Source organism: Electrophorus electricus, chromosome 10, assembly GCF_013358815.1.
Source record: "Electrophorus electricus isolate fEleEle1 chromosome 10, fEleEle1.pri, whole genome shotgun sequence".
Taxonomy (NCBI): Eukaryota; Metazoa; Chordata; class Actinopteri; order Gymnotiformes; family Gymnotidae; genus Electrophorus; species Electrophorus electricus.
Window position 1 is genome coordinate 12788784 of NC_049544.1, and position 72089 is coordinate 12860872.

The following is a 72089-nucleotide window of genomic DNA, read 5'->3' on the forward strand; positions in this document are numbered from 1 at the left end:
TTGCTCTTGCAGTAGACTGTACACAGTAATGAATACAGAAGCTCTTGCAGGCCAATGTCATTAAGCATGACTTTGTATCAGAGCCAGGTGAAGCTCATTTGATTTGCTTGATGAATTTGTGTAATGAATACAGACTAGCCCTGGGTCTGCTCCACACATCATCACACTCCACAAATTAGCTGAGGTTAATGATGCACATGGAATGCTCCACTCACTTGACCTTTGGCTCCGAGCCAGAGCATCACTTGTTACAGAAGTAGCGATGCTGAGCTATATATTGTCTATATCACTTCCTGCTCTTCAAGTCTCAGAACTAGACATGGATACAACCTTCTTTGACCTTGATAGTATCGGAGGCTTTTCCCCAGTAACACATATGTTTGGTTGTTTGATTCTGTAATATAGCTAATTGGGTTCTTAATTTATATTTATATGATGATGTCCGTCATGCTGTCACTGACATGATCACACTGTTTTCTAGGATCAGAGAGAGCCCTTTTGTTGCAAATGTCTAATTTAAAAATGAATGAAAAGCTCTCTCAGTAAGGCTACTAACTGAAAGCTATCCTAGCAGGTTGCAAAGTTTTTCTTCTGTGTCTTGTCGAGTAGAGGGTTATGTTTATTGTTTTGCTGTGCTTGCTCTTGCCAGAGGCTTTAGACAGTGCGACTGTATGCCTGAAGGCACTGGAGAAGTATCATTTCCTGTGCCAGTCCTGTGGGGCCATACTGGTGAAAGAAAAGTGAGGAGCAGCTTCATTTGTTCAACCCCAGCTCGGGGATCAAGTTGATGTACCCAACTCTAGTTGATGAATGAATAAATCAATGAATTTGTGTGTGTAAAGTTATCTCAAAAGTATTTGGCTCTATTACATAACTCAGTGTGTTGGTTAAGAAGTGTGTGACTGCATTTGCTTCTATTTTTCAGGGTTTTCAGGCGAGTTCTTCCCCTACCAAATGGGAACTGGAATGCCTTAGTGGATGACTGGTGCTGTCACCCTGATCCTTTTGCCAACAAAAAACTTCTCCCTCAAGAAGAGGACTGTTTAGTTGGTGACACCTACTTCCTCTTGACACGGGACAGCAGCTGTGACAATAGCCTAACACAACAAATCGACTCCTCCTGTGTAAACCTGGACACTAGTCAGTATTCAGTAAAGGTATGTCTCCTCTCCTGCACTTGACATTGGTTTTAAGTTAGCACAGCTGTGAACAGCCTATAGTGCATCTATTTCCAACTAAAACTATGGCACATCACCTACACTCAAAGTGAGACAGAAGCGTAGCCCCACGTCAGAGGAATTATACGCGGTCACTTGCTGAGTCATCATTTTCGTATAAAAGAACACTGTGCTCCATCCACACTGCCTCTGGGCTAATAAGGGTGGGTAGGTAGAACTCATCCTTGTTTAGGAAGCGCACAAGTGGAGGGGGCTTGGTAGCTTTTCTACAAGGCTCCAGCTTGAACTCGTCCTTCAGGACCAGAGATCTCCGCAGGCTAGCTGGGACTGCTCCTGCTGCAGAGCAGAGATGGAGGGGCACTTCACTTCAAACGCACGTTTCATCCCTCACTGAACTAAATGCTTCTCCTCTGCTTGCTGATTTCTGTTTGGTGTGTTTTGAAATCTGGCTGTGCTTTCAGATCATCTGTCTATTTTGGTATGTGTCTGTTTTTCACAGCAGACAGCTGGCTGCAAGAATGTGGTGGTTTTTTGTAAGATGTGCTCCGCAGTGCTGGGAGAAGCAGTAACGTCAGGTAGGACTGTGGAAAGAGATGGATCCCAACATTAAAGCTGCCGTGATGGTACACACCTGCTGGATGCCCCTCAGTCCGTTTTCCATCTAAATACAATAAGCAAAGCTGGAAATATAATCATGCTCCTTACTGTTGTTCTGTTTGCTTGTACTTGTACTCAAACTTGTATTAACATTTTTAGGTAGTTGGTCATAAATAAATAATTTTACAAATCTATATTAGGATTACTAGAAACTACACTTCTTAACAAAATGTTTTGTTGTATATATTGTTGTATTTACAAAATGCACTGAGCAACTTTGAACTGAGTTTAATTTTCTTTGGCAATAGAAATCTAAAGCTCAGATATCTAAATGCTGCCAAGAAGAATAAACAATTAGACAAAAGTAACATTAAAATACAAATGGTAACATGTAATATTTGATGACTAAGAATGGTCATTTGTTTGGTTTATATTTACCACTGGCACTTTAATTAATACAGTTAATTCTTGCAGAAATGTGAACACTTAGTTATGTATGCAAAAGCACAGGTGCTCTCTGGGTGTTCTTTATTTAGTTACCTGTGCTTTCGCTGCACTGTCCATTTGATTGCTGTCTTCCACATTATGGTTAGGTGCTCCTAGAAGGGGCAGAATTTTCAAAGATTGCTATGAAAAATAATTACTTCACAGTATTAGGTTTCAAACGTGGAGCTGAGAAGTTAAAATCTACAGTAAAAATTTCTTTGAAGCTGAACATTGCTCTTGGCTTGACATGGCAAGCTCAAATGCAATGTAAAAAAAACCCCAAAACAAACAAAACACTTAACTTCTGTACATCAGATATGGAGCCTTTCTAGATTGAACCATGTTTCTATACTGTGATTGGATCAGAGCTGTAGATGAGTCTCACCTCATCTAATTTGGACTGCGTACCCTTTCATCAGTCCTCCTTCCTATTTTGCCTACAATGGCAGAAATTCACCAACTGATGTCTTAAGATTGAATTGTGTTCAAACCTGTGTGGGAATATTCACTGCCAAATATTCTTTTGTGATTTTGTTACAGAAGTGTTAAAATTCTATATAACTGAAGTGGTGATAAAACAAAGTGAAGAGAGAGAGTTTACTGTACCACAGCATAGGCAAGTACTTAAAGCTTGCTGTCTAAAATTGTTAGTCATACAGAGTTGTGAATACGTTTGTGTTTTATCTTGTTGGCTAACTTCGGTGCAAAGCATCTGTTCTCTTTTGAGATTATTGTATTTTGCACATGGTCTCTGACAAAGTAAGCATAATAGGCCTTTTTTTTTTTTTTTGGTTTTCTTTTGACTTGCTATCCTCCTAACGTAAGTTGATGGCTAAGTAAATCTGTGCGTTTTGTGATTTAGACAGCAATTCTTGGAGAGAGCACTTACTTCCAGACTTCTTGAACTGTCATCTGCGCAAAGCATATTTCGTTTTTCCATCCAGACTCCAGATTGCAAATCTGTAATCATGGTAAGAATTCCAACCTCCTAAGATGGATGCAGATCTTGTTACTCTGCATGTTTCCTTGCATTAATGTTTCCTTTGCACACATTTTTTGGCACATGTCTACATGATTTCATGGGTAAATGTAAGATAATGTGGCTTTTTATCACCAGCTCTGGCTTCTGAATACGGATACTCTGATTGCTTCATTCTCTGAGAAAGTCACCAGCAGTAATGGTCTCATCTCCAGTGACCGTCATCTTGATGAGCATCAATCATGCCAGGCAGCTAGTGCAGTCAAAGTCCTTTACCTCGCCTGCAATCGTGCCGAGCACCAGGAGTGAGTCATAAATTTCCAGCTTTCACTTTTGCTCCCATCCAGCCCTTTGATTACAGTGTGTAACAACTCATCTAATCCATTTACTCCACCATGCCACCTGACTCTATCCCTCTGTCGGCTTCCTGTTTTGATTAGATTACTTGTATAAAAAGTTTTGTTTCTGTAAGTATTCACGCTGTTCATGGTGACGTATCTTTAGCTATCTCGTGGCTCTTTCAATATTTGTTGCCTTACTGTTCTTATATTGCAAGTGAAGTTTTTTGCCAGTTATCAATGCCTTTAGAACGTGGGCTGAGGGTAAGATGTTTCTAAACTGTGCTGCAAAGTATTTTGGCAAGTAGGCATATATGTGATGCATTTAGTTCAGTGCCTAGATCACATGCACACACTTGTGCCTGTACTTGTAGACACCCACGGCTTGCTACCCAGAAACACTCTGTCTGAGGACTGCACTGCAGGTGATTCCTGCAACATGCTGATGCTTCGCCACCACACGGGGAGCTGGTGGGCGTGCGCGCCCAGCCCCTTTGTCTCTCAGACACCAGCGGGTCATTATGACTCCAGCTCGAATCAGTTCTGAGAATTCTCTGCTTTGCAGGGGGAGCTTCTGCCTCTGTTGCTCACAGAATCGCTAATGATACAAGCTGCAGGGGCCCGTTTCTGGGCTGGTCATGTGATGTCTGGTGGACGCTCTGTGTTCTGTTTTCCGTTTACTCGTGACATGCACACTGAAGCTGCCTGTGTATTAATAGAATCTTCAAGTCCATCACATTTTACTTGTCACGTGGTTTTATTATGTTGTCTGTTTTCCAGTAGAGCTTTTCCTCAATTTATTACATTTATAAAATTAACAGTGATGGCAGAGTGTCAGTGAGCACTTGTTCTATTATGTGCTCTGCAGAATCCTCTGGGCAGAAGGCAGACTTATTCTGGTCTAGGAGGAGAAAGATTCAGATTGACGATGGGGAAACTATTGTACAAAGATAGTGATCCAAAGACCATGCTGCTCTCACTGGATCACAGTAGGGTCACAGTGCTGAGGTCATGTGACTGACTGACTAATAAACTGACATATATAAAAGATTGACTATAACGCACTGCTACTCCTGAGGTGTGTATACAAGAATGACAAACGTGCCTGTTGAAGCCTTTGCTGGTGCTGTTGTTTTGCACAGAGCCTCACTAGCAAGTTTGCTCTAGGAGCAGAGTTTTGCATTTCCCGCAGAACTACAGCACAGATGGCTAAATGTCACTGAAATGTCCTGGATAGATCATTGCCATAATGTGTGGCAGGACATCAGTCTCTCTGTTCCTCTCCCAGTGCCGCATCTTCATTCTGTGTTCAGCATTCTCCACTGACAAATTGCTGTGACATGATTAAAAATGTAATGTTTCAAACTGTCAGATTAATATAATTTATGTCTTACTCACTCGCTCTCTCTTTCTCTGTATATCTTGTTCACTTGTGCTCTCTCTCTCTCTCTCTCTCTCTAGGGCTGTTGATGCCTGGGAGAAGGATATCAGTGTCCATCCGTTAGCTCTTCCTTGGAGCACATGTGATGAGCTGCTACAGCTGCTGAGCTCCTGCACGAGCACACTGCCCCCTTCACTGAGCTCAATGAACTCCTACCAGGTCAGAGGTCATCTCTGAAAACAGTAACCTCATAGCTCTGGGAAGGACCTATTCAGAATTTTTTTTCATACTGGTTGTATGCTGCGGGTTTATATTGCATTCAAAATGTTTTCTTATCTTGTTGCATTTGTAGTTAACAAACGTGGGTCGGCGGTAATCAACAGTGTATTTACCTTTCACTGCAACTGACAGTTTATGATGGTAATTGTCAGCCCTCAGTTTAGAAGCCTTGCATAACCATCAGCCCACTTACCTACAATAAGAGTGCTGTGCATTTGAATAGCAAAGAGAAGAATTCTGCTGCCTGACACTTAAAAACTCTTAGGTGATGAGATCTAACATGCCTTTTAAGAAGACGTACACACACTGAGAGAGAGGTACGTAGCCCATTAACTGGCTATCCAGAACAAATCCCTTGGTACTAGTGTTTATTAGTGGATGTGCTGCCAAGCCTTCCTGGAAGGCTCCTAATCAGTGACAGAAGTCTTTGTCTTTTGGTTTGTCTTCACCCGTACGCACTAGGAGGTCTCCTGGCTTGAGCAGGAGGAAGCCATAAAGCTGGCGTGCAGATGCTGTTATGTCCAAATGTGTTATGAAGGGGGGGAAAAAAATTCTGTAATTTTCCTCTGGTGCAGAGAGGCACATCATCTTTGGCATATAAAGCAGTCATTTTAGCACTGCCTACTGTGATGCTACAAGCCCTGGCAGCTATTAGAATTCGAAATTGGTGCTGAACCAACCTGTGAAATGTTCATTTGCATGGACGGGTTTTGTTTTGCTGCAAACAGGCTGCAGGACTAAAGCTGTGGCACTTCCAGGGGATGGGATCACAGTTATACTCTGTCCACCTCCAAAAGGGCAGGAAAGAACACAGTGCTGCCAAAGAGGTGAAGCAGCATCAGAGAACACAGCCGCAAGCAGAACACTCGGCTGGGTGTGCACAGTTTAACAGTTGCATCTGGAGCTGGCGGTGAGGGTAGCGTTGGACAGAGGGCCAAGGTAATTAGATGATTGAGATCAGATACAGTTACAGGAGATGGAGCTGTGTACTCAGTCTGCCGCCAGCCCCGATGAGTACGAGTCGTGCCGTAAGCATTAATAGTGGCAGCAGTGATGCAATGAAGCTGTCCATCTGCTGAATGGGGCAAGAGAGAAGTGTGGGTGAGGGAAGGAGCCTCTGTGAGAGGAAGCTCTTCTGTTGGAAGAAGTCCTTACATTCTGCATTCACAACACACTGGCCATTACCCTGTATGAAAGGACCTTGGCTAATATACTGAGTAGTACTTACGCCAGAAAATGGCATTTCTGTCGCCATGAATACAGATTGAATACAAATACAAATTTTTGTTTATCAGCACTTGAACTGCAGAAGCTGTGAGCAAAAAGGCCTGCCACTGAAATAAAAGGGAACTTGGTGATATGTCAGCTCTTCTGAAAACTAGCTATTTTAACACACACAGCGTAACTTCCCTCATTAGCATTCTCAGTGTGGGCTTATTTGGACAGTTGCCTCCTTCACTTCCATGCCATAGCTGGTTCTACAGTCCTAATGTCTACATATCAGCAAAAGTTCTTCCCTTCCTCTCAGCAAGCTACGACGACTTTGGTCATGCGTCAGACGTTCTGCTTCTCTCACTGAGAGTTGTCACCAAGTTTGGTGGGTTCTGATAAGGAAATACCAGGGCAGACGCATCAGAAGGCAGACGCATCAGAAGCTCTTGCTTTTCCAAGGTCTCCAGCCACCCCCCATTTAAACATGGTCCTGTTTGGATCTACAGGTTATTGTTGGCCATGGAGCAATGGTATTTGAAAATGCTTACCAGTATGTTCATTAATATTAATTCATAGTTTCCACAGCTATAAGTACCATGTGTCAAAACCCACCATAGCTGCTTGTAGGGTTTTACTGTAATTCTCCAGGGCTTTGAGATGAAGATGATAAATTCTGATTTATCTTTTTTGGATGGGCTGCAGAGGTTGTATTATATGCATGGATTATCGTCCTTGTAAAGTAAATTGGGCTTTGACTGGCATGCTCCAGGGAGTGATCCTTGAGCTCCGGTTACCCCTCATCCATCCTAGTGAGCAGCCTCTGCATGAGTTTACCTTGCTTAATGTGCTTTCTTGCTGCTTGCCAAGTCATGATGTCCTAGTGTGCCAGCACCTGTTTTGGTTTTTATTGATTTACTTTTTGTTGAATGTGAATTTTAATACCAATAACAGAACTTGGGCATTTATCACTTTAAAGAGTACACAGTAGTTCAGTTTTGGCCACCTGTTTTCCAAAGAATCCAAAAAAAATTTTGTTCTGTATAAATCTTTATTTTAAAGAAAGATACACTGACAATTTTATACACATGCAATTGTAGTGGTCTTAATGATTATGCAGAGCTGTTGGAGTGCAAAAAAGGCTTCACAAAAAAATAGCTATTTATGCAGTTTTAAAACAATGTGCTCTGGTTCCATAAACTTATGTTTTATTGCAATATGTGCTTGTACAATAGACTATAATTTTTCAGAGCTCTATCATACTAGTTAATAAACGAAACCACTTTGCTATTAGTTAACTGGTTAAAATGGTTAATATACTTTCATCTCCAGATGTTCTTTCTGTTGACTTACCCATGTAAAGCAATCTCATGTAACTCCTAATTAAGTAATAACAGAAATGTTCCTGATTTAAGGAACTGCTGTTCAGGCTATTGTATTGTTTGGAGTGTAATAGTATGTAGAAGTTGGAAGAGAGGAAATGCCGACACTGATGTCCTTTTTGCAGAGCACAGATGCCACAGATTTGTGAAACAGGCTGCAGGCTTAAGCAAAGGGACTCCTGCCTTCCAGCTTTCCTCTGAAATGGTGCTGCTTTCTATGTGCTAATGATGTGTGGATGTATTCTTCATCTCTGTCTAGGTGGCATATTTGAAAAGATGACCTCAGGAGAAGATACGACTCTGAGCAGGATCTATCCAGCAGTAATCACAAGACATTTCTGAAATGCTTTTGGATAACTACACCTGGGATGTACATGATAAAGTTAATCTTAACAACAAATGGCTTTGATGCGTTACTTTATTGTGCCTTTTTAGCTTGTTTTGGCAGGAAAATAATGTACCAGTATGCTGGTAGAACATCCAGCCTTGGTGTTTGATTGTTCAAGTGGTTTGTGTGTGGCTGGTTCAGCTGTTACACAGCACTTCCAAGCAGCCCTACAAAGTGCATCTCTGGGAATTCACACTGAATCCTCATTTTGCATGCTTGCAGGAGTAAAAGCTCTTGTGTTTCCTGAGGGCTTGCACAAGCAGAGGTTATGACCATTCCAGCACTGATCCACTGTACTAGATACACTTCTGATTGTTTCACTATCTTGAATCCTGTTAAAGTAGTTTTAATGTCATACTGGTTAAATGGAGATAGACCCAGACAGGTTGCTTTTTTGAAACCTGTATGTGGTGCCATGGGATGCTCTTTGCCTATAAATGATCTCAAATCACTTCCTCTATATTTCATTTAAATACTCCACTTTTTAAATATTCAAATAAATAAAATATTCAGCCCTAAAAGGGCTATAAAAAAGCACAGTGTGTTCAGACAGCACTAGAATGTCTGCATACGGGTAGCATTTGCTGTAATTATAGTGTGTTATATGCAGTTCCTGTGACAACTGAGAATACAGTTTTACCTTTTGGATGTGTTAGATGCAAGTTATTTTTGGATTAATTGATTAATTAGCCATCCTGTCTCCAGTGTTAAAGTAGAGGAGACTCCTTGAAAAGTTTCCTAGATTAAATTCTTCTAGCATTTAAAAGCTTTAAGATGTTTGAATTTTTGGTCAGTCTGCAAGCAGGTTTTTTGACATTTTGACTTTTTTGTTATGACTGTTCTTAAAGAAAAAATTACTCCTCTTAGATGTTTTAAAAATGTCCAGTATAGCATGATCGTACGTCTCTCAACTGTAGCAGAGTCACGAATGACCGTTTTCTGTTCTTGTTTACACCAACCACTTTGCTACCCTTCTTATTCTTGAGATGACTGTGGCACAAACAAATGTGGAGGCTGTCTAAAAGTGAAAATGATTCAGTATTGACACACACAAAGCTATTTTTACAGCCATGCAACACTTGATTGTATCCCATGGTGGCTGCTGATTAGCTTAGACTGGACATATGCTAATAAGGACTGTCCTGATTTGAGTGGGCAGTTGTGGGACGTGTCTAGGGTTGCTAATTGCATGGTTGATCTGATGATCACTTACAAATTCGTTTGGCTCATAAATGGATGAAGATAGGTAGAGTACCCTAAACCAATACTGCAGGTACTTTTACTTCAATAAAATGTAGAAGTAGCCTTCAATAAAAACATTGTGTAGGAGTAAAAATAATAATTGTTTTGTTTTGGGTGATACTTATGATACTTTTAGTGTAAAATAAAATGGTGAACTAAAAAACAATAGGCATGTCCAATAGCAACGTAGCTTAGGTTCTGTAACCAACAATTATATTTAACACAATAACTCCTTCTTTAATGGTTCTCAAAGAAATTAGTTCAAACTCGCCTGCAGAGGATTTGATAACAGCTTCATGGGTTGCTCATTAGCCAATAGACCACAAAAGCACATCACAAGTGGGGTCTGCTAACTTCTTTCTTCCCTCAAGCATTTTTGTCTCAAGAAGGATTTGAAAAATAATAAAATAAGGAAAGAGCTATTAGAAAAGGCCTGGCTGAAGTAGACTGTACTTTAAGTGCTTCTGCCTGTACCTAATGCAGAGGAGAATGCTGTTTGCCAATGGCTTCCACTCCATCAAGGCTTTGGTGCCTGTCTGTGGAGGTGCTGCTTTGGTGTGCTGTGGGGACACTGGCTGTTTGCTTCCACCATGTAACGGAGTTAGCTGTGCTCTCCTCACACTGTTTCACAGATAGCACATGTGGCTTTGACAAATGACACCCCTGAGCCAAAGTTAATACCTCCAGGAAATTGCCTGGTCAGGACTCTTGTTTTCTGTTCCTTTTTTTGTGCCTCTTCATATAATCTGGACCTTCTTTCCCATTACCTATACAGCAAATATATCCACAAACAGAAAACCAAGTGCCATAATGATGATGAATATTTTTTGGATACATGTATGATTTTGTAGCGTTTATGCATTATGTCCATATAAAATGATACATTCCATGTTAATCTCCACACTGCTTCTACTTAAGATTCTTTTCATCTCTGCTGATCATGCACAGTGCTGTACATCCAATGTTAATTTGGCACTACACAAAATGCAAGAAAAGAATGTCCTGAGATAACATGCACTGTTCTCCTGTAGAGCTGACACCTACAAAAACCTGTCCTTTCTACAAACATTCTGACGTTCCCCAAAAGCTCATTTCATTTGGTTTACTTCGGCGGGGGTTGCAAGCTATATTGCCCTCTTTATTCTGTATTTACCATCAATACAGTCTCACAGCTAGGAGGAAGATGAGAATGAGATTTTCCCAAGCATGTTTCTCCTAACCATTTTCAGTCATTGGAACAAACAACATCTTGCATCATTTTCTAATTTGGGATCTATTTTCTGAATTGTCCATAGGACAGTATCAACTTTGACAAGCCCCTCTCCAAGCCACCATATAATGCTCCTCTGTTTATAAACACTTCCCCTGGCAAAGGCCAGCCCTCCACATCCTAGCCTTTGCCACTTGAAAACTGCCTGTTAAGGAGTCTGTGAATAACATCAGCCTCTACACCCTCCTATTAATGCATCACACTCCCTGTCAGTGTAGAACTCACTCATTCTCTCTCTCTCTCTCTCTCTCTCTCTCTCTCTCTCTCTCTCTCTCTCTCTCTCTCTCTCTCTCTCTCTCTCTCTCTCTCTCTCTCTCTCTCTCTCTCTCTCTCTCTCTCTGACAGCAATCACTCCCAGCTGATTCCCTTGTGTCTCATTAGTGTGGCTAGTTGCCTTCACGTGTTTGTGACAGTGCACCTGCAAAAATGCCAAGTCTAGAGGCAAGGTCTACACTGTGTGGCAGTGCACCCACAGGCTCAGCAGTTTGAACGCAAACAGTAAGCCCAGGGTGAACAGAGATCTGAACACTTTTTTTTTTCAAAATGGAAATAATGTAACATGTTTCTAATGCAAACTGTGCACAATTAAAATGTAGTTGTGGAATGTTAAGACATGTTGGTGAAATGTCTGTATGGGCATTTAAAGATCTCTCCAGATAAATAGGAAATTTCAACTAAAATAACTTTACATCAACCTTATGATTGCATGGATGCTAAATCCAAGAGGCTTAGTGTCAATGATGCAAAGAGATACCTGAAAACGAAATGAGGCACAATAGAATATAGCCATTATAAGGATATTTTTCTGTTTAGCCCAGAGGCAAGAGAAAAGGTCTAATCACCTTTACAGAAAGTGATTACTGCAGGGGAAAGGTAATTTAAGTCCTAAATCAATTTTTTTTCTATGTACAGTTGCCACAATAACTAAGACTTTTACCAAGACATTTGAATTTCATGAATGCTTATGTCCTTATTTTGTTTTTTGTTTTTTTAGAACAGAGCCAAGCTACCGGGAGAGGTGCAGTGCACGAGCAAGCTCTGTAATTTTACTGGTAGCACTTGCTGTCAGCCTGACAGAGGTGTCAGCAGAATTAAATGACAAGCTGCCTTGAACCCTCCTTTTTGGAGGGGGACAGTTAATGATAGAGAGACAGTGAAGCAGGAGAGCAATCTGTTAGGATCCACACAGCCGAGATGAATAGCCCAGTTTGATCTGGCCCACGTCAGCACCACCGGTCCCCATATCTCCCTCCCTTCAGCAGCTGGACTCGCTTCCTGCCCATCCTGAGGCTCCGACAAAGAATGAATAAGCATCATGGTGAAAATGTACGTGCCACCCATATGCACAGAGTCAGAGGTGTTTTCATCAGGTGTTATACATAAAGGGAACGTAGGGGGTTTCAGGGAAAATGGGTTGTTGTCCTGTCACATCTCTTAGATTGCACATTAACAGTCTTACATTGGGCAGATATGCTTTTTACATGATTGATATGTGGTTTATATACCCTAAGTATATAAATGTATGCTTTATCAGTACCATAGTTAAAAACAAACCAGTAAATACTCAGTGAATGTTGACAAAGAAACCAAGTGAAGAGGGATATTGTGTGTGTCTGGGTTACAGAGCTTGTGGGCATGGGAGCAATATCTTATTCATTTGATTAGTTCATGAGAGCTGGAAACAAAATGAAATAACATCCAGCAGATCTTCCCATAGGGCAGCCTCTTCTGTCTGTCTGTCTGTCTGTCTGTCTCTCTCTCTCTCTCTCTCTCTCTCTCTCTCTCTCTCTCTCTCTCTCTCTCTCTATGGGTTTTGCAGCATACAAATTTGAGCATATTCATTATTATCATATTTCTTTTCTTTTGAGATTGCAGTTCTAAAGTAGGAAAGGTGCGCCTCACAGGCAGAGCTCTGTAATTCTGCCTCCCCCAACGCTTTGCTCTGCAGTGCTGATATCACAATGCGTATTGACAGTCAGGAGGTTGGTCTTGGTGGCAGTGTTCTCTGGAAACTATCAGGAAAATGAGAGCATCACAGGGGCAACATTTGGCAAAGTCATTTTCATGTTCATGTTCATTTCAAAGAGCATGTGAGAAAGCCTTTTGTTCTTTTATTTACCTCCCTCCTTCCCAATGCTAAAACTATGTGCTATGCAAACTCTTTTGGAAAATTTCCTCAAGTCATCATGGGTACATACTTGCTGTCCTCATCTGCTAATAGTTCTTTTTTTTTTTTCATTTGTCCCTGAGAGACTACCACAATTTCACAAAAATTAATAGAAGTAGCTGTTGCATGGAAGAAAAAAAAAAAAAAGATTTGTGAAATCATTCATACTTCTGGAATCTGAACGCAATTAACTTATTGTTTCTTCTGTCACACCTGTCAGTGAAATTGAATGCAATAACTATGTTATTTTGTTTCCAAAGCACTTTTCGGGGGGGCAAAAAAAATTTTTCTCATGTACTTCAAGCCAAGTAACTGGTAAAAATTAGCATTAGACAAGATGATTGTTTCTTGTATCCCAACTACTAAAGAACATCTGCTTAACAATCTATTAAAAACATACTAACAACAGGAAAGAGAGAAAGACACCAGCCTTTCTGAATAATTATTAGACCCGTTTCTGAGCTACATTGGTGTCTTTCATCTCTTTAAATTAAAATGTTCCCCAGAGAAAACTGCTAATGTGAGTAGCCTTACCTTAGCGTCACACAGTCCTCAGCACATAAACTGCAACACAAGGGCTTTTTCTTTCCTTTCCATGCAAGTGGAATATTTTTGACTAAAATCCTGATACCAAGAGTAGATTAATGAAGTAAATCACAGATATATCATCCTGAAACATTGTACAGTATACCCCATACCCCTTGCAGCTTTTCAGTGGGAAGAGATTTGTGTTTGCTGGTGTTACTGAGCTGGCGCTTGGCGGCAGCTGCTTCACTCTCCCCACCAGTTTGGCCTCACATTTCTCCGCCCAGAGCGCTGCCATGCATGCCAGCCCAGAGCATGCCACCCGAGCTGAGGCACGGGCTGTGCAGATGACAACCTCTCACTGTGAATGCTAATTTCAGTGGGAAGCTGGTAGGGCTCACTGAGTACTTCACTTTGTGTCAAATGTGTTTATGCAATTATTCTTTCATTAATGTTAGCAGTAAAAAAAAAAAAAAGTAAAAACACTAAGTTAAATCTGGTCTTAATTTGGCATGTTAGTATAGTGTTGGTGAGGGGATGTCTATGCTTCTAACTACCTTGGATAAAATATATTTTCTTACCAATTCAACAAAGAAAATATGTCTGAGACTTTTCTTTAGAGTGGTGGTAAAGCCATACTGCTAGTGAAGTCACTGTTCTCCGTACTGACCAGCTTCCCAGATACCCTGTTGAGGCTGCTATGGTGTTGAGCAGAAGTTGTTTGACTTTTTCATTCCAGCCAAATGAGGCATTGAACAGCCAATGCACCGGCTGTATCCATCTCTTCTCTCGCCCTCTTCCTCATTCATTCCAAGCCTGTGCTGTCTCACACTCTCTCCATCTCCTACATCTCTTAATTAAGTGGCTTACCTGCCACCTGTGGCATGAGGCTTCCTTTCAGAGCTTGATATTTCTAAGAATTTATGTCAGATCTTTGCTGCAAACTAAACTCTTAAACAGAACATGGTGGAATTACATGTGCTACAGAAGAACATCGATCCACAATTAAAATAATCAACTTGAGTGTGTGGCCTTTTTGGAGAACATTGTGTGGTTTTCTTTCACTTGCCATGTGTAGAGTACTTCTACCTTCAGCATGCAGCAGAGGGAATACCTTCATGCACTTAATAATAATTGGGTCCTCTAGGCACCCCATGTTACATTTTGTTCAGTGACTTGTGGATATTTCTGTGCAGATATCTGTAGATATTTGTGGCCTGTGCTTACATGAAAACGACTGCGCTCAGCATTTACTTCAAGTCTGAAGGACAGTACATGAAATTGTGTGCATCCAGGCACACAGTAGTAACATTTGTGCATCCCCACATTCCTAACACACATCAGTGACCAAAAATAACCATCACCATGCAAGAAAACTCTAACATTCAGAAACCCATGAGGTTTTTGCATCAGGGTCTTATTCTTACTTTAAAAATGGTGGTAACAGAAGACGTTTTATGAAAAGATCAAAAAGACATTAATCCCCTTAGTTTTTTCAGGAATGATCTTTTATCAGGTGTTACTGCTAATTGGATCACTAGCCCTATAAAAGAATGCTGTGTTAACATACTTCTCAAACTAGAATCTGACCCTTCAAAGCCCTTAGCTGTGAGAAAACACAAAGGCTTATGGAACGGGTGACTCACCACACATATAAATGGGCTTTTATCAAAATAATCTCCACCGATCTGAGTGACAGCGTAACCAGAGAAGGCGTAATAGGTTTGAGCATGGGCTGGATGATGGTAAGTGTTTCAGTTCAGTGCAATACATCTGATCTCTCTACTTCCCTCTCAGGTTACTACATCACTTTACCAATATTACATTTCATGGGACAGACCGGGCCTGTATATGTCTCCACTGGGTTACATTCTAAATGTCTGCTAGACTGCACCCTGGCCATGGAAAATTAGACCATGGCATATTAGGAGTGGAAACTGACAGACTTTTTTTAAGCAGAGGCACACTTGACAGTACAAGGCTGTGATTGTAACCAGAGAGATGAATAGTAATATTTGTAAAGGCATTCATGTTGCATGGGGCTGTAAGCTAACCATGACTCATCCACTAATTCAAATGCATACTGTAGGGATTTGAAGATTCACAAGCTGGCCCTGGCACTTCCATAGTACAAAGACAATCACGTTTAACACTCTCTCAAACAGATATCATGGTCTTAACACTAGTCTTCTCTATGATACTAACCCATAGTCAACATCCTGAGATATGATTCACACTAGGCTAATATAACTAGGTAAATAGGTAAAACATTTCAATGGAATACTGTTGTTAATACATGTGACAACTAATTTTGTATTTGAGCAAAATAAAATAATATACTGCATACGTGAGTAGGAATTTTCTGTGAGAAAGGACAATAAAAAAAAGTTTGTGGTGTTTGAAGAAAATTTTGTAACAGAAAATGTAAAATATGCCCTATTGGAGCTGTTCTTTGTCCACAGGAATCCTCATGTGGCAATCTAGGAACAAAGAGAACATGCTGATGCAGAGAAACCTCTTTAGAACACAGGTGTGTCATTAATAGGCTGTGAACACTTAAGGCTAGTGCAAATCTCTTCCCAGCAACACATGATGTCGCTCAACAAGTGCGAAGCAATTAGCAAGTCATGTTCATAATTTGTTCTTATAAAATAAAGTTATTAGTTATGCCAGAGCTGGCATGCTCATTACCCAGCCCATTGCATTCTGTTATTCTTCCTCAGAAGTGGGTGCCCCCTAAAAGCATTCTAACTAGAATTTGATACCTCCCAGCTTTGTGCATCATTTTAACACCCTCTAGATTACTGACATGGGATTTCACTACTAAAGCCCTGTACAGTGCATTAGAAATCCTTGTTTACATGTACTTTCTAGTACTCTAGTTTCAGTGAGTATTTTAGTTTATAGATCTTTTTCTCCACTGTTAACATAATTCACTAATAATAGTTTATACCCTTACAAAGTAGAAAAACAAGTAATTAATATTAGTTTACAGCCTAGCTGTAAATGATCAGAGTAATAGAAGGCAAATAATTCATTCTATATATCCCCTCTGTACACATAGTGTATGTATATAAAAGGCATTAAAGCAAGTCAGATATAAGGACACACTGATCTAATCCTGGGGGGCATCAGTCACATTGCCTCTTCAAGGTTCATTGCACATTTTAATATGAAGAAAAGACATATCTTAAAAATAAGTTTCCCTCTCTTTGGCCTTGGAGCGCCTCTGCTGTGTGCACATAAGATCATCCTACTTCTGCATAGGCTGAGTAGCTGCAAGAGTGAGGTCATTATCCTGATATGCTCCACTGATCTACATCACATTACCAAAGGTTTGGTAACACTTGCATTTCTGATGCTCCAGGAACAAGCCCCACACAATGACAACTACTCTTTGTGTGCAAGTGCAGCATAGCCAGAGCAAACAGTTGGGTTCAACGCTGATTTAGTCATTGGTACACAATGAAGAAAAACTGATTGCAATTACCACCTCACAATCATGTATTTGGTAAATATAAATATTTTTGGCTCTTGTTCTAAATTTGTGTAAATTTACATTGTGTCATTGAGTTAATGGTGATTAAGCAAAAGAACATTTTGCAATAAGAGTTTGCACTAATCTCAAATCATTAAAATAATTGCAATTGCATTTTTTACTTGTTTGGGAAAGAAAAGGTGATGGTTCGGTAAATTCATAGCGTGGTCTCTGTTTCTAGGAAAAAGGTTTTATTACAATAAAATTGTAGCATAACAGTAAAGGATGAATATTTGTGTACATGGTCTCAGATATAACCATCAATTTAAAAAAGTTAATGTCTTTTCTTGGGGTAATATTGGTATCAGATAGCTTATTAGTTGGCAGTTGATCTAAATTTTTTAAAAAGTTCAATTTCATCTTTAATTGTATGACCTACAATCACATTTTGCTGGAACATTTGGAAAAGTACAACTATATCTGTTCCAGTGTTGGAAGTGAGATCAAAGGTGGGCAGGTCATGAGGATTTCACACCCTTCACACCATGTCACACAACCTGTTTGAGTTAGATCAGGCCTCACATGCCAGTTAGGCACTGTTTCCAAGCTGGGAAGATCAGATATTAGCATCACAAAGTCTCCTACCTCTGCAAGGGAAATTGGAGCATTTGTATAGTTTTTCACTTTTTCACAGGACCAGATGTGCTTTGCAGTCACAGTAATATCTTTAAGATAATGAGGCATGAAATTGACTCTGGTTTCTCCCTGACCCATGTCTCCTGCTTCCATTGCTCATGTCTGTAATGAAGAACAGCACGGAACAAAGCAGAATATGCTAACTTGCACATAACAGAGAACAGAAGAGAAATACTCAACTGTCAGCACTGAACGCATAATGATATATGACACTCTAGCAGCTCACTTAGTCACCCTACTTCTCTTTACATCTTATATGAATACTATTTACTGTACCTGTTAAGAGAGAGTGGAAAAAACTAAATAACTGGCTGATTATCAATTTTAGCATATATCTATGGCTTCTAATTTTGCAGTACAATTTACTGGGCAATTCTGTGTAACACCACTACTAGAAATGGCAAGAGATATGACCATATGTTACCTCAATTGTATAAAAACCTTGAAAAAGGTCTCCTAACACCCTCCTGGTCAAGATCAACTTCCCTCGTAGTCTGTCTGTTATCTTTGATGGCAGAGTCATTTATCTGACAGGGACAGTGAGATGGATGAACAGTCCTCTTTCCATGAGCTTACAGTTAAAGTGGTGGCCAGTGCTCATGGTTTAGCTGTCTTACACCACTTCTGAGCATCAGTCACAGCATAGACAAGCTGGATTCTTACTTAGTCCACAGCCAAGCAGTCCCGTGACGTCAGTTAGATCAGATTCAAGAGAGAACTGCTGTGTCACAAAGACAAGGTTGTGGTTACCAGACTCCTCCATCTATGTCAACCTTGACAAGACTCGCTTAAAGCAAGATCGATTTGTTTCAGCACCATCAGTTAGGAGTTATTGCATGAGTGAATGGGGGCTGAAGAGGAAAGCAGTAATATATGTCTCTCCCTAAGCATACTGTGCACTTTTCAAGTCACCTCTAAAAGTTATTAGAATTTCATTTTTCAGTCTTGTCTGCAGTGGTTATTTGACATGAAAAGTAAACAGTGGCATTGTTTTCAGCACCAAAGTATATCTGAACTACTTTAAATAATCTAACCAAAATATCAAGTTATCTACAGCTCAATTAGAGATGGAACTCCTCTGTAACATACTCCTCCTTTAAAGATGAACGTTGTGGTGAGCCAGGGTTTGTGGTATTCAAAAACTGGATTTGGAAGAATAAGTAAATAAATAACACCTGGGGTCATAGAAGTGCATTATGATAAATCTTACATTTTTGGTATCTGAAAGTGACTGTGATCTGTATAAATGAGGCTCAGTGCTCGTTCCCACTGCAGGCATTCTCCAATTTCCTGCTAGTTTATTCCCAAGAGGCCAGCTGAGGCCAGGAAAGTGCCCCAGCAGAAGTGGCATTGCTCTCACCTCACATTTGTCTTCATTTCTCAGGATGCTTGTGTAATCCAGCACAGTGGGGAACAAAGAAACAGCACACTAATATGTTGCATCATAAATCCAAATTAGGCTAAACGAGTCTCTCCTGTAGTGAGAATCACAATACCGATACACCTGCATGATAAGGATATGTTCTAATGCTAGTTCATGAATGGCATGAACCTTTGCCCAATTGCAAATAATAATCGTAATAATAATAACAATAATTCCAAGATGATTCCAATAATTCCAATAAGAATAATGACATGTCTACCCCATACCTTAGATTCAGTGAGCTATGTACCATTTTGCCCGAATCATTTTAGCAGTCTCTTTCAGGTGTGCTTCTGTCTCTGCTTGTGTGTGGTGGTTTTGCCATGAGATTTCAGGGCCTCACAGAGGGAGTAATGCAAATCACTGGTGACCTAATAACATAGCACGCATTGCCACAATCCCTTACTACCAGGAAAGTGTCCGAAGAATAAGACGTGGTTTCCAAAAACCAGAGACAGGGAGTAGTAAACGAACATAGACTTTTGTGTGAGGGACTAGTAAATGAACATAGACTTGTTTTGTAGTGCTCCTATCTAGTTCTGAAAAAAACCTAAATGTGTGCCTCAGTATGATGCCTTCAGTCTATTGTACAGTCTTACATTTGGTTAAGAGAACCTAAGGTAAATCAGAGAATGGCATTAGTGTGAATAACTGCAACTTACTGCCAGTGAGAGTGAATGGACTGTTACTGTATTCTGTTATTCTACAGTATTTTGTGTGAGATAATCTCTGTTTAGAGCTATTATCATTCCTGAATTATATTTTTATAAATGAATTATGATAATAGCATGAGTAATTTTGCACCAGTGCAGCTCTATAAACGGCTATGTAAAATAATTACTTGAAAGAGTCCATTTGTTTGATTGAATGTACAATACATTTGAAACTATTTAGTCTATTTAGTCCATTTTAATAGGCACTATAAGGACAGTAAGGCCTCTACTGAGAAAACACCCCTTTCTTCTCCAGCACTCCCACACAGGCCTTTATTGTTCACCCCCTAATTACACCTGCTCAACCAGGCATGGCTGAGGTACGCTGCTCAAACTCGTTAATAAAAGTCTACCATGTGCTGCCTGCTGCACAGCAAGTGCACGAGGTCGAGATCGTCACCATGGAAACGTAAGATAGTGAGCACCTGTTCTTCCCTATAGAGAGAGAAGCCCAAGCCCTCCTCTCTGGGGAGGGTGTGGCAGGTCCTCAGGGTGTCATCAGCCGCTCCATTACGCTGAACACAAGGAGCCTTTTTTTATACAAACATGAACCTCTGCTCTGATAGCTGACTTTGTTCTGTTAGTAAACCAGCAACAAACATTACAGATGAATATGGGAAGAAAGTATCAGTAAACATTAAAAAGAAAAAGCATGGTAAATAAAAAGTCTTCAAATAATACATACTCGAAAAGATAAAGAGCTTGCCGTGAGCTTCTACGTATGATCTTACTTGCCATTATCTTAGTGAACATGGCTCCTGGGATGAGCTTCAAAGGTGCATGTTTCTACAAGCTATGAAGGTAACTACATCTGCAGGCTGAGCAAGCAGTCAGATCTCCACACAACACGTTTGGCTGGAACAAGCAGAGGCATCAACACGCCAGACAGATTGTGTTACTCTTCCTTTCCCATCCTCCAGTTTCACCAACCTTACAGGAGATCTGAGACACCTGTCAACCGCTAAAAACACAAATGTGATAAAGAGGCCCCATTCACTGGATGAACTACCGTTGATCACAGGTCTCGGTTCAGCTTGTTGTGACTGAAGCAACGTGCCAGCCAGGGCTGCAACAGTCTGGTACTCATTTTTAAAACAAACAATTTCATGTGTGAAAATAAAGATCAAACCACTTTTCATTTTGTCCCAACCTGACATCTAGTACCAACAATGTCAAAATAGTCTGGTAGACAAAAAGACACAGGAATGCTTCATCAGGTATTAATTATTACTGAGCACTAACAAAGAATGAATTGTTATCTTTAGTTAAGTGCATCACAAAAACATTTCACCTCAGCATAGGGATTGTTTGGGTAGCGTGGTACGCAGATCAAGCAGAATGCAGCCAATGTGTGCTCCTCTCTTTGGGTGGTCTGTACCATTAGTGACATGACTCCCTAGATAAAGAGCACATATTAAGCACATATTACACTTCACTCAAGTTAAAACATAGAAAGAAAAACATTGGAACTGATGCACAGGTTAAAAATAACTAATTGTTAATCTGGTTGGATGGCTAAATAGGAAGAATGCATCAGTAATCATCATTTAAGTATGCACTTCAAAATAACAAAAATAAAACTAAACAATAAGTCAGTCAATCCATGACCACTGAACAAAGGTGAATATAAAAATGGACAACTGCAATAATTAAAAGTGAATATTATTACAACCACTGAAAAAATACAAACCTATGCACACATTGTAACATGTTCCAAGTTTTAAGAGAGTAAAACTGAAGCACTGACAAGCACGTGTTAAGACATGTATACTTATTAATTTTTTGTCATCTTGCATTCAGTACAATTAGAAACATCCTTGCATTGCATTCAACGCTGTTCCAAAATATCTTCTGGACAAGGACAGATGAACCTCTGTAATGAGGTTTTGATTCATGCAGCACTGCACAATATCTAAACATGAGACATCAGCAGACATAATACAGCAGGAGGTGTGCATGATCGGTGCCCCCAGCAGAACCCATTAATGTCCTATTTGATACAGCACACTGCATATTGGGACATAAGCTTGTGGAAACTACACAAGTTTGGGGCCAATACACTTTCACTACAAAGATTTCAGCACATTGAATTTATATCCCTCTTTTTATTCTCTTTTCCATACATTTATAATATGAAACACATGCCCATTTTTACTTCCCATGTAAGCTATACAGTACATGAATTCTGTTTGAAAGAACTGAAAAGAAAGTGTTATTTCAGTGTATCCTCAGTGTTCCTACATGATGAATATAAAGGATTTTGTGTACTACCAAATTACACAAAAGTAAGTTTGTGCTACCTTTGTTCTGTCCAAGCATGTAGCTGTTTTTTTTTTTAGCCTACAGAAGTTTTAGTATTCTATTAAGAGCCTATAATTTGCAAAGACATTTTAGAACTAGTGTGGTAATGCCTAAAATAAAATTACTGGATTGAATATTTTACATTTCCATGCTCATTTATATTTACAATTAAAAAGTAAATATCTAGAAATAGACAGATTTGAGTACAATAAATTATTGATTTTTATTCTACTACTTTCAAATTACTGCTTCAATACCTGAAAAAAACATGGAATAAAAGCACTGCAAGTGATACATTTGTTCAGAAAAATGTGTTTGGAACTGATGGCAAAAAAGCATCCAATTGTAAAGGAATTGAATACAGTGGAAATAAGAGGAACATTTTTGCCCTCATGTGCATGATCAAAGCCCTAGAGTACTGTTTCCGTAATACCTGTTCATATATAAAACCCTAACCAAAATCCACTTCTGGACCTGGAATGCTTTGAAATGGTGCTGAAAGTATGTGCAGTAGTTTGAAATGAAAAGCCAGTAAATACCAGTTATTAAGTCTATTTCAGGAAAGAGCTCTAGTTCCATTGTATCTAACTATTCTATTAATGTCCAATGTTTATTCTGATATCATGTCTTACAAAATTATAGGTCTTTTATCTGCAGTCACATTGGAACTTGCTATTAGAATATACTGCTATAATATATACTATACAGTGTACTGTATACTGTACAAGGGTGATCTTTAAATATGATTTTTAAAACAAAACAAAAAAAAACACATTCCCATAGATGTCTATAATATTCTAACATATGACACAGGAATGACATTGGAATGTTTGAGTGTACGTGTATTTGTGTGTACATCTGTATTCATGCCAAATCCCTGTTCTGTTCGGGAGGCTTGGAGTTCAAAGCGCTGGAGTGAAGAAAGGGATCAATGCAGAACCTTTTCATCCAACAGAATCTATTCATAAGAAAAGCTGATCCATGGAAAAAAAAAAAAAAGTGAATTCAAAAATGGGCTACTCTTATAAATGTGGATGTTTGAATATTATGACTATTGAAAAAGTACAAAAACAAAATGCAATCATGATAACATTTTGTAAATTTTAAGAGAGTAAAAAGCAAAGCAGTAGCAAGTATATGCCATGTATAATTGTTCATTTCAGTTGTCTTGCAGTTGTCAGAATTAGAGCTACTTGCATCACATTCCTCACTGTCCCAAAATACCTTATGGAGAAGGACTGAAACCTCTATAACGTTTTTGATTCATGCAGCATTGCAAAACATCTAAACATGTCAGAACACATCAGCAGACATAAGACAGCGGGAGGCATGCATGACTGGTCCACACAAGCAGAAGCCAGTTAATCTCTTATGTGGCATGGCACACTGCATACTGGGGCACAAGCTTGTAGAAAGTACGCAAATCTAGAGCTGAGTCATTGTGCAAGTCACTTTTCTCATTTCCAATCAACCCCCGCATCTCATTACACATCTGAGTTGAGGCTGAGGTTGGCCAGACGTGGATCCGAATTGATCTCATACCTGTAATGGTAGCCCTCCATGTGGTCCCTGCATGCGTCACGTATATTATACATCCATCTCTTAATGCCCTTTCTGTTGAGGTAAAGGACTAGCAGAAATATAACCCCAATGAGGGCCAACACCATACCCAGAAAGACATATGAGGTCTCCAAAACACTCTTCATGTCTCTGGAATAAATACACTGCAGCTCTTCATCTTTCAGCTTCAAGAGCTGGGTGTTTCTTAGTTCTGTAGGCTCAGCACACGTCAAGTTCATTTTGTCCGCAACCAGGTCAGATCTTTGCAACCATATCACCATGTCTCCAAGGTTACAGTCGCAATGCCATGGGTTTCCTGCAAGGTACAGCCGAAGACCAGGTATTTGGTCAAAGTCTGCTAAAGTTCCATTGAGCAGCCTTTTTAGAGCATTGTCCCGCAGGTCCAAATAATTTAGTGCTCGACTCCTGAATGTACCACTCTTAATCAAAACTATTGAGTTATTCCTCAAATCCACAGTGGTGAGGTTTAACAAGCTGTTAAATATGCTATCTGGAAGGAACAACAGGCCATTGTTGGACAATATAAGATGGGAAAGTTCAGGAACACTTTTGTTTAAAAGGTCTGAAACAACATCAACATAAGAGGCATTGTACAAAGATCTACTAAGGTTTAAGACCTGAAGCATACTGTGATCAGGAAAGGCATCAGGACTAAAATTCAGGATTTTATTGTTACTCAGATCAAGTAAATGGAGACTTGGCAAGTTGTTAAACACCCCAGGGTCCACTTGCTCTATTCGGTTTCCAGAAAGATACAGGTTTGTCAGCTGTTCAAGGCGAACGGGGAAAGACTCCTCAGATAGACTGAAAATATTGTTTCCATTGAGCAAAAGTGTCGTAATGTTCAGAGTAAGAGGTTGGGGAATCGATATTAAGTTCTGACTAACGCATTCTACTGTGGTTGTTGTGCAGCCACATTTATCAGGACATTCCACAGATGAGGTTGTGCCAAAGCACGCAAGAAAGAGAACCACACACGAAGTAAAGATGTGGCGGTTCGCATTTTTTCCCTTAATTACCAGTAAACGCAGCGAGCCGACTTCACGCATTTTTGAACACATCGGAAACAGTAAATCAAGGTAACTGAAAAGTACAGATACTACGAAACAACGTTACAAGCGTTTGCCCCAATTAAAAGACGTCTTAAATGGATACCTTTTTATGTTTTTCGGAGAACACCTTCATTCCTTCCACTTGTCTGTACACTTTTGTCTTACGTAGCTACGGACTGAAGCAAAACCAAAGGCAACATGCAGATGACATCAGATGGACCTGTTTGATCGGTCTCAGATTCACATGCCCACAGTTATTCTCTTCGTTGTCGAGTTCTAACACTGACAGTGTTGCTTCTTGTTCATCAGTTCAAGCTTTTAAATCAGTTTTTCGTTGAATCAGTTCAAAAGTTAAATATGATCTCGCGCCTTATTCGTACCAACAATTATAGCCAGCCTGCAAACTCTTCAGATTTAAAACTTTTAGAAACGGTGATATACATCCAAAAACTTTTTATTTTTGTCATATCCCTAATGTATTCCGTATTCTTATCAGATGGGTTTACGTGAGCGCCTTGGGCACAGAGACTTCATGAGTTACATTCTTTGTCCGTTCCCTGAAACCTGGGTACAAACCATTCTGTGGACTGTACCATTACATTAGGATGGGGAAACCCTCCAACAGCTAAAGAGTAAAACCGTGTCCAGTGTCCTGGCGAGGACTAAGATAACAAATTGTCGTTACTTAGGTTAAGGTGCCATTCAGTTGTTTTCTGCTGTTTATAATTAATTGTAGTTTAATTGCGTAAAGAAAATATGATTAAGTACACAACTTTTAAAATAATATTTTTCATTTGTTTAACATTTGTTGTATCCTTAACCCCAGAATGCCTGTTATTTCTATCTGTGGTTTAGCTGACCTAGTGTGAGTATCAGACTTCTGGTACATTAGACATTATTCTAATTGTTGATCGTTAACTGCAGCTTCACCAACACAGTGAGAAATTAAACACACACACACACACACACACACACACACACACACACACACACACACACACACTATATATATATATATATATATATATATATATATATATATATATATATATATATATATATATATACACTTAAGAATCCTTCAGGATTGTTTTTTAAGGATCCTCCACTAATCTCCTACAGATGAGACAAAAATATTCAAAGGCATGCTTGTCAAGAGTGAGATAAATGATCATTCAGATAATGGCTGTGGTCTGTAGCCTGCAACTGCTCTAGATGTGCTACATGTAAATGTATTAATACAGCCACTAAAATAACTCACACAAAAGGATCAGTTGTCATCACTCATTCCTCCTCATGCATCAACGAGGGAGTTGCCTACTGTATTACTTTTAAGAGATGAAATCAGCTTTATATTGGAGGAACCAAGAGAAATCTTGCTGATCGATTTGTTGAACATCTTTGGACCATCAGAATTAAGAATTTGTCATTTCCAGTGCCAAAGCATTTTTATACTAATGGACACTGCATTAATGACATATCTGTTTGCATTGCCTATTGTTGCTATGGCATCAATGAAATGAGAAAACTCAAAGAAAAAGCTCATCAAAGAATACTCATCTATACTCCTAGAACTTTAGAACCCCATGGAATGAATGTCATGATTTAAACTACTTTTTCATATATAAACTGGCTCCTCCTACTGCTAATCCAGAAGAACTTTGCTTGCACAGCTGATGAAGTCCCTCTGTCCGAAACATTCTGTGTACTTTACTACAATTTTAAATATATATCCAAAGACGATTCTAAGTGAGTAACTGCAGTGTACTGTAATAAGAGATGTAGATATATATTTAAAATTGTGTGTGTGTGCGTGTGTGTATATATATATATATATATATATATATATATATATATATATATATATATATATATATATATATATATAAGTGCTGCCTCTTAATAAAATATAGATCAATTAATTAGCAAAACATGATGTTTTAAGTCAATTAATTATTGAAACACAGATATTTTAAGTGGAATTAACTTCCAGACTGACTACTGATCAGTCTGACCATAGGCCATGGATCGACCCTTCAAGCGATAATTAGCCAAAAAAGAAAAACACTGCAATTTTGAGCGTAAGGTGCTCCGAACTAACCACAAACGATGACGTATGAGAGGGGACACTCGCTATCAGTGACCCACATATGGTAGGAGAGGTTGCCAAAGAGAGCTTCCCCCACTCATATCGACTTGATGGAACATTAACATTTGATGTAGATGCCCGCTGTAGAAATACATTTTTATTTGCCGCATGAGAATTTCTGTATATATTCATAGACTATGCTAAATCAAGCAGCGAAATGTATTAATAATAAATATAGCCGTCAATGTGAAACAGTTCAATAGAAATTGAAAATACAGCATTTCGGGAGCCAATCCGAGGTCTTCGTTTTGTTATGCCTTCTGGGGGCTTGCCTTGCTAACCTGGTACTGGCCGCAGCTCTGTGGAATATTTATAAAAGTAGGAGTATTTCGTTGAAGATGTGCCTCAGGATTTGTCGTACCGAGTCAGACTCAGATGCTGCTTTTTCCTTCATCTAGCGGCAGGTGAGAAAACGAAATTCTGACCAGGTTTGTTGGTGAGGTCTAGGTAGGATGGGAGCTTGTTTTGCAGAGTTTGCCTAATGATGTCACACCAAGCAAACTGAGCTAGCTTTAGCTAGGGAATTTGCAGAACTTGAAGTGCTAGCTAGCCTACAGCTCACCCGATTATACAGCTGTCTAGCTGGATTTATGGATAAAACAAGAATACACAATTTGTATTGACTTTTTACGTTGAACGTGTGTGCACCTTTGCACAACAACGTCCAGGTTATTGTATAAAACTCGCTAAACAGCTAGCTAAATGTAGGTAGCTAACGCTAGCTAGCTAATGTTAAACTAGCTTTGGATTTAATTGAGCCGCGTTAAGTAACCGACTATCTCAATAATATTTTCGATATGGAAGGTGTAGCTAATATTTTCACACATATAGATTTGGGTAAAAGGCGTCATGTAAATATGTGAAGTTTTTGATAGGCCACATCTTGAGTCCGCATTGCCTTCTGCTGTTATGCAATCGAGACTTGCTAACTAACTTGGAAAGTGTCAAACAATTCATCTTGTAAAGACATATAAATGCATAAGAATGTTTGATCAGTTCAGGTTTAACTAGGCAAACTAGTTAACTAAACTAGACAGCGGTCAGAGAAAACAGAAGGCGTTTGGCTAGTTTTACATTTACTGTCTAGCTAAGGTAACTAATCTAGGTTAGCTAGCTAATTACTTCAGGCTAAGTTTAGGGTTAATGAGTACTATCTTTTACTTGTCAAATGTCAAATGTCTGTCAAATTATCTGGAGTTGCAGGAATATTTGACTTGGCTAATGTTAGTTAGATAGTTGCCAAGGCTTGAAGCCTTTTCTATAACACATAATCCAATATATCGAGTTCCGTGTGTGTTTTATTCCCCTCCAGACAATAAAGGCAGTAGATATAGAGCTAGTCAAACTTGCGGTGAAATAAACCGATGTACGAAATGTACAAATCTCTGTATGAAGCATCTTCTTTCTTTGGAAACTTTGTATACTTCACTAACTACAATTTTGACTACCTTTTTATATACGTAATATTAGTTAATGTTTGCTGACTTTATTGAATGCGTAGACCCGTGCAGGTACAAATATTTGGGGTGAACATGGTAGTTGTAATTGTAAAATGGATAGGCCTGCTGTATGACACAGCATATATAAAAATATAGACTGGACATTTGATTGTAAGTCAAGTGAAGCAAAAGAACCAAAAACTAAATCTAGACTAATGAAGAGCCATTTATTTAGAGTTTGACTAATTGGAATATAATCTGCCAATTATTTTGCGAGAGATATATATGAGAGAGAGATAAATAAAATTAATTGACTACTGAAAATCTTTTTAGAACTTGTTAAAATTCAAAGTGCTTTTAAGTAGTGTCTTAGATAAACAGCAACAGTAGTAAAAGTGAAAAATGTAGGCAAAAGCCAGCACTTTTAGAGCATGGTGAAATTTACTTGTTATCTGATCTTTTTAAAATCAAATTCAGTTATCAAATCTTTCTTTTTTCTATTTTTTTCCGTGCAGGTACCATTACCAATTATGGAGGCTTAAAAAGGTAATGTGTTTTGGGGGGTCTTTCCCCTCAAACTTGATGGACTGCTTAGATGGACTTTTGGGGGGCTGCAGAATTTGTTGCCTTTTGCACAATAAGCTAAACTAGATAACGTACAAGGAAAGTATTTTTGGATAATTGATTAAATGTTTGTAAATTTTTGTACAGAAGAGAAATAGCCAAATATTTATCAGTTTTGGTGTTATTGATGGTCCTTCCCGTGGTGGTTAGTGTGGATCGCATTGTTGATATGATGGACTGATGTAAGGGTGGCCTTTCACCCCGGGGTTGCTAGGGTGCAGTGGAAGCTGAACACATGCACAATTCTAGCACTCCAAGTTTTTTGAAGAGTACTTTTTTGCTTTTTATTTATCATCAAAGCTTTTGACTGCAGGAAGTTTGATTGTAAGCTGACATTTGTTTGTCAGTAGGGTTTCATCAAGGTGGCATTATTTATCTTTTTTGGAGGTTATTTATTGGAAGCTAAGGCTACAGTGGGAAGGCTTTATCTGCTGATTGTGGGAGGATTAGGGTTTTCTGGGAGTGTTTAAGATGAGTGTAGTGACACAGGAATGCACACCGAAATGCCGTTCCCCTCGCCACGCGGAAGAGATTGTGGCTGCTGTGACGGGTGGCGCGGAAGGTCGTCTGAAGGCCTTTCTGTCAGCCCACTGCCACAATGCTGCCACTCTGCGAGATGAGTTTGGGCGCACAGCGCTCCACCTCGCCGCCTCCCTTGGGAAACGGACCCTGCTGGAGTGGCTTCTGGACAGCAAGAGCGCTGACCTGCTGGTGAAGGACAAGGAGTCTGGTTGGACAGCTTTGCATCGTAGTGCTTTCTATGGACAAATCCATTGCCTCCTGGCCCTCATTAAGGTCAGTTTTATTTGATTACTCACTAGTGGTGTCTGGAGCTAAATGGATCGGGGGGGGAAATGAATCTCTTCTCTCTGTGTGTGTGTGTGTGTGTGTGTGTGTGTGTGTGTGTGTGTGTGTGTGTGTGTGTGTGTGTGTGTGTGTGTGTGTGTGTGTGTGTGTGTGTGTGTGTGTGCGCATGTGTTTAAATTCTGTGCCTTTTTCACACACAAATGTTTTGTATAGTTTGATTTTTGTTGTTGTTGAACCTTTGTATCTTTGGGTTATAGCATGGCGGTGCACTGTCTATTCCGGATAAGGAGGGACTGTCTGTTCTGGATCTAACTATGAAGGACCGCCCTGCTCATGTTGTGTTCCAGAGCTCCGGTGAGCACATTTAACACAATAATCTGTTATATTGTTTATTATATTTACCAGGCTGTTACTTGTGATCAAGAAATCTATTGGGATTAAAACCATAACAGGCTACATTCTTATGTTCAGCAATCTTTCATACTGATACCCTCATAAATTGTCTGCCCTCATCTACCAGATCCTACTGAAGTGTATACCTGGGGGAACAACAGCAACTTTAGCCTTGGCCATGGAAACCAGGAGAGTAGACACCATCCTGAGATTGTGGACCTGTTTGCCAGAACTGGAGTATATATTAAGCAGGTAATTTTTGGACATCACTAAGATATTTTGATAGTGAGTCCTTGTTTTCTGAATGCTCTTGGCACGTCCTCTGTTTTATTTCCACATTGTGACATACAAGATAAAACTCCAAAAACAGGATTTTTAAAATTTGTTTTAATTGCATCTTTGCACTTTGCATTCATGTTTTTTTTTCCTATGAGGCATTGTTTCCTGACCTTTGTCATATTACTTATTCCAGCAGCTAGTTATAGAGCACCTGTAGAATGTTGTGTAAATTATTCAAAACTGTTTTCAGTTAAGAACTGCTTATTAAATAAAGGACTTTGAGTAGAATACTTTCAAAGGAAATTCCTAAACATGTCTACCTACAACGACCTAAGGTAAAGCTGCATTTAGGTGTAAAGACTCCTAGCTTTTCTCAGATATGCTTCAGAGTTCATACTTGTACCCATTTAAGCATGCTTTCATTTAATGAATATGTAATGTTCACAGAGACAGAGCTGGAAAGTGTATTGTAAATCTCTTAGATAACACTATACTGACCTCAATAGCTCTACAATGCCTACCTCGACCTGCCAGCTGAACTAACTTGTAAATAAAAGCTGTCTATGCTATGTATCAAACGGAGACCATTACTTTTCTCTCAATGATTTTGGGGTCTCATTTACATTTACATTAGCTGTTACAGGCAGTTAAACAGTGTACGCTTACATGCAATGGGCTATGGTGATTGACAACCTTTCACTGGGGTTTTAAGCATTTCTGAAAGGAGAAGCCGTCTGTAAACTCCTATGAGCGGATGAGTGAAAGATCGTGAGAATGTGCGGTTAGGTTACATGTTGTAGGATAGCAGTGCTCTGTACAGCCAGGCCAGGGCAGACCAAGCCCTTTGGCAGGCATGTGAGAACAGCCACTCTTAAGCAGCTCAGGTGATGTGCACATGCACTCTGCTGCTGAACTTCTAATTTTGATGCATGGACTTGTTGAAGCTTGAAATTGTGCTATTCAATTAAATTCTTTTGCCATAACATGGATCACAAGGTTTCCAATTTCCACTAAATATGAAATCCTGTGGGTCTAGAGAACAGAAGCCCTGACCAGACATCAGTTCTTGTGATGGTTTTACACTTACTATTTTCTCCTGAGTCAGATCATTGAAGTAAATCTCACCAATGGCAACTCTTGTGTAACAGAAGACCAGCTGTAATGTGTAGAATCTGAAGAGTTTGTCTCGGGTGGTCTTTGTCCTTTGGTCAGGATGCACTGGATAGATTTGGTTTTATTTATTTATATACCAAAAATTGTTCACACAATTCCCAGTCTGTCTGAGATTTGCAGAAATGTGAAGGATAAATCAGGGGTACTGTATATAAAACATTCTGTGCGACAGTTATCCGCCACCCAGTACAGATGTAATTATCCTCAAATTAAAGCTGGCATTAACCTCATCACCATTTGTTCAAGTCCCGTGTGCTGGAATGTCTGGAATGATGAGCCAGAGTGCATTGTATGTACTGAAATGTACAGCACTGAAATACTGAAATAGAGTTCCCCCCCTGCTTGGGACGTCACAATTTTCCAATGACCATTAATTTTCTTTATTTCCTGCCCCCAACAGAACTCCACCCAGTAGTCATCTGATGCATTGAGTTCATATAGTTGTTGGTGTATTCATTTCAGAAGCATCTTAATTTTCATAATGTTCAGTGTGTAGGGGATCATGTTCCCCAACCATTCATCAGCCTTCAGGTGCCCCATCCATGGAAAGAGAAGCCACTGTGCCAACCCTGCTGTTCTGCAGATGCTTAAAGTTAAATATTAATTAATTAATAACATGCTCTAATTCAATAAGCTGAACATGTGACAGAGGGAGAAGGCATTTGCGTGCAGGACTGACTTTGGCTTATGCATGGGATGCTTTACAGAACATCTATTTCCTCTCTACAGAGTGCCTTTCGTTAGATATGATGCTGTGTTTGGCTTATCTCTGCTACTTGCACCACCACAAAGTATTTCAGCAAACATGCATGAGGAATAAAACACAGCTGGTACATGCTGCTCTCATGCCATTAACTCTTATGGATTTTTCTTAAACCTAACCTCACAGGCCTTGTCATGGACATTATTCAGGTGTTAATTAAGGTGTTTTTATCTAAACATTTTTATTCAGTTCTAATGCATCATTTGTGTGTTTGTCTGTTTTCTTAGGTGGTCTTGTGCAAGTTCCATTCTGTCTTTCTGACTCAGAAAGGCCAGGTTTACACCTGTGGGCATGGTCAGGGTGGACGTCTTGGACACGGGGATGAACAAACATACTTGGTGGGTTCCTCTTTGCAGTTTGTTTTAGTGTCAGATATGATGCCTGCCAGGTCCTCTTCCCACAATGTTGTAAGTGTGTCTATGGATTTTTCAGGTTCCTCGAATGGTAGAGGGGCTCCTCTCTCATCACTGTTCACAAATTGCAGCAGCCAGAGATCACACAGTGGTTCTGACTGAGGAAGGTTATGTCTACACTTTTGGCCTCAACACATACCACCAGCTAGGCCTGGCACCTCCTCCAGCTGCCAGCCAGGTGCCCAAACAGGTCAGAGAAGCTCAGACCTGTAGAAAGTGCACATACTGTAGAAGGTGTTTGGAAGGGGTGAAGAATCAGTGAGTTTTGCTTATACTATTGAGTGCAGGTGACCTCTAGGTCTCTCAAAGGCAGGAGTGTGATTGGTGTTGCTGCTGGAAGGTTTCACACTGTTCTGTGGACAAGAGATGCAGTCTACACTGTAGGGCTGAATGGAGGGCAGCTGGGTAAGAAACTACAAGTGATATCTGTGTGTAGCTCTAGGTCATAAAACCAAGGACATTTTTTTTTCTGCCAACATTCTTTTTTTACCAAAAATATTAAGCTGCCACATTACTTTTTATTTTTTTAAATAAGTATTTCCTCTGAAATATTCTGTTCTGTTAATGTTCTGTTCTGTAAATGTTCTCTTAATGTCTTTATTATATAATTTGGACTGTTTTGCTTTTATTTGCCTGTGCTGTATTTGAACACCCACAGGCTACCTGCTGGACCCAAATGGAGAGAAGTGTGTAATCGTGCCCCGGCTGGTGTCTGCTCTACATTACAAGGACACAACCATTGCCATGGCTGCAGCCAGTAATGGTGCCACTGTGTGTTTGACAGAAAAGGGGGACATCTACCTGCTTGCTGACTATCAGTGTAGGAAGCTGGCCTCCAAGTGAGTATAGTCCCAGTAGACAGAGCAAGGCCTTAAGCACACCGGAACCGGTGAGATGCATTTCTCAGGAATACGTCAGCAGTATGTTAGGGGGTGAGGGGGTGGTGGACATAAGAAATGATGCAATGATTTTTAACTGTTATGGTCAGACAGTGGCATAATTTTGTTCCCATAGTCACATAGCTATGCAGGTGTGTTAATATGCTCACCCACTAGTGGTTTTGATGAAAATGAATTACTTTCAATTATATTAATTGTATTACAGAAAGTTAATGCATTTTTATAAAATTTTATGAATAAGTTGCAGTTCAACTTTGAGGTTTGGCTGGGTTTTTAAAAATATTTTTTATAGATTTTAAGGTGATTGATTCTGTCTTGCAGGCAACTCAATATCAAGAAAGTAGTGGTCAGCGGAGGAAGCCTGGACCATCGGGTGGATCCCCAGCTCCTTAATGAGAGTGGGGGTGAGAAGATCTCCATCCTGGCCCTGGATGAAGCTGGGAGGGTGAGAGTTTCTGCGTTTGCTTACGTTTGTTTATAGAACAGTAGAGTGTTGAATGTGCTTAAAGGATAGGGACAGCCTTAATCACTTCTGTCCTTTCTCTGGCTCTCCATCTGTCTTTGTCTCTCTTGTTCTCTCCCTCTGTTTTTGTTTCCATCTTTCAGGTGTTCTGCTGGCGCTCCGTAGGCACCTTAGTTAGGCAGTGTAGGTGGGCCTATGGTCGACAGGTCTTTATGGCTGACATTGCTCTTGGCAACAACAAAATGATGTTCGTCACGCAGGACGGTGAGGGCTTTAGTGGCCAGTGGCTTGGAGAATATAAGAAGAATGTTGACAAGAAAGGTAAACTACAATCATCATAGAATCTTCATGTCTTGTGCCTATTACTTATAATATGAAATCTGACTTAATCTGATTAAGGGAAATGGATGTAATCCAAAAGTGAATGTTTTTCAGGTGTGGGTACAGAGGTGAGTGCTCACTGTGAAGGTGTAGGTGTCTATGAGCGCATTCGTCTGGAAAAGCTGCCCTACATCCACCGAGCCGTTAGCATCACCATGGACTCCAAGGGACGGAATTTTGGGGTACTGCAGTCGGATCCCAAAACAAGGTTCTTGCAATTTAAAAAAGGGTTGGGGGGTGATGCATATTTTCACACAATTCCCATCAGTCCCGTCATTGAGAGCAACTGTACCTATCTGAAATTTAGAGTCTGTCATTATCTAGACCAGTGGCCACCAACCCTTGCTTGGGGAGCTTTGTGCAGAGTTCAGTTCTTGACAGTGTCTTAAAACCTGATTAGCTAATTAGGGTTTTAAGAAGGCAATGATTTAGCCAGATCAGGTTTTGTTAGAAGATTGGAGGCAGGAATGTAGATTTCCAAGAGCTGTCCATCAGTGCTGGTCTAAACCTAAACCCAATGAGATTTTGATTAACCACATCATTTAATTGTCACCATTTCTCTGCATCACATTTTAGACCACCCTCTACCCCCCAAGCTCCCCATAAATATTTGTGCTACTCCCCCTAGCTGAAGATAATTCAGTGACTTTCCCTTCTCTCTGCACAGCCTGTATGAAGTGCCCACAGTTTCAACCTCCTTATTCACCCAGCACTTCCAGCAGCTTTTGGCTGAAGCTGACGAAACGGACAGCATCCATGATGTGACTCTTCAGGCCGCCGACCGCATCTTTCCTGCCCACAAGTACGTCCTTTCCACACGCTCTGAATTCTTCCGCAAGCTCTTACTCTCCGAGACTGGCCAGGCCGACGAAGGGGGCTGTGAAGTGAGGAGGAGCACAGACGCCTTGGGCTGTGACCTTCTGATCCTGGAGAAGGTCTCTCCTGAGATGCTGGAGCAGGCTCTGCGCTTTGTCTACACCGACTCCTGTGAGATGTTGGTGCACGGTGCCATGCTGGCCACCCCGCGCCTCAGCCCAGGCCCCCTACAGGAGCAGCAGCAGCTGATCCACAGTCTGCAGGAGCTGGGCCTGGGCGGCCGCTCCGCACTGGAGGTCTACCGCTCCCTGCCTCCCTCGGCTCCCAGTGAGATAGACAAGTCAAAGAACAAAAGTGCCAAGTCTGGAAAGAAGAATAAGGGCGAACCTAGCTCCAATCCAGTGAAGATGCTGCAAGGAGTAGCCAAAAAACTAGGCTTGGGTAGTCTCTCTGCAAGGTGAGACTTCTGGATGTTTTCGTTTAAGTCATTTAGTTTCATTCAATTATTGTTGTTGTTTGTTGTTGTTGTTGTTTTTCATCATTCATAGGCTTGACGGAGTAAAATATGAAAATGGGAAGATCAATGTTGTGCAGAAGAAGACTGGTAACAAACCAAGATTCTACCAGAAGAAATGGTGAGTCAAGAATCAAGCCATTTACTTTCTAGTGATGTAAATCTTCGGGTTTCTGATTGTGAAACCTGCTCTGGAATCTCTCAGTCCCTACCTCTGTGATGTCACCCTGAGGTCTGATGACGGGAAGGAGTTCCCTTGTCACAAGTGTGTTCTGTGTGCCCGACTTGGTAAGTTATTTTTAGTCTTGTAATTACATTGTGGTGTGGTGTAATGAAATATATTTCTCTGTTGTCTTTTTAACCATTTAAGTTAAGAAGAACACCTGATTTGATTAACACCTATTAAGTATACTATGGAGATAATATCAGAGTAGGGAAATGAATGAATGTACTATGCAAAAAAGAGTGAACCATATAGGAATCGCATGTATTTTTATAGGGAACCATTCAAAAGAGCAACACCAATAGCCTTTTAGGCCCGCGTACCTTCCCAGCACTCTCTTTGGGTTCTGATCTGGTCTTTGTGCCTCAGTCATGGACAGGCCAGTTATGGAAATACTACATTAGCACTATGACGAGCAGCTAAGTAACGATCAGGATTGCAGCACGATGGTTGACGGTGACGTATCGGAGCCGGGCTCACCCTTTAGTACTGCTGGTTCATCCGTTTCATATATAAGCCAGTGTCCAGGAATTTTTAGTTCTTATGGAACCTTTTACAAATATAGCTAACATATGTTATAATACATCCTCACTATTTTATTGACAAAACTATCTTTCGGTTTAGGGAAAAAAGAGTATGTGGATGACATGGTTGATGTAGCCTACATTATAGTGTAATAAAGCAGCAAAAATACAAACGTAAGTAAAGCAACCCAACAGCAGGTAGATGTCCATGTTTGGATGTCACATTAAATGTAAGGTTTGTTATTTCCTCCCAAGCCAAAAAACCCCCGAATATTCTGGAAGGCAAGATTGTTGCCCTTCAAATAATGTCACTACCTATACATGTTCAGTGGTTTTAAGCCGTGTGTCTTGGTCTTGCTGACGTCATAGCACATGACGTGACCCAAAGCAATCCAGAGGCTTCTCTTCAGAAATCTACTGACACAGAGCCATTTCACTTGACTGCAGTCATAAACAGTCAGAGAATACACAATTAACTACCACATTTTTGTTACTTTGCAGTTTTGATGTTGCCCTTTTAAAAATAATTCGAATTTTAAAGGAAATTTAGTACTTTAATTCTATAAATGCGTGCCTGCAACCTGTCTGGCACATCTTTGTACAGAGAGATTTCATTTAGTATCAGATCTTTTGTACTGTTATTTAGTATCAGATCTGACATTTAGTATCAGATCTTTGCACTCATAGACTACATACAGTATCAGATCTTTCTTGTGCTTGAAAGGATGATGAAATGACACAACTGGCCAGGAAAAAACAGCGTTATTATTCATATACTTATGGTTCTCACAGGTTAAAGCAAACATTCAAAGCCAATGTGCTGGGTAACAGAGCCACATAGGATGTGATGTGGTTACTTAACATGAGTTTCAGACCTCCTTCAGGCAGTGGAGTATCGTCTGTGTTTACATGTGCTATCTAGCTCAGTAAAAGTCTATTTAGCATTAAACTGCTGTTCAGGATCGCTGACTAAGTGATTACGTGTCTTTACACAATAAAGGCTGAAAGTTATCACTGTGAACAACAGGAAATTATTTCCAGCATTTCTCAAGTTTGCCCATTCACTTTGTTTTGCAGAGTATTTTAACAGTATGTTGGGGAACACCTGGATAGAGGTATGAACATGTCTGAAAGAAAAGTTAGATATTAGTTATCCCATTTGATTGTACATCCTTTGCTCATGCATGTATATTGAGTGTACATGCAGCCTCTGGCAGCTTGGCCACTCAGCAGTTATTGGAGTTGTGTTGCCCTGTTCTGCCCCCTTCAGTCCACCAGCTGTAATGCACTGAAGATGCCCACTAGTGCCAAGGTCTTGCAGGTCATACTGGAGTACATCTACACAGATGAGTCACCCACTGTTAGAGGTATTTTTCTTTAAGGACTTGTGAATCCTTTGAGTCAGGTGTAAAATGCACTCTGTGAGCCATGTGTCCCTGTGTCTGCTGCAGAGTCTCTGAGTGTGGAGTTTGTGTGTAATGTGCTAGTGGTGGCCGATCAACTGCTCATCACTCGCTTGAAAGAGATGTGCGAGGTGGCCCTGACGGAGAACCGTGAGTCCGCTCTGTTCTATTCTCCATTTAAGCTTCTTTCGCTGCATGCGATGCGCCTCCTTTAGCTGCACCACACGAGTGATGTGGGACGCTCATGTGAGCGCTGTTGGTATGTGTGCAGTGACTCTGAAGAACGCCGCCGAGCTACTGGAATTTGCCGTGGTGTACAGTGCTGAGCAGCTCAAACTCTCCTGCCTACAGTTTATCGGCCTCAACATGGCCGCCATGCTCGAGTCCAGGTGAAAATTCCTATTCACCCTGTCAATTAGAATTTGGTCTACAGTGTCTAAAAATTATGTATTATTTTGTTTAGCAGCAAAAAAATGAAAGGAAAAGTTCTACTTCTATGTGGGGAAATATGTTTTTATAAGCTACTGGTTGTAAAAAAAATTGATATTTGAATCTATAGTAAAGCAAGGCTTGGCATACCTAAAACTCATTTTGGACAAGGCTCCAAAGGTGTTCTGACAATTTAAAAATTCTTATTTGTCCCAGAGCCCTAGAGATTTTGAGTGATGATGTGTTAGTGGAGCTGTCGGATGCTTATAGAAAAATGGTGAGTTTATATCCACACAGGTGGCTGTGTGCTTTATGATGCACAAATATTATATGTGCTGTTTGTTGTCATCCAGTCTCAGCTATAAGGTTCTTCTGTCATGCTGTGATTTTCCTCAGATTCCAGCCATGCAGAGACGACATATTACCCCTTATCTCAATGCCCCTGATCTTAGTGCCTATGAAGATATAAGCTGGGATTCAGCCGCCACCTGTAAAACCAGCTCTGAACACGAGCAGTCCTGCAAGTACGTTCCGACTCACTAGACCTCTAACACTGGGCTTCCAAACCTGACTCTGTTCATTTCTTTATGCCCTGTAAAGAAGTGATTTTAAGGAACTGACTAGTTTTTGTCTTGTCCTGTTTACACTGAGAGCTCAATATGCAAGTATTAAGAATATAATATTTTAATATTTTTTCAGCATTAAACTGCTTATTAAAACCAAAAATCCCCCTACTACCAGCTGAGTGCAGGACGCATATTATGAAAACATAAACCAGAAGTAACTTGGATGTTTTTTATTTATTTATATATATATATATATATATATATATATGAATGACCTGCTTTCCCCAGCTTCTATGGCTGCCAGTATCTGAAGACATTATTCTACTTATGGTTAATTCTTTGATACAGTATGCTAATACTCAGTAACTAACCTACTATGCTTATGGCGACTTGCTCACTCACACTCCGTGTATCTCAGTTGCTGACACTGAACTGCAAGTTGAGTTAAGACTCGATTTAACAAGTGGTACTGCCCTTGTTGTTTAGTGCAGAGTTGTGATATTGCCTAATTTTTTCAGTGAAAGTCTTTTGAAAAAAGCCAAGATGAAAGCTAAGAGGAAACCTCGGCGACGCTCCAATAGCTCAGGAGGCTACAATCTGTCTGATATCATCCAGAGCTCACCCACCAGTGTTATTCCAACAACACCTCCTTCAGGTACGGTCTACATATTTTAAGTATAGCAGACATTTATAGCAGTCCAACACAAAACAGTAGAAACATGTACTGCAGTACGTTTCAGAACATACTAAAGCATTGCAGCAATGTATGCTGACAGCGAATGCACCTGGAACTTTACATTGCCAAGCTGGTCCATATCGACACAACTGACCTCTCTAACACGGGTTTTAATGCTCACAGGATTGGTAGACTCAGGGAAGGCTTGCTCAGTGGAATCTCTTCATGAGCTGATTACATCTGATTCAGAGGGCAGTTACATTGGGGTTGGCAGCCCTAGAGACCTTCAGTCACCAGTCTTTCAAGACAGAACTGATGCACAGGTAAAGTCACAGTACCACAAATATGTACATACACTGTATAAAAATGTTACTGAGTTTATTTACTGGCAACATGTGTGTGTTTGCACTTGAGGATGAAAAGTCAGGATATGGCTGGAAGACTCTGAACACCCCCACACTGAGACCTGGATCTGCACCTAAGTGCTCCACCCCTGAACCAATCCCAAGGGTTAAGGCAAAGTGAGCCTCTCCACTCTCCTCATTGTTGATGAATAGCCATTGCTTCCTTCTTGCTTACATTGTGACCTTGATTTACAATAAAGTATAAAGTGTAGTATCTGGACCTTGTGTGGCTTTGAACAGTGTACCTTTTGGCAAGAAGTCTTTGTGTCTGTATTCAGTTTCCCTCGCCCACCACCTGTCCTGGACCTAAGGGCCATTATGGAGATGGAGGCCAATTCTCTAAACTACAGAGCCGCTCCGAAAAGCCCTGGCTCGTGAGTGTTTCTACAAGTTCTCTGAGTACTTCTAAACTACTCGTGCTTAGGTCAAGTGTCAACACTATGAAGTGTTATTTTAAGTCAATGAACATTTCAGTTATTTGAAATGTTTTTCCCATTGTGCTTACCCTAACATATGTGCAATCTTCAGATCTGGAAGCAGCGGTAAGCCATCAGCCATCCCCAATAAATTGTCTCAGAAGCAGAGGAAGATGATGGCCATGGCATCCAGGGAGGGCAGCATGGAGGGTGTGGCTGGCAAGTCACCCCCTGATGCTGTTCCAGCGAAGCCTGCCACCAAGACCTGGTGAGTATGTCTCTGCTGTGTGCCTCCTCCTGTTCCCTTCCAGACAACTTCCCCCTTCTTCCTCAGTCACTGGAGGACACTGTGAGAGCTCTGGCCCTGATCAGAGCGTGTTCTGTGTGTTCAGGGCGACGGCGGTGCTGTCCTCTCCTTCACTCTCCTTCCGGGATGTGCTGGTGGAGGAGGAGCAGCGTGGTAAGCCGTCTACAGCTTCCCCCCCAGCTGCAGGAGGTCTGCCGGGCACCTTGGCCACATGTGCCAAAAGAGTGACCTTTAAGTGTTCTGAGCCCAGCAACACTGACAGGCCTGCACGGTGAGACCCCGAACACTCCATTCAACCCCATGCTCACAGCTAGGCATTGCACTTCCCTGCTGTTTCAGACCTCTAGGGGGCACTGTTATATTTAAATATGGATTTGATGGTATCCTCCATTACTAGATTTCTTTTTGGTTCATACAGCAAATGTTGCAGACACACATGGATCCCCTGCTTTCACTGTCAATTTAATGATGAATTGAAATTTCACAGTAGAAGCTGGCTTCTCTTAGTGGAATACCATTCTCCACATGGTATTAACCCTAACCTGGTATGGTTGTGAATGTTGATCTGAACTTTAGTGATTCTAGGAATTTGACCTATGTTGGATCCAGCTACTGCTGGATTGAGAGTGCTCTTCTACTCCAAAATACCCAACCAGCAGTGTTGTGGTTAGCGGAGGTCAGAAACTGACCCGTGATCATCAGGGAAGAGGCTGGCTGAAAAGCTGCATGGCAGTAGACATTGACCATTGATGAAAAGCTGATGGATGGCTAGCAAACTGTACAGGGCAAAAGACAAGGTCTAGACTTTAACCACACACCTATAGGATGGTTTTAATTAATAATTAACAGTGCATTTAGGCATGGATGGATGATTGAGATTCTCCATGATGTGTGTTGGGTAGGTTGGGCAGAATCTCACAGTGAGTTTCCCTCCATTTGGTGCCGGTACTGATCTGATATCAGGCTACAGTTTCTTGGCGTCCAACCAAGACGCGTCCTCCTATGTCCTCTGCGTACTGTGGTACCAGTTATGAGTCAGTGGATACAGTCAGTGTTCTGTTCATAATCTAGATTGATAAGGGCAGGCTATGTCACAAGTAATCTGTGCGTGTGCGTGCGCCTGTGTGTGCGTGTGTGTGTGCGTGGTTTACCCTGAGTGCAGCTGATCAAAGACAGGACACAGGATTTATGTGTCCCTGCTGATGCTGTCTTAGGAATGGACTATTCTTTAATGTCCAGCTGATGGCTTGAGTGCTTTGGAACTTGTCAAGCTTTCAGAATTGGAAATATTGTTTTAGTCCTGCAAGGACACACTGCATAGTCTACTGTTATTGTAGTTTCATCTGCTCACGAAACATGCTGCTTTGGAAATTATTGCATGTAGGCTTTTTTTTTTTTTTTTTACACGTTTGTACATACTTAACCTCTGGATCTTTCATGCATTAATTAATACACAAATATACTTACAAAAAAACATACTATGTTGGGTAACTCAACTTCTGTTTTCCATCTAAAAGAAGATAAAATAACATAACATGCTGTAGTATGCACAATCAGTAATTGCATGCAAATCAGTAAATTGCACAATATAAACCCTCCATGCCGGCAGCTCATTTTTCCTGTCCCATCAGGCCATGGGTGCTTGGGCAGGTGGGCAGCCCACCGACTGCTGTCACCACGGTGACCTTTGCATCCATTGTGGAGGAAGAAAAGCAGCAGGAAGCAGCCCTCATACGGAGTCGAGAGAAGCCTCTGGCATTGATACAGGTAAGTTCTGTATTATAGATATAGGATGGCAAACTGACAGGAAGAGTAGTGTGCAGATTGTGTAGTATATGTATCCAGTGCTTCTTGAATGAGTTGTGCTAACACAGAAGAACTTCAGTGTAGAGGGGATGCTCCAGACATCACCACCCCTAAATGTGTGGAGCATCTCTTGGATCATTTCTTTCCTCTCATCGCCTTCCTTTTTTCCTGTTTTCTTTGTTTGCCATTGTAGGTGGAGGAGCGAGCAATTCAGGACTTGCTAGTTCACTACAGGGCCTTTAACAATCCTGACGAGCTCATTGTGGTGGAGAGGTCCCCCCAAGGCCCTTTAGCCACTCCTACCTGGAACAAGTATTCATATTAGCAGAACTGCAACGTAACCTTAACACATCAGCTACATATCTCGTGTGCTCCATTGTCAGTGTTCACATGTATCTGAAATTGTCTTTTTGGCTGTGGAACTGGATTAATGAGGGTTGTTTTTGCTTTAGGCTCTTTTGTTGGGCATTTGGATGCTGTTTTTTATGTCTGGTATTAAGGATTTAATGTGTCCTTAAGAGGGCTAAGAGAGGTTTGCATTGAAGGACTGAAATGTATAATGTGTCACTTAGACATGACTTGTAACTCTGCGTGCTACAAGTAACAAGGTCATTACTGCAGACAGGCAGAATGGTAACTGAAGCCTTCTTCACATTTTCTGTTCATTGCTCTTTTCCTTTATTCCATTGTTTGTTAAAGTAGGATTTTGGCAGTAGCATGCAATAAAGAACATATGTGCATCAGTGCTGATTTTCCTTTGCATAGTGACTTAATTTGAATAAAACTCATGTTGCAAATCACATACTGGCCCGGATGAGTTTGCACATGGTGATTATCTGTGGGTTTTATTGTTCCAATTCTGCATGTTTAATTTGTATTCAGTTGCATTATGCCACATAAGCGTGAGCACAAATTGGTTCACAGTTATAGAATTTAGTGGTATAATTGGTAGTTTTTCTGATATTACCTTGAACTTGAACTTTGTAGAACCTAAAATAACTAACTGGAAGGGAGTATGATGCAACTGTTGGACCTGCAACATAAATGTACCGTGATGCCACAAGCAGTTAAAGATAAGTAACCCTCAAAGCTGTGAGTCATGGAAGCACATTATCTTATAAACATTGTCACACCATTTAAAAAAGTATCTTTGTAAAATAAGTGGTTATAACCAATATATAAAGAACAAATAAATGGAATTAGCTTCAAATTCTCTCATATTTATTTACTATTATATGCTTATTATTATTATTTACAAAGCGTTGTCAAAAAATGTGCATCAGAATATTCGTCCAGTAGAATTTCTAAATAGTTTTCTTGGAGTTTATCTGGATGATTATTATTTGTTGCAAATTATTACCTTCTTATAGAATCATTAAATTAGGAATGTTATTCAATGATCACTTAGTCCCTCCACACTTATTCCTATTGAAAGCTTTAAATTAACCTGTTAACTCCCATGCTGTAGTCAGATGTGAATGCTCAATTATTTTAAGTGAAGTCACCCCATTCCTGTTTTTTTTTTTGTTGATCCGCTCATGCTGATATTCTAATAAGTTTGATTTTTCCGATTAGGTAAGGTAGACAGCTCCTCTAATGCGCTTCTCCTTCTGAATACTCACATTTCATTATACTGTTAAATAGGTCTGATTTTGAGAGTGTGCTGAATGACCTCTCCATGAAAAAGTACCTTGTAATTACGAGCCATAATGGGCAGTAATTACTGACATGCTGCCATTTAGTTATCTGACATGGGTCCTGTGTAGAGAATAGTAATTACCTATTTGCCTCAATTAGATAGAGAGCAGGTGTTCATTGTGGCTGGCAAAAAACTTTAAGGCATCACTGGGAGGTCTTGACATCCATGTGTCGTAAAGTGTATTTCTTCATTAGCAGAGTTAGATCCTATAAGTGACAATTAGAGCTGTCCTGAAAAAGCCCAGGCTTACAGGTCCTCTTCATTATGAAACTGCCTTTTAATAAATGCATTTGTCCTATATACCCAAGGCCTGGGAGCTTGAGGGTCCTACTGTTCCCGGACTGCAGTGTTCTGTGTGGAGATCTTGGATGTTGTTCCTGGAATCCAGGATGTTAGGAAAAGAGCTGATCTTAACTCTAAGAATTTTAGAAATCCGTGGAATTAATGTTATGATTTAAATGTCTACAGTTTCTAACAAACTTGTTTCACCTCCTAGAACTTCAGAAGCACTCTGCTGCCTGGTCCATTTCATGGGAAGGTCTGGGTGCAGTTCTTCATCATGACTCAGACAAAGCAGCAAAGCAAGCCACACAGCCACCTGTGTGTAGTCTTTATATGCAGAGTGTGATTAATTATGCGGTATTGTGCTTGTTCCCTAATGTGCTCTAATGGTCTCTCAAAGACAAACTATGGGAGAACTAAACAACCTGGGAGAAGAGATGTGTGTGATCTTACAGTGACCTGAACACTTTGTGATTTGGACTCTTTATTACAATTGCTGATTGTTGCTATTTAGTGCATCATGCAATGACAGATTCAACTAGAATTCTGCAGTACAATAATTTACTGTTAAAGTCTTGAATAGAGCTTTTTGGTCCCAAGTAGAATATGGTTGTTGGATGTTTAATTACAGAAGACAGAAACAATGAGCAGTTGAGAATGTTGTGTCAAGGGAAGTTGCCTAAAGAAAAGAGTGAGTGATTATGTAAGTGTTCAGCTCAGTGGTAGGAAATTTGATTTTTTTTAAATAATGGCTTTATCTTTTTTACTATGATAAATATTTACTACTTTGTGGGTAAACAGAATGATTAAGCCATTGATAACCATTATACATTGTATCTACCACTTGCTCTTACTGATCAAAATTATCAAAGATGAGCATGATCGCATTCTGTTAACACTGTTGTGGAAAGCAACTTTCTTTCATGCATGGAGAATTCCCTGCAATTAGACTTGGTAGCTCAGGAGGAGCATGCTTTTTCGGCAAGAGAGGGAGAGACTGGCTACCATCCCAGTGAAGTTCACAGTCAATTTCCAACCTCCTCATCTGGCAGGCAGAGCCACATCCATTGCTTATGTGCATTAGGAGTTTGAGAGTAGGAGAGATGTCTTGGGATCCAAGATCACCTCAGCCCTCACAAACCTATATCAAAAAAGTGCCGACTGAGGACCAGTGTTTAACTTTCATATGGTTGGAATACTCAAGATTCAAGTGTTCTCTTGTTATATGCCCAGCAAACAGTTACACTGAACAATGAAATCTTATTCTTCTTTCCTTCCACTCCAGTTAACATAATAATAATAATAATACAAACATATAAATAGGGGGAAATATACTGAATATACTTATGAGGGAGCTTTTTCTAGAGTACATATGACGTGCGTTATATAATTCACCTGGATTCTTGAGTTTTACTGCGTGGTGCATAAATGTCAGAAACTTAAGCAACCATTATTTCACAGGTCTGTCTCTTAGATCTGCATTACTATGTGGAGTGCTCCTGTTTGATTAACCACTCATTCCAGAATACATAGCAGTACATGCCAGCAATAATTCACTGGTGCTCACCCTTTCATATGTCACAAAACAGTTTTCAGCAAGATTAAAACCAGACAAGGCCCTAATCAGTTTGCACCTCTGACATAATATGTCACAGCAGAGAGAGAAATGAGTGAGAGTTGGAATGTGAGTGTTGGTCCTGACTTCCTCTCAGCAGTCATGAAAACTCCATTCTAGTTGCAAACCTGCCCTCCTGATCTCATTTGGCTGTCATGGATCCATTTAAAACAGATTATGAGCGCAATCTTCATTAATGCTAGCTCAAGGTGTGGAGTATGTGAAACATACCCTCTGGGTCGTGTGATGTCAATGATCTCCCATTTCTTACGGTGATGATGTGACACATGTTCTGGCCTCCTGCCAGAGAGGAATGGGTAGAGAGTGTCCCTCAGACGTGGCAAGGTAAACTGTTAGAGAGGAGAGTTTGCTTGTGCCTGGATCAAATCAAATCAATTTAAGCCAGTGGAAACAGTGGCAAGGAAAAATTCCCTGAGTGGATTAAAACAGAAACCTTTGGAGGACAAAGACTCAAGAGAGAATCCTTTCTCCTGGCCCATCTAGACCATGCTGTACTACATTATATATAGTCCATGTGACTACAGAACAGCAAGTTCAACAGATTTATATAGTTCAGTTCAGTGTGGGGCAGTGGTTGCTTGGTGGTTAAGGTACTTGACTTGTAATCAGAAAGTTGCCAGTTCAAGCCCCACCACTGCCAGGTTCTCACTGTTGGGCCCCTGAGTGAGGCCCTTAACCCTCAAATTATATTCACTCATTAAGTTGCTTTGAATAAAATCATCAGCTACATGCTGTAAATATGTCTTAGCTTCTCCATTGGGCATAGAGTGGGTAAGCTGTTTCTGCACTGAGTGGGGTGCATGGGGTAAGTTAATGGATATGGCAGCATCTGTTTATCTACCAGCATCACTGGGACATTTCCTGTTCTCAGATAAGATTCTTTGTCACAGATAAGCAGGTCTATTCTAGCAGTGGCATCATCTCATTAGTAACATGCAGATAAAACAGAAAAACTAAACTAAAAGGGAGGGCCAGAGGGTATCCATAGTCCCGAGGACTCTCTGAGACATTACATTCCTCCCACAATGGTATAATTTATAGCATACTTTTTTATAGATAATATGCTGAAAAATGACAGCATAAAAAACAAAACATAAAATCTTTTCTATTCTCTTATGCCTATAACTGAGCTTCAAGTCTTGCCTTTTTTCTTTTTACCTTTACAGCATTTAGCTGACGCTTTTATCCAATGCAATTTACAATTATGACTTACAATTACAACTTGAGCAGTTGAGGGTTAAGGGTCTCACTCAGTGGCCGAACAGTGGCAACGTGGTGGTGGTGCGGCTTGAACTCTGTTAAATATTTTTCATTCTTTTAATTATTACATTTATTTTTTAATAATTTTTCTTCTTTATTTTACTTATTTGTAAAGCACCTCAAATTGCCAGGTGTATGAAATGTGCTATTTAAATAAAGCCTTCCCTTGCCATTTATTTGGAAAGTTTCTTTCTCTGTGGATTATAATAACAGCTGGCCAGGGATATATTCACAGCTGGCTAGGGGTATAGTCAGCTGGCTAGATATAGTCACAGCTGGCTAGGGGTATAGTCAGCTGGCTAGATATAGTCACAGCTGGCTAGAGATATATTCACAGTTGGCTAGGGGTGTATTCACAGTTCCAGCATGTCTGCAAGGTCCCTAAAGCATGAAAGAGGTGGAAACGTGCCACAGTTAATGGAGAGCATATGATAACTGCTAATCTGACATTTTCCCTAAACTAACAGCACTTCAGCCATATGACTATGGTCCAGAAGGATCCATGGCCCACCTGGTATTTCAGTTCAGGATAAATGAGGAGGAGCGCAGTAGGAAAGCAAAAAAACCAAAAAAAAACTGGAAGGCAGCACCATCCAAGTGATTTATGTTTTTATTTGTAATATTGGAGAAAGGAGTTAAAAATGTAAAGCTTGTAAACTGGACCTTAATGTCAAGTGACAGCAGCAGGATTTGCTATGTTCATTTTAAAACTCAAGTTAAATCTCATTTAGTTTAATTTCATCACTTTCTTGATAAATATATACGGTTCAATCTTTTTTTATTTATTTTCAAAATCCTCTCTGTATGTTTGATGCATTGGCAGTAGCTTTGTTGTAATATCTGTATACCTTAATCAGAAACCTTCTAATGTTCAGCTGTCCTTACCTTCAGACCCTGACCAGGTTGTTACATGTTTTTAGTTTTGTTTGGCAGTTTACATCTGACAGGAAATATGTTGAGTGTGTTTCACCACTGCTAGGTTACCAATACTGTTGAAATATTATAAGACCACAGTATACTAAACAGGCAGAATTATTAATATCCAAATAGGGCTTTTGATGGAAAAAAGATTTTTTAAACAAGTATTTTTTTAAAAAATAAGTTGCAATGAAAAGCATAATTACACCTATTTTTGTATCCTGGTAAGTTGTTTTTTGTTTCTGAAAAATGGAAAGACAAAAAGCAGTGCTGTTATGACCAACCTGAAAAATAAGAAAATATCATTTTCTTAATATCAATCAAAAATAAAACAAATATTAATTAATATATATTAAATATATAATTGTGAAATATATGATGACTACAAATAAATGCTCACTGTGGTGCAAGAACCTGTGAAATTCTTTTTTGTAGTAGCTGGGCCAAACGTACTAGTTACTTCCTCTCTGTGGTGAACAGTAAAGTCCCTGGCAATAAGTCAGTAGCAATTTGAATGAAAAAATGTAAATATGCTTATTACTGCTCACTGTGTACTGTTTTGCATTTGATGTGCATGATAACTAATAACATTGACTTGGTTGGGAGCTTCAGAGGTGTGCTCTTTGGCGCCACAAAAAAAAAAAAACTTTCACTGTCAGAGGTCAACAGGTCCTGTCTTCAGACATTAGATAACTGACAAAAACAACACTTTTATTCTTGGAAATTATATTACAAACTAAAATATACATATGGCTCATTAACCATCCCATTTATTATTATTTATTACACACACCTTGTATGTGTGAACTTAGCTACAGTCCTCTCACTGCCATGCATGATTTGTGCTAGCCATTCTCCAGTTCTTTGTCATTGGTCAGTTTGTAACCATAGGGCTGGATGGATATTTTTAGGTGGCGAACCAGTCGCAACCCCAGCTAAAGCCACACCAGTGTGACAACCACTATAACTCCACAATTATGCCAGTGTCACAGCCCAAACAATATCTAACTAATAGGTCATTACATTTAGTTAACGAAGGATTTACAAGATACGTGAATGTTAGGTGTTGGTCAGTGGTGCCTTAAGTCAGTGACCAGTCATGAGTTACATACAAGTTAATTATGGTAATCATTTACGATGAGCAAAAATGCACAAGGTAAGAATTTGTTAAGCATAAACACGATGAGCTGGATTTAAGGGCTGTGTAGCAAGAGCCAGACCTTGTGCATTGATAGTTCATGACATTTATCCCAGTCTGATGCTGCATCTGTAAGTCCTTACTCCTGCCTAGAGAGCAGCTCTTCCAAGGTTTATCTTCCGCCGTCTGCTTCAGACGCAGGTACACGTGTCTGGGAGGGCACGTGTCAAATGATATTAGATGCCCTTTCATTAAATGGAGATGGGACCAACAACAATAATAACTATCTATCTATCTATCTATCTATCTATCTATCTATCTATCTATCTATCTATCTATATATATATATATATATATATATATATATATATATATATATATATATATATATACATACACACACACACACACACACGTTTTTTCTCCAAAGTTGCTCCACATGAGGTTGGAGATTGATGAGCAGAATTATATACGGTACTATCGCAGTGAGAACGCCAACTATTAGCCTACTCAGCTTCCTCTGATTAACGATATAACCACTGTGTAAAATTTTAAAATCCACCGTTGACATCGTTGGTTCGGCAAATAATTAAGTAACCCTGGATATGTCTTCTTATTCAGGCCGGAACCTTTGAAATTTCTCAACTTGTGATTACTATACAACTGTATTTCGTTCCTCCTGTTGGGGGCAGTATAAAAACGCCATGGGGTATGCTTTGTAGAATTCCCCGATTGTTTATAACGAGTGTCCGTGTATTTATTTTTCCTGATGGGCAGACGAGGAGAGTATGCATTATCTGATGTATTGGAGGTTTATATATAATTATTAACAGTCTGTACATTTTGCTTTTTGAAGATATGTCAGACAACGCAGATGAAAGGTCCCACGTAGTTGTTCGACCTGCTTGTAAAACAAGATTTGTGCATCCTCTGACCATTCGCCATGACCCACCAGTACTCATTAGTACCAGAAGACTACTGGCAAATACAGTCGTCATTCAGCCTGACCGGCACTCAGTGAGAAGATTGGGTACTTCATTTGGGCAGCCTGGTGCTGAACACGAAGACAAAATTTATAGAGGCTTCGATAACTTTATTATAGAATAGCTGACGTGGATGTGTGTATTTCATTAGGTGATCATTTTGTTATCGTATGAGAAAAAATTAAGGTTGACAATCGATATTACTTTAATACGACTGTTTGTCATTTTAAAAAAGGGAATGTACAGCCTTGTTCATAAACTGTAATGAATATTAGAAAACGAAGTTCTTCGGAAAAAATACACAAGTGATTGCACTCTATAAGGTTCCTTGAAGACCGTTTCAAGTGCAAATAGAATATTCATACAAAGTCATAGGCGTGCCCTGAAGCGCTGGAGTCGCAGGCGGAACTTCAGAGAAACCTCTGGTATACAAACGAAGACGATACTGCGATCAACAGGACTGCGCCCACGTCGTAGACACGATCGGATTAAGAGCAGACGCTGTTCAAATCGAGGAAATAACGACAATTTGCGGATCGTCAACACAGTTTATTTAACACAAACGCTGTTCACTGGAGTCTGCGTTACAAGAGTTCAAGAAATGCATCTAAGTCCATTTAAATCCATATAAGGACTCGGGTATTCGTGTTTTGATTATTCTGATGAGAGTGAACGCAAATTCATAATTACACCGACAGAAACATTTAAAATTGACTAACTTTGCATGGCTGAAGTGCAGCAAACTTTGCAAAGTTTATCCCTTCTGCGCACTTTACCTGTCGCGATGGCGGAGGACGACAATGTCATCGCAAGTGTTCCCGAAAGTGATGTTCCAAGTAGCAGTTTTAGCGTTCTTAGCTGGGAGCAAGTGCAGCGGTTGGACATTATACTGACAGAGACCATTCCTATCCATGGTAGGGGCAACTTCCCCACGTTGGAGGTGAAACCTCGACAAATTGTAAAAGCTGTGAGCAGTCGCATGGAGGAGAGTAAGATACGCGTCCGAGACGTGCGTCTGAACGGGTCTGCTGCGAGCCACGTTCTTCACGAAGATAGTGGACTTGGGTATAAGGACCTTGATCTCATATTTTGTGCTGACCTAAAAGGCGAGACGGAATTTCAGATAGTTAAAGACATAGTTTTGGACTGTCTCCTGGACTTTCTTCCCCAGGGAGTAAATAAGGAGAAAATCACACCGTTAACCTTAAAGGTATATTATTATTATCATTATTATTATTATTATTATTATTATTACATTTTAGATGCTGGACATAGAGGTTACAAAAGGCAAAATGCAAAGAAATGTAGATTTAGAGGGTATGCGGCTAAACATTTAGAAGTTTCAAAATACTAATAGTAAAACCTTGGTTTCTGATTGCTAAGGGGATTTGCTCAACCTGTTTAAAGCTGATCCTGCATTCTCAGCTTGTTAGATATAAACAGAAATGTTAGGCAGGATCACTACGTAAGAATTAATGTGTTATCTGAAAAACTGCAGCATATTGTCTGCACATCACAAAAACAATTTTCAGTTTGATACAGTCTAATGAAAATGTATTAATTTATGAAATTAAACTATACAATGACAAATGATGGCAATGCATGTCATTTAGGACTTTTGGTTCTGATCTACCTCACAGGAAGCCTATGTTCAGAAGATGGTAAAAGTTTGCAATGACTCAGACCGCTGGAGCCTCATCTCCCTCTCCAACAACAGAGGCAAGAATGTGGAGCTCAAGTTTGTAGACTCGTTGCGGCGACAGTTCGAGTTCAGCGTGGACTCCTTCCAGATCAAACTGGACTCTCTCCTCCTCTTTTATGAATGCTCAGAGAACCCCATGGCCAATGCCTTTCACCCCACCATCATTGGCGAGAGCATGTATGGAGATTTCAGCGTGGCTCTGGAGCACCTGCGTAACAAGGTGATCTGCACAAGAAACCCAGAGGAGATCCGGGGTGGGGGTCTGCTGAAATACTGCCACCTGCTGGTGAGGGGCTTCCGTGCTGCCTCTGAGTCTGAGATGAAGTCCCTGCAGCGCTACATGTGCTCACGCTTTTTTATTGACTTCTCAGACATAAACGAGCAGCAGAGGAAGCTGGAGTCCTACCTCCAGAACCACTTTGTGGGGCTGGAGGACCGCAAGTACGACTATCTGATGACTCTGCATGGGGTGGTGAACGAAAGTACGGTATGCCTGATGGGACATGAGAGGCGACAGACGTTAGGGCTCATCGCCATGCTGGCTGTGCGGGTGCTGGCGGAGCAGAATGTCATACCAAATGTGGCAAATGTCACCTGCTACTACCAGCCTGCCCCTTATGTAACAGATGGCAACTTCAGTAATTACTATATTGCTCAGGTGCAGCCAGTGTTTGCCTGCCAGCAGCATACCTACTCAACCTGGTTACCTTGTAACTGAGCACATGGAGAATTAGAGAAGGAGAGTGAGAAAGTTGCATTCTTATAAAGAATCTGAACCCAATTTGTAATTCGTCCTGAGCATTTCAGAAAAGCCAAAGCAAATAGTTGATCTACTTAATTAAAAGCTCCATGTTCTCTACACTGTGTTAAAGCATAATTGATCATTAAAAAGGGGAAATGATAATCAGCTGCTGTGATGTCTGCTCCAGACAGGGTTCCTGTTTTGTTGTGAAATTGCAGTTCTTTACAGCCTTGATAACAGATGTCACGAAGGTTCAGTGTAGCCTCCTTTCGTCCATATGTGGAATGATATTTAGTCTTTTTATTTTCTTAAGCTAACTAGTTCTAGAAAACGCAAACAAAAACACCATTAAAGACTGGGCCTAGGACTCGATAACGCTGTTGTGAATGTTAAAAGTCTTTACATGGACAGAAGCCTGGCTCTGTTATGGTGTGGTGTGGAGAGCTCCATGCATGCAAGTGGTCTGCATTCAGAGGTATAGTGCGCAAAATAAGAGCTTAAGGAAAACAAGTCTCCATCAAGCTCTTTCGATCTGGCACAAGTAAGGTGAGGGGAAAACATATTTACATCGCAAAAGGCAAAAAGTTAATATCAGATAAAAGGTTATGTTCTTAAAACATGTTTACAAAACCAAAGATTTTATGATTGTGTGTTTTTATTGTCCAAATTTGGAGAAAGTGTTGTCTATATTTGTATATTTGAAACATTCATTCGAAGTGCCTAATGCCATTGTAATACAGTAAGGGAATTAAGCAGACTAATATTTTTTGTGAATAAGAAAAAAAACAAGTCCATGATCCTTATACACAACAAAGTGACTCAAAGCTTGTGAATGTATAGTATTTTTCCTGATTTTCAATGTGTCATTTTGGTAAAAATTTAAATCCTAAGGTAGCAACATTGCAGAAAGAAAAGAGAGATAATATAGCACATCTCAAGATGTATGGTGCTTTATGTTTGAAATACTGAATTTTAAAAAAAGAAAAAAAATCAATTAGCCACATTATCTTTCTCTTAATTTATTTTTGCTTGTTATGAGCAGAATCCAGAGTCAAACTACATTGACTCCCTTAATTAATTTGTTACTGTATGTAGGATAATTAACAAGGTGGCTTTTCAATGCTCCATAAGGTCACGCAGTCTCGCTGTACAGCATGAGCTTGCTGTATATTTTGGTTGTAGTTCAGATCAGCTATTACGTTCGCCTTATAGCAGACAAGTGTACAAAAACCCTGTGTCAGGCGAGAAAAGGAAGCAAAAGCAGGGTGCGGTAGAAAGACAAAGAGCTGTCTTATTTAACACAGAGAGGGGAGTGTGTTTTCCTGCTGCTATAGGGGACAATATTTGTCAAAGCACTTCTGATGGTGGGACACTATTTGATGTAACACCCTAGCAGGGAATTCCACAGTCACTGCTGAAGCGGTGAGACTAAAACTAGCTGTGTTCATACTTCCTCGCTTGAGCTTGCCGTTCTGTGTGTGCAGCATTAACCCGGCATTCAACCCGTGCAGACGGAGTTAACCTGTTCCTGATTAACAGTGGCGAAAGGAAACATGTCTGGACGGTAGCACAGATATTTAAATTTAAGAAGGAGAAGGAGAGAATGTGTGAAAGAGTGTGTGGGGGAGGTGAGACCATAGAGGAGAGTAGAACTGGAGAGATGGGTGCAACTGGTGAAGGGGTTCATCTCCTCCTGCAAATCGTTTTAATGAGCACCACCTCTGTCATAGTCTGAAATGCGCTGGCTCTTTATTTAAAGAAACAGAAATGAACAATTTTAAGATACATAATCACCCAACACAGAGAAATTTAGAGGTAACAGTGAAATGAGTATTGTCCCAAGAGACTGTGTTCTTCATTCTGCTCGTTTTGCATGTTTTTTACTGACAAGGTTTCCCCTATAGATGTGTGTGATGCTGAGAGTAAAAGTGCACTAGCCTGTGTGTAGACTGTGCTGTGTGGCTACTGCTGACCGAAGCAGAAGGAGCAAACATTCTTTTTCGTGTGCTGGTATTTTATTTGCTCATCTCTGCTTTTGAGTCGATCAGTTTGTTGTTTATGCCCAACGTTGCTGTTTGTTTTGTAACATTTTTGTAACACATGTCCTGTGGGCATCACAGTTGGAACCCCCCTACCCCCCCATGAAGGTTGCAAAAGCTCAGTGTTGTTTTCCCTGTCCACTGGCAAAAGCAAGTAGAATATTATGCTATGTTGCAGTGTTCAACAATTGTTTAAAAATTCAGAGTGAGACAAACTTTCTGTATTTTATGAAGCTTGTTTTTAATAATTGTATTACACACTCTAATTGTCATTCTGCTTTGAACTCTGTGGTAAAGCTGCTAAATGTTGATTTCTGAACTGCTTTTTTTTTTTTTGCAAATGTTGCTGTTTCTAAAAGGTCGAAGAGTTAAAGGATTTCTCCTCAATAAAAAAAAAGATTTAAAACTCTGAGTGTCATTCAATTCCTTACATCCCAGCAGCTTGATATTGTACTTGTTTTCCACAAATATCAATCTAGCTGTTTTAGGCTAAGCTCTAGCTAGAGAGCAACTAAAAGTTTTTAATTTAATATAGTGTTCCCATTGATGGAAATATGAAAATATCTGGGTTAACTGCTTGTTCCAGTGTCTGGTAAGCAGTGCCTTCCCCACACATAAACATAAAAAAACAAATTTAATATTTTAACTTTCATGTAATACTCTCCTAAATGCAATCTTTTAATAAAAGAGATCTGAATATTTAATTTTTCTAAATCACTTATTATCCTTTAATTTTAGACTAAGCTCCCAGCAAACAAAGGAATATCCTGGTCTGGGACAGCCAAATCAGAGTTCATTCCGGCCTGACGGTATGAAGGGAGGGAGGGAGGGAGAGAAGTGAGGGGGGATTACTTTTATTGCTGCTGCCAAAAAGAGCTGCGTTGTGAATGGGGGTGATTTTCATCCACCAAAAATGAGACTTTGATGGTGCCGTAAATATCTTTGCCTCATCAGATTCTCCCTATCAGTGCCCAAACCCTGGCAGCTTTACCTTTCAGTCTATCACTACAGCGTGCCAGCCAACAAGAGCGACACTCAGTGCAGCTTAGAGTTACTATGCTCTATGCTGTAGTCTTACATAAAAAGGAAACAGAAATAAATTAAAAAGGATGATACACAGGTAAAGTATTTGCCATTGAGTATAGCTTCCCAAATTCTTTCATTATGATTATGAATTATAGCCTAAGAAAGTAGAGTACTGGTAACCAGACAGAGGTCAGACATATACATGTGGCATATTCAAAGGAGTGTCAACAAAATACAGGTTATATATGCTGGCTAATGTTTAGTTTATATTTACAGCATTTAGCTAATGCTTTTATCCAAAGTGACTTACAATTAGGACTGAATACACCTTGAGCAACTGAGGGTTTAGGGCCTTGCTCAGGGGTGTAACGGTGGTGCTTGAACCAGCAACCTTCCAATTAAAAGTCACTGAGCTACCACTGCCTCATTTAATTTAACTTGAAATATATGAAATAAGATTCTCCTTCAGTTGTAGAGCAGAGAAAAGGTGCAGTGCAGAATTACATTCATGAGAATTTATCATTTTCCTGTTTGTAAAATGGGGTAAAAACTTAATAAAAATAGATATGCAGATTTTTATTCAGGCTACTCATCTGTGAGTGAAGTTCACGTACTTTTTAAAATCCAGCCAGTGAGATGTTGAGTGACAGAACTGAGAGCAGTCTTATTTACAGTGTATATACACTCACACACGTACACACCCACACCAACATACACAAACACACATACATAGTAACACAATGACTAACAAAATACTTTATTGATTCAAGGCAGGGTCACTGTTTGTGTTTTCCACTGCTTGTCCGATACAGAAGGACTAAGAAAGGGGTGGCATACTGCCGTATCCTGAAGCATCCCTGTCAAGTGAGTGCCTTCTGTAGAGGTACATGAGTAGGGTTCAGTGTACGTGCATGGTTTGGGTCCTTTGAACTGGCAGTCAGAGGTACCAGATTGTTGGCTGTCCTAAATCAGGAATTAGACTTACTAATCATTAGTCATAAATCAGCAGGCCTTTCTAGTGAGTTAATTTGTGGTAAGCATAATCCATATAACACAACAAATGGGAAGTACCTCAGTTTATGTTTGTGAGAGCAGTACAGCAACAGGGTAAATACTGGACACAGGCAGGTTGTCCCCTCAAACAGCATTATCTAAATGCTTTTTACTTGTAACATTGCTCTAACACAGTGGTATATGTTGCTCTTGTAAGATCTTAAATAATCTGTCTATAGATACATTCAATAAGCAAGAAATGTGGGTTGCTATAAAGTGACATTTCTATAAAGCCCTGTTGTATTGTATCTTTGACATCAGCAGTTATCCAGGATAACCAGTAGTTCTAACATTCTAATAGCAGTACAACTCTACATATTTTTGGCTAACCTGTTTCAAATCACAAACATTAACTACAAGCTGAGACCTGTGACATCAGCGGCATTCTAATAGTTCAGCAGCAAACTTCAAAGGGTGCAGCAACCTAAATGAATACTGATATCTAGGCTTTTTCTGAAACAGGGCTAAGCCAAACCTAAGAAAGATAAAATTATAGGAAATATGTAGGTACTACACCTAGTTTTAGTCTGCCACAGAAAAGAAAACACTGATAGGCTTTCACCAGAGAATACCATTTTATCTCCAGTTGCTTACGAGGTGACGGTTACTGACTAAGAGGCATTCTGTATATACCCTCAAAACCATCTACTGCCTTCTAGGCTCAGCTGAATGTATTTTCCAATCATGGATAGGAGTGTAGCCCTGCTAATTCATGGGATTTCTCTCCTTTTTCAGTTTCTGTGAAGCATTTTTTCCAGATGAAGAGTTTTATGGAATCAGAGAGGGGTAACATGGCTCTGCAGAGTCCCTTCACAGCAGCAACAGGGATTTCCTCCAAGAAGGTTCACTATGGCCAGCTGGCAGCGACCACTGTAAATTACAATGCAGTTCAGTTTGAACTGAAAGTAGAGGAGCCATAAGCAAAATTCATATATTCAAACACATGCAAGAGCATTTATAGAGTGAAAGCTTAAATGCTTGCTACCAAATGTGTATATCATAATGAAAATCATGCGACTCTTCATTACATGGTGGCTTGTGTCATTCCTAGCATTCTTACAGTAACGTTCATTGCCTACAATTCATCTGAGATATATCGGTGTGCTACATGTGATTATACTATGTAAATGTACTTCATCATTGCAAACTAGTTTTTCATTGATCATATGTTTTCACTTTTCTTTTTTTGTCCTTTCCTTGTCCTCAGTATGTTTTAAAACAAAATGATATCCCCCTTTAGAAGCTATAGTATTATCTATAGCCAAGAAGGGAATCAGTAGAAAATGGCCTTCATCATTTCTGTTCACTGTGACTTTCTAATGATTACATATTGACTGGCTAATACTCCATTAGTTTCCTAGGCATTAGTTTATAGTGATCTTTTCGGAACATAATTGAACACCAGGAATTTTTTAACTCCTCATCCACTGATACATCTACATCTTTGTCCACCCAGCCACTTTTACATCAACATCTTTATCCATTGGCCACTCTGAGAGAACATAATACATGTGGTCCTAAAGCATCTCCTGACATTCCAGTTCTACACAAAAGTCATGAAATGTCAGCTCCATGTGGTGAATTTAAATTATTATTATTTTATTATTTTATTTTTATTTTTTGCATTTGTTATGGCCAATGGCGGGAGACTGGATTAAGCTTGTACTTTCTCACTTGGAACCCTCTGAACTACATAGGCAACAAGGAAACCAGGTAAGCACAATCAAATGTGATTTCATGTCAATCAATTCATGCAAACCAAGAGAAAACAATACCAAAATCAACAAGCTAGAGAGCTTGGCAATCAGGACAACATGCAACTGGCTGCATCTTGGATAACAAGCCCTGCACACCTCTCACATTTCTCACTAGAACACATTTCCCAATAACCAGCATAGAGTGAGTTGCACTTCAACCAATATCTTCTGAATTACACTTCAATCCCCCTCCTCCATCTCACTCACTAGAATAAAAATGATCACTCATTAGGAAAATTCCCCCCCTGTGATACCTGCAGCAGTGCCCCTGTCAGTCCACAGCCTGTATCATTTTACTTACAGCACAAATAACCCTCCTTCCTAACCACCAATGGTTACACTGTGTTCTTTTAAAAAACAAGTTAAAAAACACCTACCCCCACCAACCAGTAAAAATTAAACGATAAACTGTAGCGAGACAAAATAAAGGTGTACCACAAGAAAGCCCTTTATCTAAGAAGCTACCAGACAATTCCCAGACAATAGAAATTCCAGATAAAGTAGCAGTGTCCCCTGGGATTCAACAGCATTCAACCATCCCATTTGAACAACAGAGAAGCACAAAATAACTTGGCCAAGTAAAACAATAACATCCCTTCCGAATATACTTTTTAGTGTGGAATAACCCCTAAGGCAGAACTGCATTCCTTTAGCCTAGAAAATCACCTTCCTGATGTTGCAGAAACTTTGGCTGCCATTTCAGTCTATATATCACTCAGCCTCTATTTACATTCTGACACTGCTGCCTATAAATCATTTAAAACAGTAATAACCAGCCAATTGAATATAAAAAAAGTTCCTTTTATACTGTGGAATAGCCTATCATAGTCCTACATCCTTAATGAAGCTTGAATGGTGCCAAGTGGAAATTCCTTTCTTCTCACAGAAATAAAAGTCCTGAGGGCTTGTTCAATGCTGTCCCCAGCTTACAAAGTACCATGTACTACCTTCTACAAACAATGCAAAATATGCAAGAAAATATAGAGCAATACAATGCTTCCCATCTGACATATTAACGAATTTCTAGTATTAAATAATTTAGAAGAAATTTCAAGTAGAATTCTGACATTGAAGGGATATGTCATGGAAGACCCTCAGATGGAAAAGAGGACCTCCACAGGATGTGGTGTTTCTCCTTTTTGATGTATTATTGCTGCACTTCAGAAAGTAAACTACTTAGTTTTCACTTTGTTTAGATCTGCTTAGACAGATGGGCCAGGTGATCTTAGAAAATATCCTCCTATACCTATTTTCAGGTAATAGTGTCTGCTTTGATTAATTGTACCGAGCATGTGTTCTAATCATATATTATGGCTGAGAAGATGTAGAAAGGAAAACAAGATGTGTGGAATTTAACATTTTCATTTATTAAAGAAAGCATGGTATTAATGAATTTATAAAGAGATGATCTAGAAGACATGATTTGCTGAAAACTCAGAAAAAAATTACATCAGTGTGGCTGCTGCTGATGAACAGATAGACCCTGTATTCTAGGAAGCCACTCAACTCAGCTGAGCATGTCTAGTAGTCAACGCTCATGAGTAGAAAAAATAAGAACATGGGACTGTTGACAGCTAGTGCAAGGTCATAAAAAGAAGTGTTTGATATGTGTACTTTGGAGAAGTGCTGCAGAGACATGTTCTGGTGTCTTGGCTTTTAGAATAAACATTTGCCCACCCAAACTTGGTCATATATGCTTCCTAGACAAGCACTGGGAATTTATCCTATATCTAGCACAACAGCATTTTTTTCTTTAGATATCTAATTGATGACCCAGCAGCAGCAATGAGAAAGTGTCAAAAGTCATGTCTATAAAAGAACTACAGTTCATTATCTTTCTCCATCGCTTCATGTAGGGTTTACAACTCATTCAGTGCTGAGTATGTTTGGGACATTGCACACCACCAAAAGAAACAAGCTGGCTGTCACTGCAATCAGATACCAGAATAGAACAGAGTCTGGCTCTCCATCAGGGACTACACTTTGCTTCCTGCTGGAAAATCTGCCCCTGGTTTATAGGACAAAGCTTCCCAGTGGATCAGTCTGGTATCTTTTTAATATTAAATGAATTTCAGACTGGGGACCACTGGTCAGGTCACTGAGTCACCTGACCAAAACTTGAAAATCATTTCTTTAATAAAATTCAAGGGATGTAAGTCAAGTGTCCCTCAGGGGGATAGAAAAATTGGTATAAATGAGGTGTGGTTCTACAAGGTGATAATAAAAAATATTTTGTGTACAATTATATGCCTGCTACTTTTGACATGCACGAGTACAAATCCTTCTAGTAAGACTTAATCTGGAACAGGCCTGAGAGGTGAACTGGAGAAGATGATATTACAGTAAGGGCTTTGTCTTTTGAGGTCAACACTGAATAAACACTACATATGTGCATCTGCTTGTGTAGGTATGGTGTAGTTAGGGGGGTTCAGTGCAAGCACAGGGATGTAGAGATGATCTCCTTGTCTAAAGGATTATCTTCATTGGGGTTAACAGTTTTATCTGTAGCAGATATTATCACCCAGTCAAATTGAGAAAGAAGGGGAGGGGGAAGAAGGGAAACAAAGCTGGATATGAGATACGTTCCTCTGTTCCACAGGTACTCTAAACCTGCGCTGTCCTCATGCTGGCCCCATTCCTGAGCACTTCCACTGCCTCATGTCAAGCTGGGGCAAGCCACATCAAATTCAGCCTAATTTTTCAAGTGAATCTTCTCAGCCCAGTAATCAGGGCCTTACAATCCACACCTCTGTTTTAACTCTGCTCTAGAAACAAAGTTATACCAGATGAAGGAGGCCTGTAGATCAGTGATTATATGGCTCATGTGGTAGAGAGAGGAATTAGAACAAAAATGCGTATTGGCAAGGAAGTCCTTAGTATGGAGCTGACAACTTCTGCTCTTGTCCAGACAGGTTACCATTAGCTGCAACTTCATAATGATGTAGCACACAGGCAATTTAAAGGGATTCTGATTGTAAGGCAAGCACAATGGCACAGTCTCACATCTCTACTTCTACAGGAGCATATCTGCAATATCCTAAACTTTACTGAAATTGGGTTTTCATATCCAAGTCAGCTTGAAAATCAATAGAAAGACCTAGACAATGCCACTGTCAGTGCAACAAGTTTGATATTAGCACAAGAAGCATGTTCATTTTATTACTGTAGTGGTTCTAATGTAAACAGCCAGAACCATCACTGCTCCTGTGTAGTTTTTGAAATAGTGGAAAATGAAATGACAGTACAGGATTTTCTTTTTCTTTGCTTAAAGGATTTAGGTGTGTAAAAGAATAATTTGTTATTTGCAGCAAAGAAACAAACATGAATGAAAAAATGTGTTTTACTAGCTCTTGAAAAGTATTCACATATAGGTTATATATCTGAATGCCAACACCATTAAGCATATATATGATAAGCATCTACATATAAATGGGAAAAAGGCTGGAAGAAAAAACATCAGGAATTTTTATGTCTGTCCCTATTTTTTTCTAAATCATGGCCGACAGATTTTGTGGGACCACGTCAATATTTTTTTGTTGAAATAATTTTGCAGACGGCTAGAGAATCTGGCACACAAAAAGACCACCATACTGACTCAGTAATTACACTTGAGACAGGACACCTGCAGATATGCACAACCAGAGAAGAGAGAAGAGGAGAGAAAACATTTCGGGAGTTTGGAAAAGCTGCTATGGTCTTTAAAGCTTTACTTTTTTCACTGGAAACTAGGTTCAATGGAGCAGGCCTGATCAGGAAATGCGCATGAGTAGGGTACTCATAAAGATGTTTTTGAGAGTCTTAGTCAGCCACTGGTGAGTATGCTGTACAGAGTTTCAGGATATAATTGGTACTGAATCAGACAAAAGCCATGCTAAATATGAGAGATGCAATTTGCATGAGTGTGTGCACATACAAGTAGCACAAGCCAATAGGGCAATAAGAGAAACCAGCGATTTGGAAGAAGTGTATAGATTAAAGTGGGTGTAACCATTTACCATGGGCGCTTGCATCAACAACCACACCATGGTAATGATCACATCATCAAGGACAAACATAATGACACAGATATATATATATATATATATATATATATATATATATATATATATATATATATATATATATATATATATATGTATATATATAGTCCTAACATCATTCTAATAGGTTCCAAAAGAGGCAGATTATGGGCTAGGGTTAAACACTAGGGTTTCTACTATGGCTTATACTACCTTGACATCGGAGTAACTCAATAAATATGCAGCAGAGATGTCCTGGCACCTTATCAGAAAGACAGACCATTAAGAAGATAGCTAAGATCTAGTCTTATGTATTTTCATCTCTTCAGCAATTACAGCTAAAATATTCCCCATTTAGTATTTCTTTAATGCAGTCTCAAGAAAATCTAGAGAAATTTTATGATGCTGTCCTGTTGACCTAATAAAGGTTAGGCTTAATTCCTGTACAGTGAAAGCTACTGGACAGTTCTAGCCCAAGGGCTAGTTGTCATGAACTCTGATGCCGTAGCTTGATCTGCATTTCAACTACATACAGCTTGTATTACTTTGTTGATCAGGAGTCAATTTAATGAGTCCATTGAACAGGCAGTATATTTAATTTCAGATATGCTTACGCGTACTTGTCAGATGCTTGTTGGCAACCAAACAAAACATCTCATTAGACTTAAGACACAGCATAGTCAAATACAATTGGTTAAAGAGATAGAAAGCACAGAACAAGGTACATATTAGTACATACACCCTCTTTTTCAGGGAACCGTAAGTAATTGGACAGTTACTAGTTAGTTGTGTCTTGGTAGGCTGGGTGTTGCATGATTTGGTATTGCACAGGAGTACTAAGCGAAGGTCTAGATTTGTTGCTAAATGCAGCATCTGTAGCTAGGAAATGTTGATTTATCTCTCATCATGGGAAACAAAGAAGTATCGTATATCAGTACAGTAAGTAACTAAAAAGCTGCGAAATCATAATGAATCTAAAAGAGACATAACCATAGCATTAGCTGTCTTAAAAGCCACTGTTTAGTACACTGTTAAAAAGATGCAGACCACTGTTAAGATTCAAAGATAGAAAGGCCAAGTTACAGTTTGCTACAAATAATATAAGAGGATATGTAAAGATGTGGTGTTTCATGTATGCATCATGGAAGAAACATATATTAGGCCTCACTTTACTGGCTGTAAGCTATCACCTGAGAGGGGACACTAGATAATTTTGAGAATGCATAATGACAACTGTGTAAAGAATAAAACAATCCCTTAAATGACTAAATGTCTCTGTGCCTTATGCAATAAACCTAGTCATAGTTTGTATGCCTTTGAGTAAACACACAAATACCAATATTCAGTAATACACACCCATTTGCACACATTTGCACAGGTGGCCATTGTGAAAAAACAGTGGGACTATCACTGGCAGCAGGCATAATAACAGGAAGGAATCAAAGCCCATGATACCTTGCATATATATGGCACACATTGGTGGTGTGCATTAAGCTATACACTGATAAAAGTATTTAGGAAGAGAAGTGGGCCAAAGCCTGGACATATGCTTTTTTATTAATGCTTCCTTAGTAATTGGCTCAGGACTGGAGAAAGATTAAAGTGGATTAGAAGCCCAGCACAATTATTTAAATCTATAGTATAAAGACTGTTGAAGAGGACCCAGAGTGCCACCCACAGGTGACTCCCTCCAGAGCATCGCATCTTTCTAAACCACTCCCTGATAATGAAGTGAAAATGAACATGAAACCAAGCAGCTCAGTATAGCAGCATGTGGACACAAGCAAATAGGACACCTGTTCAGATTTCAAACAGACTAGAGGCAGTTTACATCATGAAACTTTATCTCTTTGGAAACATGTTGAACAAAAGCTATGCATATAGCTGGATAAGCGGTATATGCATGGCTGGATCAAAGTTATATGCCCAGATTCACCCACACTCAGGCTGGGAGGGTGAAAACCCACACATCACTTCTGTTGTGTACATTTCCTATCTGTTGGCAGCAAAGTTCTGCTGAACACCTCATTGTGCTTAAAGATTAGTGTTAAACTATTCTGTTGGCTGTTTCACTGGTTCATTGCATACCACTGGAGGACAGGGAGGCCACACACACACATAATTAGTCATTGCCTGAACGCTATGAAAAGCCATGTCTACACCCCAGAGACAGCTGTTTAGAACTGAGAGACTAAATTTATAGGTGTATAGGTATTGTGCACATATAATTTAGCAAAGAGCATATTCAATAGCACAAGCTTTGTGTGTCAAAATTGTCAACATTTCTTTGTCACCTTGTTGTGCCTACAAGGGAATGTGAGTCATTATTAGTAGAAATGATAAATCCTTTGATAGATAAAGCAAAATTGGAGAATCTCATCAATTTAGAATATGTATACATTCAAAAACATCACTAGCAGCATGCCAGGTTCAACTATATGCACAGCTATTTTTTTTTACATATTAGCACATTTCCTAATATTTGGATAAAGACAAAAATTAAAGTATGTTGATAAAAGTTAAAATGCTTCATATATGTGTGTAAATGCCAAAGACTATATTAACTATATTTATTGATGACTGCTTTAGTTTGAGAATTATCTTTATATACTGTTTTGTGGTATACTATTCCTCCTCAGTTTTTTTTCATGATGATAATGTTCAACCAAAACTTATCTGCTCAAAAGATAATTGCATCATTCATACTAATTACCCTCAAAATACCTTGCAGGAAGAAAACACTCTAACACAGCTGCATTCAAGCCAATGAGAGCATGCAAATCCAGTCCATGTAAACAAGCTTCATCTTTCTGAATAAAGAATAATGTGTTCTCTCAGAACAGTGAAAACATTTATTTGGTTTCTGCCATATCTGCCAGTCTGTGTGTTGAGGTCTGTTGGGGTGGACAGTGGTTGGGGAGCAACTCCTGGACTAACTGAAGCCAGATGCTGCAGCTGATAAAAATTCTATAAGAGCAGCCCCTGCTCTCAGTTAGCAGAACAACAGCCACTGACATGAATATGCTATTTGAACTTTAAAAGCACTTTGTTCACACCAAGGCACAGTGGTCACTGCACAGTATAGTTATGTATGGCTTAATTCTGGCAGCATGTAAAAGTAAGCAATCAGGTAAAGTTGTAGACATAAAACCTCAGCAGGTAAGGTTACAATAATTTGCTTCAACTATATTTATGTATTGGACTACTTATAATAAACAAATAAATAAACAAGATAAAAATAAGGTACAAAAAAAAATAGCAAACTCAAATCAAATGGTTTAGGGCTATCATGACATTTCCCATAAGGTATTAGAGTAAACCTACTAGAAATATCTACCATTCACCATTTAACTGTTTCATAGCTGAAATGTGGTCACATATAAAAAGCAGGTGTAAGGGATGAGATATAACAAAGATGTTGAAATATCCATGGTCTGATTTTGAAAGTACTTCACAAAACAAATGAACACATGCCCAAAAAGCATTTAACGTCTGCACAGTTGTGCTTGTCTGTGAAGGGTAGGCCGCCAATGCAGGTTACCCTGTGTGCTGCCCTGCTTTTACCATCAGGGCTAGAAGCAGCTGCACTCAGACAGATGTGGGGATGGGATAAAGACGGCCTGCTTACACACCTCTACAGAACAGATCAGATGGGGCAGGCTGCCTATGTCTACCTGTTTGCAGTTTTAAAAAAGCAGAAATAGTGTTCAAAAAGGTATAACAGACCTCTTTCATGAAAGATTCTTATATATACAAATGCAATTGCCTACAGAAACAGCACTTGCTGTAAGTGCAAGCAATATTATTCTTAACAATATTACCCTTACTCAAACCCAGTATGACCTGGAAAAATGTATGTTTCATTGACCCGGAGTTTAAAGTAAAGAATCACATTGCAAGCTACTTATGAATAACATACTAGTCTCCATTTCTCACTTGCACACTATAGCATTATTGTTCATATGGCATTCATGCCGATTTTACAAAGCATATCCTAGCATTTAAAATAGTTGGATAGCTATCATTTCATTTAAAATTAGAGCATCGAGTCAATATTATGAAATGTTTCACGAATGCAGAAATTTACAAAAAAACACAAAAAGTGTATTTTATGAATAAAGCTCAATTTGGTTATTACATAATGGCAGAAATATCACCAGGGATAATATGAGAGTTACAGTATCTCTTACAGTATCTCAGAACCATATCTAAAATGCCTTACAGGATATTGTTGAAGCTGCAGAATAATACATCGTCTATCAGCATCAGTATGTTTTTGCAGTTGTGCTCCATTTGCAATTCTTCTGTGAACCCTATCATTGTCCATACATGCAGTATGATATTATATGTGTGACAGCTGTTTTCTTTTCTCTCACCTTCTGTAGCACTTTGTGTAATTCCTCACATGGGAACAGCTGGAGTGGTTTACAAATAAAAAGTTCTGAACCCAGAGCAGCAGTCTGCATCAGCCAGCAAATCCAGCAAAGAACAACACTAGTATAGCCTTAGTACACTCTACTGTACAAATACATTGTCACTTTGCAGTGTCCAACAGTATGTTGTTATTTCAATATATCAGTGATGAACGTTCACAGTGAAGTTCACAAACACTCACCATATCAGCAGTAGGGTTAGTATAAAAGATCAGATCTGCCAGACCCCTATTTCCCCTACTGCAGATATTTCTCTTCAGTCAGTGCAGATCCCCAACCACATCCTTTTGTGTGTGTATTTTATTCAGTTTGACATATCAGATAATAATGGTCACACACATGTACAAACATACATGCATGCACACACCCGGAATTTGCAGCATATAGTTATACCTAAGCCAAGGATCTCCTTGTAGCTCAGTGCAAGATGCATTTTACGACCGTTTTCTGACAAATTTGTGCTGGATGACCAAGAGCATGACATGTTTCTGGCATCATTGTTTGGAGAGGGACAAGTCATGGGATGTTGGAGTCTGCGCATGAAGCTCCACTGTGTGATCATCAGAGGCTGACTGGGATTTGACCCAAATGCTGGAATGAAAGCAAAGAGCACAGCCTGGATTACTGTTTCATTCTGACCTCACCGCTACCTCTCAGTACATATTGGTTGGGAAGTGAGTTCTGGGTAGTGCGTGATCACAATTAGCTTGCTTGAGGATCAAGGCTAAAAGATATTATGGCTTAGTATGATTCTGAAGCAGGCCACTGGCAGACCACACTGCAAACTAGTTGAAACACAAGCTTGTAATATACCTTTAACTTTTACTGTATGCAAAACAATGAAATACTTGGCTGGATTTTATGGAAACAACTTGAAGAAGTATACTTTTGCACAGAGAGAACAAATGTTAGACATAACCCCCCCCCCCCCCCCCAAGAAACTGACCAAAGACTCGAGCAATACTTTGACTTAGCTAAAGCAGCATTTAATATAACTTTTAATGTTTTACTGTCACTAGGCACTAATTTTTGACATACCTCCTGTCTTGGGTGCTCATTTCAGATTTGATTACACTGGCTTATGAAGGACACACTGGCAGTTTTAGGGTGAAAGCAGTACTTCCAGCCTTCATTATCATCCTGCTGCATGAGTCTGTCTGCAGCCTCAGCCTGGGAGTGGGAGCAGCACCACAGAGACCCAGCTATACTTAACTCAGGAGAGATGATAATAATTATCACCTTATCATCATAAGCTTGCCGATGGAATCCACAGAGACACACACCTGTGGACAGGTAAGTATAACTCAGCAGATGACAGATGTTTCCATATAAATATAAATAATGAGCTGTCATGGGTGACTAGCCACTGAAGAGCACTGTTAAATTCCAACTTTCCTCCTTCTTACAGTTTTACACAGCTTGTTACTTCAGGGCCAGAAGTGCATTGTGTTTATAGCAGAATGTTTATATCGCTCACATGATACTCACTTCATATGCACATTTGCATGCACTCTCTATCTCAGATTTTTCAAATTATTATTGCTGAATTCTGAAACAGTGAACAAAACAAGTCAAGGAGTAGTAGGACCACATTCATATATGTGTGCCTGTGTGTATTAGCAAGTGAGTACAGACAAGGGAGTAATGCCAGATGAGTTGGGGGGTGGGAGGGTGCTTAACCTGAAGCTGTTGAAACCGTTTCCAAAAGGCTCTGCCTGATTGAGAAGCCAAAAGTGAAACAGCCATTTTATTGTTTATCCTTTTGGTTTCAGGCACATAAATCTCTTCTTAGTTAGGAAGCCAAGCTCAAATGTAGGCCTGAGCTCAACACACTGGGCAAACAACACCAGGACACATCATCAGAACAAATGATGGTGATACATCCTTCAGAAACATATCCAAGAGACAAATCTGTGCATCTTTTTGCCCTCTCTGCTCAACATAGTAAGGCATGTAATGCAGGTTGCAATTTCATAGTTCATGGTGCTCAGATTCTCGTGAGGACATGTGGCTAATATAATGCTGGAGGGCCTGAAGGATGTTGCAAGAGGCTGTGATCTCACAGCTGAAACAATAAGGGAAGTTGATGGAGTGCAGCACCATGCTGACAGGGGACCTGCTCTGCACTTAGCCCTCCCCCCCAGGCTCCTTTTGTTGTCTCTAAGTGAGGAAATTAATTCTGTTTCTCATTAGGCATGGTGGGCCTGACCTGGTGCAGGTCTCCAGACAAGTGAACCATAACAGAGCAGGACTGGTGCTCCCCGTCGGCCCATGTATGCAACCTCCTACCAGCCCCAGACAGGCTGCATGAGAACAGCGCATGCCCGTGGGGGAAGTTCCTGTTGTTGAAAAAACATTGCTAAATCAGAGCAGTATGGCAAGCTATGCAGATGTATGTCCGAGTCAAACTGCTTTGTGGTGTATTGTTTGTATCATCATGTGGTGTATTGTTTGTATCATTACAGTTTTTTAAATAACATTCTGAATATAAATGACACATTCATAAGTGTGCTGTTAGTTTACTGGCCTTCTGGTATACACAGAACAGACCTGACACAGACAGAATTTCAGCCTATGCATAAGTCAAATTTGTGTCTAAAAAACATCCTGTGTAAAAAAACAGAAGTCGAAATACACAAAACAATTAGCTCAAACACACAGAAAACAGAGCTGAACACTGGAAGAATTTTAAAAGGAATCATGTTGGTTTAGTAAGGGATTAGCAATTTCCTTTTATTGTCAGGGCTGGTATAAAGGTATAAAGCATGACAGGCAGAACAATGATTTATGATAGACTATGCATCATAGACTTTGATTATTATATACTTCAAGACTACGCATTTATTTATAATAACTCATGGCACATCTTCAACAAAATTTGTGGAAAGGGGGAAAGCCTCCAACATGAGACACAAGATGAGGTGGAATGATAAGTGTAAAATTAACACATTAAATTGAAAGTGGTGAAAGCATCATGCCTTGCTCCTTTGGAAGAGAGGAGAGGCTGGATTAGTTTCTTGCACTGCACCCATTTATCATCTATCAGAAAGACAGAATTGCAGCTGGACCTTTGAGAATGAACCTCTTACCTTTACCACTTTCCCCAAGGTTTGTTGAGATAAGCACTGCTCTGGCAGCTTGCCTGCAGAACCTGTGTGTGTGCCTGTGATGAAGCACACATTTACATGCCACTGTAAGTAAGAGTGTCTGCAAAATGGATACATGTACAAATGGACTCAAACATGCATTGTAAAACTACACTTTGCAATTGCATTGTAATTGCAGTTTCATTTCTATGGGTGTCACTCAAGCAATCTATTTCATAAATCATATCTGTTCACTGAATGATATAGTCCCCCAAGCAACAATTCAAACTGAATTTCTTTCCAAAACATGATCCTACGTGCTGCATGTTTGCATTTCTGCTAGTGTAGATGTGTGTATATTTAGTTCTACACCTACATGCAAGAGCCTGCCTCGCAGATGCATAGCCTTAGCAATTACATCAGTGTTATTTAACACTATGAATTAGAGAGCATGCTTGTTGGCTGCATAACTGTCTTATGGATCCCAAAGCAAACGGCTTCAGGAAGGGTGCGGTCAGACGATAAAAAGCCAGTACTTACACCAAGTACAGAGCCTGAGGTGATCCAGGCCAGCTGTTTTTCTGCTAAAAGTAAAGCTGTATAGATGAAGAAGTATTGTGATTTTTAAGATCTTTTTAAGATGAACTATTTGGTGTGTGGAGACACATGAGAGAAAATAGGCCAGTTTAACAAAAGAAAAATTACAACTTTATTGAAGATACTAACAATTTTGGATTAAACTCTCTAAATGAACTCAGTAAGCCTTTCATATATTTCTTTTTTCATAGATTTGTTGATAGTCATATTCATTAGGTAGCTAGTGAGTAATTGTGATTTTTATTCTCTTGTCCGGGGCAGAAGTGAGTTTTGTACGTTTATTTTAACCACTTTTTAGTGCAAGCCTTTTGGAAACATGCCAAACCACAGTGTAATGGTTGGTCAGCCAGTTACCAGGGGAGACACACCCACCCCTGCTAGGGACTACTCATCGCACCTGCCCCGTTCACAATCCCCTGATTATTAATTGCCTTCACCTATTTCCCATTCACTCCCTGCTCTATTTTTACCCCCCCCCCCCCCCCCCCATCCAAGGAGATGGGGTTGCACATTAGTGGTCCTATTGTGTCAAGCCATGCTTAATTGATTGTCTAGAGGAAGACTAGCTCCTCTACTCCTTGTATTTGAGATCGTTTGTTCCCATCGTGGATCACCGATGGAAAATAAAGATTACCTCTCTGTGGACCTGCCTCTTGCTTCCATTTACCTGCCACTGTCACAGAATGTGCAGCCCAAGGGAAGTGAGGTGAGTAACCCTGAGTGGGTCTACCTGCTTGCTGCCCAGAAGGCAGCTATGGAGCAGCAACAGCAGGAGATGGGGGAGATATGCTCCCTTGTTCTGAGTCTCGGGCAGCATGTCAGTAGCCTGACTCCTGCCACAGAGCAGTGAGTCACCCCTCCCGTCTCCCCACCTATGCCGGAAAAGATGAAGTGCCTCATAGCGACCCCCGAGCCATATGGAGGAGACCCAGAGGGGTGTGAGGGCTTTCTTGTGCAATGCAGTCTTTTTCTTTTTGTATCAGCCCCCCCTGCCTGACCATGTCAAAGTGGCTTTTGTAGTCTCCAGGCTCATGGGGAAAGCCTGTGTCTGGGGAGCTGCTCTTGTGGCTAATGCCTCCCTGCTTATGAGTGACTATGCCGGCTTTGTTCAGGAGCTTAAGGTGTTTTTTTTCACCCATGCCAAGGGAGGGTTTGCGGGCAGTCGCTACTCAGGCTGAGACAGGGAC

General features: G+C 39.9%; 4 protein-coding genes and 1 long non-coding RNA gene across 6 annotated transcripts in view; 3 read left to right on the forward strand and 2 right to left on the reverse strand.

Moving 5' to 3' along the window:
- Positions 1-8229, forward strand: part of ube3d (ubiquitin protein ligase E3D) — a 10466-nt gene extending 2237 nt beyond the window's left edge. Inside the window, exons 3-10 of one of the 2 annotated variants that reach the window (XM_027002921.2) lie at positions 650-740; positions 926-1157; positions 1678-1753; positions 2802-2877; positions 3124-3232; positions 3379-3545; positions 5040-5178; positions 8089-8229. In XM_027002921.2, the coding sequence (XP_026858722.2) occupies positions 650-740; positions 926-1157; positions 1678-1753; positions 2802-2877; positions 3124-3232; positions 3379-3545; positions 5040-5178; positions 8089-8109 (911 nt within the window). In that variant the 3' untranslated portion in view covers positions 8110-8229. The remainder of the gene's footprint in view (positions 1-649; positions 741-925; positions 1158-1677; positions 1754-2801; positions 2878-3123; positions 3233-3378; positions 3546-5039; positions 5179-8088) is intronic. The other variant, XM_027002929.2, reaches the window with a different exon arrangement.
- Positions 8230-20630: 12401 nt separating this feature from the next.
- On the reverse strand, positions 20631-25179 carry LOC113572290. The gene is made up of 3 exons (XR_003410093.1): positions 24769-25179; positions 21023-21127; positions 20631-20692 (listed from the first exon to the last, which is right to left on the reverse strand). It is a non-coding gene; the product is annotated as an uncharacterized LOC113572290 (long non-coding RNA).
- tpbgb (trophoblast glycoprotein b) lies at positions 21441-24769 on the reverse strand. The gene has a single exon (XM_027001713.2). It carries the CDS (start codon positions 24672-24674, stop codon positions 23517-23519), a length of 1158 nt encoding a protein of 385 aa, XP_026857514.1. The 5' UTR covers positions 24675-24769; the 3' UTR covers positions 21441-23516.
- A 1692-nt stretch (positions 25180-26871) lies between the features above and the next one.
- On the forward strand, positions 26872-43339 carry ibtk (inhibitor of Bruton agammaglobulinemia tyrosine kinase). The gene is made up of 28 exons (XM_035530773.1): positions 26872-27218; positions 28769-29672; positions 29942-30038; positions 30205-30329; positions 32520-32630; positions 32725-32895; positions 32993-33110; positions 33364-33544; positions 33926-34049; positions 34211-34388; positions 34503-34656; positions 35116-35721; positions 35813-35899; positions 35984-36066; positions 37603-37640; positions 37796-37892; positions 37977-38078; positions 38200-38317; positions 38574-38634; positions 38754-38881; positions 39442-39578; positions 39783-39922; positions 40014-40120; positions 40282-40377; positions 40532-40687; positions 40812-40997; positions 42358-42493; positions 42726-43339. Exons 2-28 carry the CDS (start codon positions 29349-29351, stop codon positions 42855-42857), a joined length of 3993 nt encoding a protein of 1330 aa, XP_035386666.1. The 5' UTR covers positions 26872-27218; positions 28769-29348; the 3' UTR covers positions 42858-43339.
- A 7524-nt stretch (positions 43340-50863) lies between these two features.
- Positions 50864-55337, forward strand: tent5aa (terminal nucleotidyltransferase 5Aa). Its single transcript, XM_027001510.2, has 2 exons — positions 50864-51658; positions 52089-55337. Exons 1-2 carry the CDS (start codon positions 51173-51175, stop codon positions 52866-52868), a joined length of 1266 nt encoding a protein of 421 aa, XP_026857311.2. The 5' UTR covers positions 50864-51172; the 3' UTR covers positions 52869-55337.
- Positions 55338-72089: the final 16752 nt, after the last annotated feature.

What these genes read in the sequence shown, in the direction of transcription:
- tent5aa (XM_027001510.2), top strand. Translation starts at nt 51,173, where the DNA reads ATGGCTGAAGTGCAGCAAACTTTGCAAAGTTTATCCCTTCTGCGCACT. An exon ending in TCACACCGTTAACCTTAAAG is followed by an intron (nt 51,659 to 52,088) that starts GTATATTATTAT and finishes TCTACCTCACAG; the next exon opens with GAAGCCTATGTTCAGAAGAT.
- tpbgb (XM_027001713.2), bottom strand. Translation starts at nt 24,674, where the DNA reads ATGTGTTCAAAAATGCGTGAAGTCGGCTCGCTGCGTTTACTGGTAATT.
- ibtk (XM_035530773.1), top strand. Translation starts at nt 29,349, where the DNA reads ATGAGTGTAGTGACACAGGAATGCACACCGAAATGCCGTTCCCCTCGC. An exon ending in CAGTCGGATCCCAAAACAAG is followed by an intron (nt 34,657 to 35,115) that starts GTTCTTGCAATT and finishes CTCTCTGCACAG; the next exon opens with CCTGTATGAAGTGCCCACAG. An exon ending in TGTTCTGTGTGCCCGACTTG is followed by an intron (nt 36,067 to 37,602) that starts GTAAGTTATTTT and finishes TTTGTTTTGCAG; the next exon opens with AGTATTTTAACAGTATGTTG.